The sequence below is a fragment of the Amborella trichopoda genome, chromosome 6, assembly GCF_054954075.1.
Source record: "Amborella trichopoda isolate Santa Cruz 75 chromosome 6, AtrichopodaSantaCruz75HAP2 v2.0, whole genome shotgun sequence".
NCBI lineage: Eukaryota > Viridiplantae > Streptophyta > Magnoliopsida > Amborellales > Amborellaceae > Amborella > Amborella trichopoda.
In genome coordinates, this window is record NC_142341.1 from 5157495 (window position 1) to 5219830 (window position 62336).

Consider the following 62336-nt stretch of genomic DNA (forward strand, 5'->3'; position numbering starts at 1 on the left):
AAAAAAATTAGTAATTCAAGTTCTAAAAATATTGTATATTTTGACAAATTATCTAGACTGTTTATTTTGCTTTAAAAATGAATGTTCATAGATCTCCAAGATCAGTACTATTTTTTGAGTTTTTAAATTTTATTGTTAATTTTAAAATTCGATTTTAGAGCAAGCAAAAAGTGCTTTTTAAGCAAGTATTTGAGGTGAAGTATTATTTATTTTTCATAAAACACCACCTAGAATTAGTGTTGGGACACCTAGAATTAGTGTTGGGACATCAAATTTTGAGGATATAATCTCAATAAAAAATATTTACTAATTGCACCTTCAAGCATTTAAAAACTAATGTTTGAAGATTGAATAGACACTATTCGATTTTTAGAGGGTGGGATCTAATGTTTGAAGATTGAATAGAAAGTATTCGATTTTTAGAGGGTGGGATCTAAGCGCTAGAGAACTCAAGTTTCAATTTTTTGGGTTTCAATTTTTTTTTTTTTTTTGAATGATCATCTAGTGATTTTAAATGGTAACCGAAATTTCATATTGAAAAAATCCTCGGAGGTAGGTAGAGTAAAAGTAACTGTGGTCCCGAAGGAGCATAGTAGACATTAGCGATTACCCTTCCATTCATGCTAGAAGCTACGAATGCAAGATAACAAAACGTTATATTAGACCCTTTTGTCTATCTCAGATAGAACGGGTTCCGACCTCTCACTTCTTTTTACCCGTACCATTCTTAATCTTCAGGGCCTAGGGGTTGGAATTCCTGCTAAAATCCTTAGATTTCTTTCTTGTTCAAAGCCTAGGTGTTGGTAAGAATTTATGCTTTTTTTGCCTATCAATTCGTTTTTTCTTCTTTTTTGGTGACCTTGTTTGAGCTTGAATTGTGGATGGTTTTGTAGGTTGTGGAACAATTTACTCTGTGTTTTAGGTTAGGGTTTGTTCTTGAGCTGGTTTGAATTGGGTTGTTTTTCATCTAAAGTAACTCAATAATTAGAATAATGGGTTTCGTTTTTGTGGATTACCGGTTCCTTAGGGCTTTGTCTTGGAGTGGTTTCAATTTATTGACTTTTTATATGAGTGGAGCGCTTTGATCACTATAATGGTTTTATGCTTGCTAGAACACTAGTTTTGGCCTGATTTACTTGTGTACAATTTATTCCTTCTTGTTTTTCCTGTAATTATTATCGGTTTGTAGTAAAGGTACTGGTTTTATCGAAATAGAAACGTTCATTGTAATGTTGGCTCCATTTGACTTTAACACTGTTATCTTATCTTTGCGTGTGCAAAATTTTTGGTTTTGTCATTGTAGTAATTTTTTGTGTACTTCTATTACTTGAAAGGTTAGGTGTAGCTATTATTCTCAAAAAAAGAAAGGTTAAGTGTAGCTACAATTATTTGACCTTTTGGTATCTGTTTACCGTGTTGTTATTCTTTGATTAGTTAGGCTTTGATCTTATTTGTGAAAGCATATATCATTGTTCATTCTTTTATGTTGAAATTATCTATTGACGAGAAGTTGCGAACATATATTTTGACTAGATTTCCCTTATAGCCATATTGATTTCAAATTGAGCTTAGTTAATTCTTTGAATTAATGGAAGTTGGCGTGGTTCTGTATTTCTCTTGTTTCAATATCATCCCAATTGCTAGGAGCCTTAGACAATCCAATTTATGGCTTGCAAATGTGTCATTGTTGATAGTTGGTCCCATAGTTACCGGGATCTCCTAGTTTGGTAGGCGATCCCTTCTAGGATCTCGATTATGTCGTTCCGGGAACGGATCTCTCAGGGATCTCGATTTTAAAAGTTTGGGATCTCGAACCCCACTGTTAGGGATCCCGATTCCTGCTGTTAGGGATCTCAATCCCAACCTTAAAGACCAAGACAACAACCAAACTGATGATTTTCGTTGTTTATAACCAACTAGCAACACAACTATTGCTTGCTATCAATAATGAGATCCCTACTTTACAAGATATGCATAATCCTAAATTATCATACACTTTAAGGTTAGTAACAAGATCCCAAAAATGTTACGGTCAAGATCCCAAAAGGTCAGGATCAAGATCCCTAAAAGGTTGGAATCTTGATCCCTACTATTTGGGGATCTTGATCCCTAACATGTGCATTGTACGAACGACGTTCCCAACCATAGGGATCTTCTAGCATTTCACGATCCCTCTCTCCCGATCCCTATACCGTTTCCACTCCCGATCCCAACAACTATGGTTGGTCCTACAATTTCTAATTTCTCAGTAAACAGTTTGTATATTATTAGCCTGAGATTTGTTGGATGTGTTGAAATTCTGAGAATGGTTATGCAGCTGACTGAGATATAGACAATTACAGTGTCAATCACAACGCACACATTCACCAAGCTTACAAATTGGAAATTTCTTGCATTATCTGGTATCGAAATTCCACTTTCATTTTTTATGACATTTTTTTTTTTTTTTTGGTACATGATGAAAATACACCGGTGAGATGAATGATTGTCATCATGCTGGTTAGTCGTTTTTAATTAACATATTGCGAAGTGCTATTGTGAGTATATCAGAATCATATGATTACATTCTAATGATATGCTAATGCTTGAAAAATAAGTATACACTAAATACACATATTTTGTCCAGTCATGAGATACTTGATATTGATTCTAATCTAGGTTCTAGCGACATAGCCTTGAATGGCCAAAATCAGTGATATTAGGGCTTTTGACTCATTTATGTAATACTATATCTATTTCTAGTATACTAAATTTCTTGTGCTCCATTTGTTTCTCATCATTGCCGTCCATGTCACTTGATCTGATCATAACTTAAAAAAAAAAAACAGTCAAATTTTATCCTATTTGAAAGAAAGAGTGTTAACTTTGGGTTTTATTTTGCCATGTTAATCCTATTACCTATGAACAGGAAAACCAAAGCAGTCTTTAGTTTTGTTCTCTAGGATTGTAGTCTAGATGCACCTTCTGCTTGGGCTATTGCTATGCTCTTTTTCTTGCTCGATTTATCCTTTTGTTTTTTGCATGGTTTCCTTATCTATGCCGCTGTATTTGTAGTTTTGTACCATGTCATGTGACATTGATGGCTTTTATAGGGATCTTTTTGTGTTGAAATGTTATAAAGCATTTGAAATATTTTCAATGGAAGCATTTTGTGTTATAAATTATAATAATATACATACATGAAACATTATAAACAACATATGTAGAAAATCGTATATAGTATGAAGAGAAATTCCCAAAAGTTCAACCCTATTTTTACTACTCCATCATTCGCCAATGAGTTATTAATCTTATTGGTGTTCTAAGGACTTAGGGGACGGACATGCCATGGACTTTTCAAAATGGTGGCATGGATTTCTGTTTGCTTTCTTGTCTTGTTAAATATTAACTTACTTTAGTCAATTAACTGTAATTCTGAATTTTGGATTTTCTAAAGGGACTATTTGATCGTTGTAGATGTTCAAGTTAATGCACTAATTTTTCAGTGTTTATATGGGATGCTACATGGTCAGTTTACTTGGATTTCTATTTTGGATATTTAGCTACAGTAGAAAATACTTATGTTCTTATTCTCAAGATGGGTGTTGTACTGTACTTTTATTCTTTTAACATTGATTTAGATGTCTTTATGCTTTGGCAGAGTGTTATACGTAATATTTACTTGGCAGTTGTCAGCTGAAGTCATGGCTGGTGCACTGGTTCAGACAGCAGTCCTTCCTGCTAGAGTAGTAAGCAGGAATGGGGTACGGCAAAATCACGGTTCTGGCAAAGGCAAAACGGGCACTAGAATGATGGTTCCCATCCGAGTGAGGCCATTAAGTTTAGGAAGTTATAGAGGATTGCGAGGTTCTAATGCCATTGATTTAGTTGCAATTCGGTCTGAAAGAAGTTTCCATGCAGCTGTTTCAGCTGCTATCACTTTGCCAAAGGGAAAAGGCAGCCAGGGAGTGGTCAAAGCTATGTTTGAGCGTTTCACTGAAAAAGCAATCAAAGTTATTATGCTTGCACAAGAAGAAGCAAGACGTCTCGGTCACAACTTTGTTGGAACTGAACAAATTTTATTGGGCCTTATTGGTGAAGGGACTGGTATTGCTGCCAAAGTTTTGAAGTCCATGGGAATTAATTTGAAGGATGCTCGTGTAGAGGTTGAGAAAATTATTGGGAGGGGAAGTGGTTTTGTTGCTGTAGAGATACCATTTACTCCACGTGCCAAGCGTGTCTTGGAACTTTCCCTTGAGGAAGCTCGTCAGCTTGGTAATTTCACTTGTTTTTTCTTGATTTTTAATTCTTTGTATTTGTTTGTGGGCTGTTACCCTTTGGTGTTTTTGCTGTTTCTCTTGACTGAGCAAGACCATTTGATCAATTCAAATTTGAACAATGCAGGACACAACTATATAGGGTCTGAGCATTTGCTTTTAGGTTTGCTTCGTGAAGGGGAAGGGGTTGCAGCACGTGTGCTTGAAAACCTTGGAGCTGATCCAAGCAATATTCGTACACAGGCAAGTCTTACAATTTTTTTTATTGGTGGTCTTCGAAATAATCATTTGATTGATTCTTTTTTTCTTTTAGTTGAATATGATGTGCTTGACTTTATTGATGTAAATAGGTCATTCGAATGGTTGGAGAAAGCACAGAGGCTGTTGGTGCTGGTGTTGGTGGGGGAAGTAGTGGAAACAAGATGCCAACACTTGAGGAATATGGAACCAATCTTACAAAGCTAGCAGAAGAGGTACTCAATTCAATACATTGATCATCCATTGGTGATTTACCGATATTTCCTTAATTGATCTACTTTTGATGATGGCCCAGTAACCATTGAATTATTGCTTTTGTTCTTAATTATCAGGGTAAACTGGATCCTGTTGTTGGAAGGCAGATGCAGATTGAGCGTGTGACCCAAATTCTAGGAAGGCGAACAAAGAACAATCCTTGCCTTATTGGAGAGCCTGGTGTTGGGAAGACTGCAATTGCTGAAGGCCTTGCTCAAAGAATTGCGAATGGGGATGTTCCAGAAACAATTGAGGGGAAAAAGGTTGGGGTGCTTTCCCTTGAAAATCTGATTCAGTTGTTTAAAATTGCTATTCATCCATGGAAAATTTCTTAGCATCATCAACTTTGAGATGTGCCCACACTAATAAATACATAAATTAAATATCTATTTTTTTTTTATTTGGTTCATCCTCTCTTTTTAAACACACTTGTAATGTTTTTCAAGTCGTCCTTAAAGGCTGATGATGATTCCTTACTGTGAAGTTCAATGGTTAAAAGAACTATTTCAAAGTTTTCGAGTTATATGCACCAAGTTTCCAGAATATTTGCTATGATGTATGCAACTTTGAAGCATAAATAAATGTCTCGTTAATGCTTCTCATGGGGCTCAGGTGATTACCCTGGATATGGGACTTCTTGTGGCTGGTACAAAATACCGTGGAGAGTTTGAAGAAAGGTTGAAGAAGCTGATGGAGGAAATTAAGCAAAGTGATGAGATTATTCTGTTTATTGATGAGGTGCACACCTTAATTGGAGCTGGTGCAGCGGAGGGTGCAATTGATGCTGCCAATATCTTGAAGCCAGCTTTAGCAAGAGGTGAACTACAGGTACTTATCTTTATGCCATGTACCTTTGTCATCTTACTTTATCATGTGAATTAGGATAAAATTTCAAAGATGCCTTTGTACTTCTTTTGTCCTTTGCGTTTTTGTTAAATATGCATTTATGCTTCTTTTTCCCTCTTTGTTTGTATCCAGTGGATTATGAGTCATGACCCGTTTCTGTGTTTGCATGCAGTGCATAGGTGCTACAACACTGGATGAGTACAGGAAGCACATTGAGAAAGATCCAGCCTTGGAAAGGCGGTTTCAGCCAGTCAAAGTGCCAGAACCCTCTGTTGATGAAACAATACAGATTCTCAAGGGGCTACGTGAGCGATATGAGCTTCACCACAAACTTCGTTACACAGACGTGGCCTTGGTTGCTGCTGCACAACTATCCTACCAGTACATTAGGTATGTTGTAGAATTACACTTGCCTCAGTATTCTATATTGTGAATTTAAAAGTTAGTGTGCAATTGTGCATTTTCTGTGGTATAATAAATACAGTTTTGAATGTTGTGTTTTGACTTCAAGAACTAGGGGATCAGACTCTGCAATTTGAGTTTAATTTCAAGATTAGTAAATGTGTTCAAGATATGTACGTTAGGGAATTTCTGAAACCATGTATATCCAATAGGTTTGGTGGAGTGCGTAGAGGAATATGAAGGACTTGTTTTGTAGATCTAGAGTTGATTGGCATTGATTTTAGGGTCAGTGACAGAAGTAGGGGACATCTGGTCCAGTTTTTAGTGTAAGCAGTCCTGATTCCTGTACCTGGCCTGTCTAGCTTTTTACCTAGAGTTGCTGGCTGGGGAGTATATCGAAAGGGAGGAAGATGGTAAATGGTAAATTCTGTGCCTGAGCTTTGAGTGAAATTTGATGGATGCAGAGTTGATGACCTGGGGGTGTTTCTTGGGTGTTCTAGAAGAGGAGAGTTTATCTTGTGCAGGGGGACTGACGAGAATCCAGAGGTGGATTGTGTGGGTAGCTTGGAATCAAATCATATCTTTAGAAATCTTTAGAGTGATGGTGAAGGGAGACCCCTAGTCTTCCTTATTTGGGTAAACCTTGTAGTTTGTGATCAATCTTCTCTGCTGTTTAGCCACCCTGGACAATACCCTCAAAGATTAGATGTCTTTAAAACCACAGGTTCCATAATCCATGTTATATGTTTCATGTATAAGGAGGCTAGGACGAGTGGAAGACCATGTATGACTTCTCTTGCATTGCATGCAATTATGATCTGGAACTGCTTCTTATACCTATTTGAATTGGTTTGGATGATGCTTAAGATGTATGGAGAGCTCACGAGTTGTTCCCTAGCTTAGCTTTCCGAGTGAGGAGGTCCATGCCTTTGGCATCCTTTAACAAAGTTCAGGGGCATCTGGGGAGGTGTGCGTATGTGATTGTGGTGGTGTTGTGGTGAGATTTGATGCTAGTCAGGGATTTACAAGGAACTTCATGAGGTTGGAATAGCTGGATTGAGAAGAGAATATCAGAAGATGATTGCTAGTAGTAGAATTCTGAGCTCTCAACCTTTTTGCTTGCCGGGTTAAGACAGTACTTGAAGCTGGCATAGTGTACAGATTAAAAAAGAAAATGCAACTTTGTTGATAACTCCTTTGGATATATAGGTTTGGAAGGGTGCCATTATTAATTGGACAACAATATACTGGGCCTTTAGGTTTATGGGCCTCTGCTGAGGCCGGAGTTGGAGCCCTCTTGATGCTGGATGGCAGTTTTTTGCCTAGGCATTCTTGGGTTTGTTTATTTATTTTGATTATTAAATCAGGCATCCTTGTGTCCTGGGTTTCTTTAAAAACTGCCTGGATTCATGAAATACTGTTTCTTGCATCAACTGCAAGTGGATTTGCTCATATGACTCGCAAATTTTGGGTTCTTCAAGTTACTTCAGTTACTACTGCATTATTTTAATTGTTAATCCTAGCTTATCAGTTACTATATTTTGGATGGTCTACATTTTTTTAATTGTTAAACCTTATACTTACTCTATGCATGGTTGTGAGCATGGGAGTTCCATTATCCACATGCGGATATTTTAATCATTTGTTTAAACAACTATGTATCTTAATTCACTTTCAGTTGGGCTTCATTGTTTATGAATGGGCATGTGAGCTCTTTATCCTATTTCGGTCAATTTTACTTAGATAAAAAGGTTCCAAGAAATTTATTTAGTCCATGACCATCTGTTTTTAGAGAAAATATATTAGAATCTGGTGGACTATGGACCTATTGAGTCATCGCTATCCAATGAAATGATGATAATAGTATGGTGATAAAGAGATAGTGAATTGTCATTGATTGTGACATGAGGTTCTTGTGAGTTCCACTCTCTTGGCCACCTACCATTTCTAGGGACTGTGATTATCCATTGGACTATGGTTTCTCCATTGTCCATCGGGTCATGGTTACATTCCCCTGGTTTTATGTCATCAAATGTTTTCCGTTCTTTTGTATCTTTATGGAAATTGGGTTCACATGTGTACTGATTTGATCTTACTTTTGGTCTTTTAATTGCAGTGATCGCTTCCTCCCTGACAAGGCAATTGATTTGGTAGACGAGGCTGGATCTCGTGTAAGACTTCGCCATGCACAGGTAGAAATTTTCCCTGGTTCTTACTGTACATTCAGTCTTTGAAATATTTATATTTGAACAAAAAAATTATTTTTTGATAGTACTGAAAAAGTAACTTCATATGATTCAAAACAGCTTCCTGAAGAGGCCAAAGAGCTTGACAAGGAGCTCAGGCAGATCACCAAGGAGAAAAATGAGGCTGTTCGTAGCCAGGATTTTGAGAAGGTAATTTCTTTCCTTATTTTGAATCCTCATTATGCTTATTGGCTGGAGTAGGAATTTTTCGAATTAACTTTTGGTTAAATAAATGATTTTCTCTTACCTTTGAAAAATGTGTAAAGCATAGTGCACCTAACGGCTGTTATAGGAGTTATCATCTATGCTCATAATGTTCTCTTAGAATTTTGGGAAATGAGATTATTGAGCTTAGATCTCTCAGCTGAAAAAAGATAATTATCTCATTTAGAGATTGTGATCTTTATCCTGATTGTGAGAGAAAATACATGTGTGTACAGGTTTATGTGTGCACATGGGTGTTTGTGTTTGAGAGAGACATTACTTGCATGCTGTGTTATTTTAAGAGAGAGAGAGAGAGAGGGGGAGAGGGAGGGAGGAGAGAGAGGTAGGGAGGTTTCCTTGCACGCTGTGTTGGCTGTTAAAACTAACGTAACCTTCCTCTCTCTCTCTCTCTCTCTCTCTTCCGTAAATAGGCTGGTGAGCTACGTGACCGCGAGATGGAGCTCAAGGCTCAAATCACAGCCATCACTGAAAAGGGCAAGGAGCAAAGCAAGGCTGAGGCCGAGTCCGGCTCATCCTTGGGTCCCATTGTCACCGAGGTCGACATCCAACACATCGTTTCTTCATGGACTGGTATCCCAGTCGAGAAGGTCTCGTCCGATGAATCTGACCGCCTTCTCAAAATGGAAGAGACCCTTCACAAGCGTGTAATAGGCCAAGACGAGGCAGTAAGAGCCATTTCTCGAGCCATCAGGAGGGCCAGAGTGGGACTCAAAAACCCTAATAGGCCCATTGCCTCCTTCATTTTCTCGGGCCCAACTGGTGTAGGTAAATCTGAGCTGGCTAAGGCACTTGCTGCCTACTATTTCGGCTCTGAAGAAGCCATGATTCGCCTTGATATGAGTGAGTTCATGGAGCGCCACACTGTTTCAAAGCTCATTGGATCACCACCTGGTTATGTTGGCTACACTGAGGGTGGGCAATTAACTGAGGCAGTGCGTCGAAGACCATACACTGTAGTGCTCTTTGATGAGATTGAGAAGGCCCATCCTGATGTTTTCAACATGATGCTCCAAATTCTCGAAGATGGGCGGCTAACTGACAGCAAAGGCAGAACCGTCGACTTCAAGAACACGCTGCTCATCATGACCTCTAATGTGGGCAGTAGCGTAATCGAGAAGGGTGGCAGACGAATTGGGTTTGATTTGGACTACGATGAGAAGGATAGCAGTTATAATCGCATTAAGAGCTTGGTCACAGAGGAGCTCAAGCAATATTTCAGACCTGAGTTCTTGAACAGGCTTGATGAGATGATAGTCTTTAGGCAACTCACCAAACTTGAGGTTAAGGAGATTGCTGATATAATGTTGAGGGAGGTGTTTGAGAGGCTTAAGGCAAAGGAAATAGAGTTGCAAGTTACTGAGAGATTTAGAGATAGGGTTGTGGATGAGGGTTATAGCCCTAGTTATGGTGCGAGGCCTTTGAGAAGGGCAATTATGAGGCTCTTGGAGGATAGTTTGGCTGAGAAGATGCTTGCTGGAGAGATAAAGGAAGGGGACTCGGCGATTGTGGATGTGGACTCAGAGGGTAATGTCACGGTGCTTAATGGGGCAAGTGGCACATCAGATGCATTGTCAGAGCCAGTGCCGATATGAGTGAGAGCTTGCATGTGGCCACTGTATTTATTCTGCTCTCTTTTATAAAATTAAGTTTCTGGGCTCTCAAGTTCGAGACTATTTTTTTTAGGAGTACTAATTTGTGCTTTTAGTGAAATTGCCTTGAGAGTTATGTATGTTGATTTTGAATTCCCTTTGAAATGGAGGAAATACTGGTATAGCTTTCAGATGTCACTGATTTTGACTTCAGTGGTTCTCCCTTTCTGTTCTTGTTTGGATGTAAGTTTAAAGCTTTATAGGGGTTTTCCCTCAAGTTAGTGCTTCTGATGTCATCTTTCAGCTGTTAAATGTTAATGAGCAATGTATGTTGCTTGGATATATATATATATATATATATATATATATATATATGGGAAAGCTTTCTATGCTTCCTGTACAGCATAAAAGAACTATCCTCCCCCTCTTTTTTAACCGTTGATTTGAAATGGGTGGCTGAGACTATTTGAGTCAAATTGTCACAAAAGTAGGTTCACAGGCTCAAATGGTTGCCTAAAACCTTTCCCCTGTAAAATTGGGGTGGGGTGGGGGAAAGCTCCCTATCTCTCCCTCTCCTTTGCTACCTATCAAGAAGTAAAAAAATGCGCATCTGTGCTATCTCACTCCATCTCTCTCTCTCCCTCTCTCCATATCCTTTCTCATCCTCTTCTCTTAAAGCTTTGACCTTTTGGAGGTTGCATTGAGTTGTGGTTCCATTGGAGAAAAAGGTGAGTACTGTGATCAGATTTTTCTAGCATGTCCTTTGTGTGAATTGATCTCTCTCTCTCCCTCCCTCCTTCAGGAGGTTGCATTGTGTTGAAGATAGGATTGTTATTAGATTTCATCAATGTTTTTTCTAGGATTTCGATTGATGTAAGGCTGTAGAGTTGCAGAGCTAGGGTTTTCGGGGAGGCATGGGGTCTTTGCTCAGAGCTACGGTTTGAATCTTCTGCTACTCCTTTCTGCTTTTTCCTCTCTTTATCAGTTTCAGAGATCATTTTTGGAGAGAGATTCGATGGTAAATTCTTCTACCTCTCACTTTTGGCCTTTTTTAAGGGTTGCTTCAGTTCCCTCATCTTGAACTGCTGATTATTCATAGATTACACTGTGCTAGTGCTTTGATCCTATTTGTAGTAATTTGAGAGCTTTTTTATGGTTTAATATTTCACTCTGTGATGATTTACTGTGAAATGCAGACATTTGGGCTTTCGTGTTCTTAGTGTCAATTTGCTGTCATTTTCCGGACTTCTTTCTTATATTGTTTTTGGATTTTTGAAGAGAGATTTGATGGTAAATTCTTCTACCCTCTCCGTTTTGGCTTTTTTTCTAGGGTTTCTTCAATTCCCTCATTTGGAACTGCTGATTTTTCATAGATTACACTCTGCTAGTGCCCTGATCCTATTTGTAGTAATTTGGGAACTTATGTATGGTTTAATATTTCACTCTGTGATGATTTACTGTGAAATTTGTGTTTTTAGTATCCATTTGCTGTCATTTTCCAAACTTTTTTCTTGTATAGGTTTTGGATTTTATGCTGTTATTTTTTAGCATTCTGTCCGAATAGATTGCATGATTCATGATTTAATGGTTATTTAAAAATCTATTTACCCATTTTACTTTTTATTGGTGATGACTTATATGTATTTAATTTGCGATGATGGCATGAACTTATCTATGAAAAACTTATGATTAATTGGGGAAATCGATTCAATTTTATATTGTTCAAATGGTCCTTGACTATGACTTGGGGCATCTGTGTGATTTACAGTAAGTTATATTCGTTGGGCTTTTCTTCCTGTTGTTGATGGTGATTTATAGTTATTTATCAACAATACCCAATTTAAATTCATCTCCCTTTTTCTAAAATATTGTTGTATTTTCAATTTTTTTCAATTTTTTTCAATTCAGATTCATTTATCCCAGTCTACCATGTTTGCGCATTTTCACCTTTTGTTTGTTTTTTACTTGACTCTTTTCCTTTTATTCTTTTTTCAAATTGTCTCATCATCCTTAATTATGGGGAATATGAAAGAGAAACTTGTAAATAAACAGATTGTTTTCCTTTTCAAACTGTTTGCGCATTTTCCTTTTACTCTTTTCCTTTTATTCTTTTCCTATTGTTCTTTTTCAAACTGTCTCATCAAAAATAAAAAGATCGTATTAAAAGTAACCATTCTTAAAAATACCTTTTTAAAAAATAAGTAGTAAAAGCACCTTCAGGTAATTTTAACCTATTTTCTAGGTTTTTACTTCTTTTTTTTGTGCATGTATTGGTGGCTTATAAGAGAAATTTTTTTTGTGCATGTTTGGTGTAGTGCTGGAGCTATGAGCACTTTATGATTAAACCCCTTAAGCCGATACAAGTAGATTCGAAAATGCCTAGAGCTTGCACGTGGGTTAAACAACCGAGCCAGAAACACCCAGAGAAAGTGTTTGATGACATCACATTTGCACGGAATAGTGGTGGTGTTCTATTTTTGTAGTTTACTAAGGAATCATATATTTATATGAGTTTTTATGGTGGCATATTTGTTTTCTCAAGGTGAATTGGGAGCCATATGAGGAGCCTCGAGGAGAGGACTATAGAAAATTAGACCAAATCAGCAAGGAAGCTGCATTTTACCGGTCATTCTTCAGTTTTAATATAGCAGAGTATTACATGCCCGATCGCATGCTTTGGCAACTTGGGAAGGTCCAAGGGATTCTTGCTGAGCCTTGGAAGTGGGATAGGAGGGAGAAGGTTGGTGTGCACCCCACAAATTGGGAGGATGAGTTGAACATGGAGATTAGGGATTGGTGCGAACGTCAACGCAATGTTATTGAAGCTGTCAATAACCCCACCTGCTCCCGGTTGTGGGTAAATTATTTAGTTGTGTATTTCATTATATGTTTAAGTTTTGCTTATATTCAATCAAATTTATTCAATCTCATTTGCCTTGTAGTTTTATAAATATTGTTGTAATTGCAGCAACACACATGTATAGGGATGTAAGAAGGCGCATTTGAAAATGAAGGGTATTCCAAGTATTTCGTAGTTGCGGTCCATGAATTGTTAGTAAATAACATGAAGATGAGTCCTATCGAAACCAAGAAATATAGGCTCGTCTGCCATCCTCACCATCATAGACGGAGTTTTTCGAAAAAACCTGCTAATGGAGGAATACGTCCTAGGGATAAGCGACAGGGCTGAAGAGAGAGCCAAATAAGGATATTTCGTGTATAATCCTGCATAATCTTGAATGTTTTCAGTTCCGGTACGTGGACCAAATGATACAATGTAAGCAAAAGTTCCTAGATTCGTGGAGACATAGAACAACATATAAGTTATCATGCTTACATATCCATCATTTGAGTCTCCAACAATTATTCCAATAATTACATATCCGATTTGACCTATAGACGAATATGCAAGCATACGTTTCATGCTTGTTTGAGTAATAGCAATGAGATTCCCCAATATCATGTTAAGAATAGCTAGGATTTCAAGAAGAATATGCCATTCGTTCGATGAGAAATAGAAAGGAATATCGAAAATTCGAGTGGCTAAAGCTGAAGTAGCTACGTTGTAAGTAACAGAAAGAAAAGCAACGACTGGAGTGGGAGAGTCAGAGTAAAATAGAGGATTCCTCACTTCTTTCTCTCATTCAAAACTGTGCATGAGACTTTCATCTCGCATGACTCCTACGTGATAAAAGAAAGAAGATGAGTTCTTTCTTTTTTGATTACCTTTCTCGCGTATGTATAAGAACGAATCCATTCGATTTCTAAAAAAGATTACTATATTAATCTTTAACTTTTGAGGAATCCTTCATCAGTGGTTGTGAATGACTGATTTTTTTCAATCTTTTCGACCTAAGTTCAGTAGGAGCATGTCAGAAAGATTGGGAAATAGAACCATATGATTTGATTCGTTCTTAATAGCTATGGGATGATCATCTTAGGGCGATCTTTTTGTCGACGGATGTTCCTATTACATTCGTAGTCTCTGAAGGATGAGAACCAACTATGTAGCATCTACATCGTGAATTCAAGTATTGTATACATCATTAGTCTGATCCTTTGTAGGAACTACCCATAATAACGAGCTTGCAAAATGGATTGTTCCTGACCCTGCTCAACCTTAATTGTTATTTGAACAAAAAGATCACAATCAACTTTAGTGAACGTTATGTCTTGGTCCGAGTGGGGATAGCATTTCTCTTCTGCATGTCTATGGAATTTTGAAAAATCCAAACATCTTTGAGCTAGAGATAGAGATTGATATAGAGGTAGAAATTTGTCGAATGAACCGCACTCCTTCGTATATGTCAAGAGTCCATTGATGAAAAGGGGCTGGGGAAAGCTTGAACTCATTTCTGTAGTAATGGATAGAAGCACAATCGAAATTCCCACCTGCCATCCACTATATTACATAGATCTTGGACGGGTGTTACCGAAGAGAAAAAGTTTTGAATTCTACTTTGTTTGATTCTCTACCTTTATTTCGATTTATTTCTTATCCAATATTGAAAGCACTCATATCCTAGTTTGCATAAGGGTATTTTCATTCCTTTACACAACTTCTGATTCCTAATCGGATCATCCAATCTAATTCATGATTCAACCAATAGAGATTAAGAGAGTGATTAGAAAAGAAAGGATTGATAGTCCTTCCAATAAACCCTTCAAGGATTCTAGTCGAAAGTATTTAGAGGCCCTTAGCAACCTTTGTTCTGATCCCAAGATTTTCGTTTCGTTACTCTTTTTCGTATTTATGAATCTAAGAATTGAATTTTACTATTTATTTTATCCGATCGATAAATAAAATCAATCGAAAGGGTACAAATGTGAATAAGTGAATAAATGAACCCTCATTTATTACGGATTGGTGAAGTCGATACGCAGATTTTTGAAGAAAGAAAAAATTACAATTTCAATTTATAGTCTTCATTTCATAGAACCTCTGGGTTTTGAAGATAAAATATTGACAGCCCTTTGCTTATGATGTTAACAAATAAGGCGGGTCATATCAGTCGGATGACAGATTTCGAGTCCTTTGTTGATCAGGCGACACCCGGATTTGAATTGGGTAGAAAGGATTTGCAATCCCCCCCCTTACCACTTGGCCATGCCGTCAAAACAACACGAAAGTTAATGGAAAAAGGGGATTAATGAATGATTTTTTATTTTATTTCATCTTGATCTTGAATCCCCTTTCCCTTTTCCCTTTCCAAAAATGCACATTTTATTTGATTGATCAAGTTGAAATTTTTTTCTTCGATTGATTGTCTATCATGATCACAACACCCAAAGATTCATTTTTTAGATTGAAAAGGATAAATAAATAATTTATAGTCACAAAAGAATAAATAATTCATGACTAATTGGAACCATTAACTGTTGAATAAATATGAATTCATGAATGGTTCTTGGATCTCTATTTCTTTAATGGCACAAGAGAATCAAATTGATACACAGCTAATTACTATCAATTATTTTCAATTCAAATTACATTGATTCAATATTCAATTAATATTCAAATGAAATTAATCATAATTATAATGACGACTTTGTGTATATGTAAACCCCAAACAAGAATTATTTCACACCTAGTTAGGAAATAGAAATAAATCATGATATGGCATGAATATATTGGAGTTATGATAAAAGATGGAATATGTGGCTAGCTAGATGGCTATATTCATTTACTTCGATATTTAATCTAATACATATAACTCTGTTTGGGGAACATGGGGCAAATAGGAGGGTGCAAATGGGTTGAAATAGCAAATAGGAAAATATCAAAATTTCTTTATGTGAACTGAACCATGGAATCAACGAAACGAAATAAGTGCTAAGCTAAGCGTTAACCTTTTTTAATGCTCTTGATTATTCTGTCTTTCTATCAGTATCATAAAGAAGGATCAAATTCTGAATCAATCTATTTTTCTGGTACCCACTTTGATTATCATAATGGATAGATAAGATAATTAAATTAGGTAGAAATTTGATCGAAAAGACCCAACCCTATTCTATTTTTATTCTATAACAAAAACAAAGCTCAACTCAATAAGTGCCAGAATCTTTGTTACTGTTGCCAATTCGAATGAAGTACAAAATTCTTTTTATCCCTCCTTCATACGTATATGGAGTTGGATAAAATTTCATGTGATTCAGTGAACAGAATATACATTCCATCATTGCTGGATCGATCCGTATGGTTTGATAAAGAGTGATCCAATAATGAGATTTTTCAATAAATGGAAAACTTAAGTAAGATGCTTCGGAATGGAACGAGGGAATGTCTACAATACTTGGATTTAGTCAGATACATTTTGAAAGATTTTGTAGGTTTGTTGATTAGGGCTTGGTAGAAGAACTTCATAAGTTTCCAAAAATTGAAGATGCAGATGAAGAAATTGAATTTCAATTACTTGGGGAAACATATAAATTGGCGGAACCCTTGATAAAAGAAAGAGATGTTGTGTATGAATCACTCACATATTCCTCTGAATTATATGTACCTACGGGGTTAATTTGGAAACTTGGTAGAGATATGCAAGAACAAACCGCTAGTATACGGATAACGTTTATATGAGTCCTATGACTCACATGTAAATATGCAGCTTGTCTTTTTAATCTAATTTTTTAGATGAAATTTTGATCTAATTATAAAGTCTCTATAATGAAGATTATTGATGTCAAAAAATAAAATAAATTAAAAGCAAAAAGGATAATTTTTTTTGGAGAAAATTAGTGTTTTATACCCTGCCCCCGCAGCCAGCCCCACCCCGAAGCCGGCCCCCACTCGGCCCCCGCCTGCCACCGGCCACTGTCACCACCACCGCCCTCGCCCCGGGGTCATAGACTACTTTTCTTGTCTATATTGGCCCCGGAGTCATAGACTACTTTTCTTATATATTGGAACCTGAGCATATAGTATATTAGAGAGAGAGAGAATGAAGTTAATACTTTTTGGAAAAAAGAAGAAGAGGAGGAGGTATAGTCCTGAATGCAACAAATAGGAAATGAAGATTACATAGAGAGAGAAGCAAGAGAACAAAAAATTTAGAGAGAGAGAGAGGGGGAGAGAAAGAAGAGAGAGAAGAGGAGAATAAACTTGGATTTTAATCGGATAGAATTAGAGACATATTTGGAAGGAATAGAGAGAGGTAGAAATAAACATGAGGGGAAGAGTGTGACTTCAGTCCCACATCAAAGCCCCACAAGACGTTTAAAACAAATAAAAGTTCCAAGTCCAAGACGTATAAGCACCGGGCTCGGTAGCGTGGGCTTGTAACTCAAGCGAGGGTACACAAGGTGGTTGAACTGTGATTTGGCTCTCTTGGGTGGGCTGGTTGCGCTTGATTCGATGTGTCCTTTCCAAGCCAGGAGTCGGCTTTGCTCCTCTAACCGAAGGTTTAGGGTGGGCTCGGACTTAGAATGGAGGAGAATGCGTGAGGCTGGTTTCACAGAGCAGCGATTACCTCCTCCTCTTGGCAGTGGAAGGATAACACATTGGTGCGTGGACTGCCCAATCAAACTCTAGAGCTCCATACTCATATGGACAACCATTTTTTATTTTTATTTTTTAGAGTCCAGTGTCCGTTTATTTTTCAGTTAGAGTCCAGTGTCCGTTTGTCTTTTATTTTTATTTTTTAGAGTCCAGTGTTCGTTTATTTTTGAGTTAGGGTCCAGTGTCCGTTTGTCTTTTATTTTTTAGAGTCAAGTGTCCGTTTATTTTTGAGTCAAGTGTCCAGTGTCCGTTTGTCTTTTATTTTTTAGAGTCAAGTGTCCGTTTATTTTTGAGTTAGAGTCCAGTGTCCGTTTATTTTTGAGTTCGGAGTCCTGTTTCCGTTTATTTTTATTTTTTGAGTCCAGTGTCCGTTTATTTTTGAGTTTGGAGTCTAGTTTCCGTTTATTTTTGAGTTCGGAGTCCGGTTTAGAGCCGAGGCTTGAGTCCGTTTATTTTGGATGTCCAATTTATTTTTTTTTCTAATCCAGACGTCCAATTTATTTTTGAGTCCAGTGTCCGTTTATTTTTGAGTCTGGAGTCCATTTATTTTTGAGTTCGGAGTGAGTCCGAAGTCCGACTTCTGCCGGATGTCCAATTTATTTTTGAGTCCGGAGTCCGACTTTTGCTGGATGTCCAATTTATTTTTGAGTCCAAAATCCGTTTATTGCCAAATTTTTTAGTCCAGTGTCCGTTTATTTTTGAGTCCAGAGTCCGGATGTCCAATTTATTTTTGAGTCCAATGTCCGTTTATTTTTGAGTCTCGAGTCCGTTTATTTTTGAGTTCGGAGTCCGGTTGCTCTAAACGTCCAATTATTTTTGACTCTAGAGTCCGTTTTTTTTTTTGAGTCCGAAGTCCGGTTTGCATAGAGCGGAGCCTCTGAACAAACAGATGTCCAATTTATTTTTTAGTCCGTTTATTTTTGAGTCCAGAGTCCGGATGTCCAATTTATCTGTTTATTTTTGAGTCCAGAGTCGGTTTATTTTTGAGTTCGAAGTCCGGTTTGCATAGAGCAAAGGCTCTAAACGTCCGATTTATTTTCGAGTCTAGAGTCGGTTTATGTTTTGAGTCCGAAGTCTGGTTTGCATAGAGCGGAGCCGCTAAACTGGCATGGTTTCATTATATTATAATAGCATGGTTTTATTACGGGAAATCATTGTAATAGCTTTGAAATATATTTTCATTTTTATTTATAAAGTTTAAAGCTTCAAAAATAATCTAGATCGACAGATATATGAAAACTTAAAAAACTTAGAAGGATATCATAGAGAGAGAAATAAAAACTTAAAAGAAAATCAACAAGAAGGAACAAACGTGTGGATCCAAGTACTCCATAAAATTACCCAGTAACAATGGCAAAACAACCATCTTTTAGAGAGAAATAAAAAATGAAAAGAAATCAACAAAAATAAGAAATAAACGTGCCGATCTGAGTCGTTCACTACAGGCCCACAAGCATAAGAGGAAATAAACCCGTGCGCTCTCTCGTTTTACAAAAAACAAACTTTCTTTTTCAATAAATGAAAATCAATCCTCTACAATTTACGTGAATCCTTTATTAAGGGTTCCCTTTCAAAAATCTTCCATCCAATATACTACTATCCTACTACTTATTTTTCCTTTCTATATCTAAAAGAGATTTCCAATTATCTCATGTCCCTAGTCAAGGATAAGAGAAGCTTCAAAGATACATAAGCATTTCTAAAACAACTCAATAAAAATTGGACTCATAAATAAAATAAGTATTAAACTAATTAAAAGAATCTTATACTAATCCTATTTTTAACAAATTAACACTAATAAAATTACAGATAAAAAAATACACCCATAATAAATAAATAAATAATTAAGTCCCCAAAAATTTGAGAAGACTAAAAAAAATATTGTATCCCCATTATTAGTCTGTACGTAACAAATAATGACGGAAATTAAACCCCTCTTTAGAACCAATACAATGAATGAATGATTAAAACAACAACGAAATAGGCAATATGATTGAATGAATGACCAACACAATATGGGAGAATAAACTTGGATTCAAGAAACAAGAGTGAACAATGATCGGCGAGGCAAAATAACTCAGAGTTCAAAATAAAGTTTGTGACATACCCAAGCTAATAGATTTTACATCAAATGATTGTAAGTAATTGTAACATTCTTATATTAAAAGTAAATAGTCTCATTGCATACAATTTTTTAAAAAACTTTTACGTGAATCATCTTGACATAGAACAATATTGTTGTGAAAACAAAACAAGATTTCAAGCTTTAAAAATAGTACATATTGTAACAAATTATCTAGATCGTCTATTTCGCTCTAAAAATAAATGGTCATAGATCCGCAAGATATACACCATTTTTCAGTTTTGATTCCATTGTTTGCATTGGAAATTTATTTTAGAGTCATAAAAATTTCTATTGCAAAAAATGCTTTGCGAACGAAGATTTGAGGTGAGAATTTAGTTTATTTTCATAGAGCTTAGGCCTTATAGAAACCTCATCCACTAAAGTTTGGACAAAAATGCCGAGGCCCTTTTTTCTCTCTCCTCCCTCCAACTAATTCAATTGAACAGTAATTGATTTTTCCCTCTCTATGGTCTTTTTTTTACAGAGAGAGGGGGAAGAAAAGTACCTCGTCTTGTTTTAGAGAGAGAGAGGGAGAGAGGTCTTAACATGAAGAAAACCAACGAGTGTTTTAGAGAGGGGGAGTGGTCCTTTCTTGCACAGGAAGAAAACGAGAGAGAGAGAGAGAGAGAGAGAGAGAGAGAAAAGAGATAATCTAAACTCGAACTCGTTTAGATTAGTCTTGACGTTTCTCACTGGTCATGAGCACCATCTTTCAAAATTTAAAGAAAGTAGAGGATTTCAGCTTCTCAGTCGATGAGGCTTAATGAGGACGGTTTCTAGTTCTAAATCCAGCAGCATTGAACTTCTTGATTTTTCATTTGCATTTGACGATGCGAGGTACTCGGATAGGGTTTTCAGGATTGAAATCATGGAAGATAACAAACCCGGTTGTGAGGATGAGAAAAGAAGCAAGAAGGCCAGGCAACAAAAGAATGGTAGAATTTTCCTTCTCCTTCTTGCCTTTCTGTACTCTCTCTTCGCGCTTTACTTGTTTTCCCGCTCTCAGTGCGTTTTTTCTCTCTATGATCGTGTTTATCATGTTATGCTTGATGAGTGTTTACTTTGTGCTGTTGATTTTTGGTGTGCCTTGTGCGTGTATGAGATAGAGCTAATAATGATCTAAGAAATGGGGGATAGATAAAAAAACAGAGTCAGGGTTTCTTTGCTAACTTTGATATTTTGAAATTCCGGCGTTCTGGGCGAGTAATTCTGTTCATCCAGTGAAATAGCTTATAGCTCTTGGGAATTCAGACAAACATCACATGACTGCTAGTCGGAGATCATCTGTGTAGGATCTAGAGAGGAATTAGTTAACATGGGGATTGTATACTATGATACCATTTATCTTTGATATAAGGAGGTCACAATTATTTCTAATTATTAGATGTCAAATTGGATGGCTTGGGGTGTGTCAGGAAGTTAGAAATTTTTTTTAAATTTTTTTTCAGTCTAGTCAATAACGCCCTTACAACCACCTGATTTGAAATTTGAGGGATAAGAGTAAGTGCAACCTCCTTGTATCAAAAGTAAATGGTCTCTTTGTATACTGTTCCATTGATTTGGGTGTTGATGAAATGTAGGATAAGAAAGGTCTTGCAGAGGATTACTTGGGGTCAGCTTCAAAAGAAGCCAACTGAGGGTAGGTTGATCTACAAGGTAAAACCAAAACCTAGTGATGTTTTGAGAGTTATAAAGCCTCAATGAGAGATCAAGGATACTCATGCCTGTGGTAATAGTTTCGAAGATGTTTTGCTCTAACATTTGAAACAAGAAGATGTGCTCGTAATTTTACTAGAAACCGGCCTCTCTATTGCTGTGAGGCTAAAAATAAACTTTCTACATGGAAACCCATAAGTAGATATCGAAGTTCACTCTGGTTGCAGCTTCCTTAAATCAATGGTTGTTGTGCGTTGCCTACAAAAGTAGGTTCATAGGTTTAGATAGGTTCCTAAGGTTTGTTAGCCAAGTTTGGGTTGAAAATTAGGGGTGTTGAGTTCAAGAATTTTGAACCTGATGACATCATGTTTGTTAAGTGCACGAGAAAGTTGAAGACATGATTATGTCTCCCTTCAAAACTTTCGCAACAGTTTTAGAAGTCTTTTTCATCTAGAGAAATCCATCAAAATTTCATAGCTTACTTTGACCATGTTTTGATGATCTTCCAAGGGATTAAAGATTCATTCATGTTGGAAAAAATCTTCTCTTCTCGTTCTACTTTTGATGTGTTCTGTTTTGTTTGTTCTGGATATTTGTTCATCACCTTGCTATTATTCAGTATTATTCATCTGACAACTCACTTTCATTGTAGGGAATGACATAGAAAACAACCGTGTTCCATCTTGGAGCAAAGATTATTCAATTTTTTAAGAGTGAAAAGATTACATGTTGTATCTGCAATTTTGGCTGCAAGAAGTCCTTAGTTTTACAAGGTATGATGCAACTATGCTTCCAACTATATTTATTTAGCTTTTTTTTCTTTGAACATGTTAACTTTTGTTTATATATATCGTAAAAGAGTCCAACATATCAAAAAATAGGCTTCCCACAGATTGGGAGCTCTATAAGCAAAAATGGCTGCATCTCAGGAAGGGGTGTGCTGTACAACCAAAAAAGACGCCACCTCTGAAAGGGGAGCCACGGACACGGAGTCATTTATGTGGTGGCACTATGTTGTGCCAGCCGCTCAACTTTTGCCAAATTTATTTTAAAACACTTATCATGAATGTAAGACTTATTTAAAACTGGTTTAAAAAAATTATGATTTAATCTTCTAATTTGAGAAATACTTTTTTTTCTTACTTAATTGCATTTAATAATTCTAAGATTTAAAGGATCCATCATTCGATGGATATTTTAAAGAAAAGAATTGAAATTTTAGTTTTTTAAAAATTATTCTTAGGATTTTGAGTTGAGGGATCATGTACAAGAGGAAATACATAACCTATTGACATTTCGTAATCATATTAGTATTATTTAAGTTATATATGAGCTTGTAAAGTCTTATACATCCATATCGTAACTTAGATTGATATATACACCTATTTATTTGATCGCTAAAGTGCCAAGTAAATAAAAGAAAATGTGCGGTCATTTGTTTACTTTTAATAAAAAATAATTTTATTTATGAATAAAAAGTTATTTAAATTTAATTTTGTTTATTAATTATTACATTGGCCAATTAAGAAACTTAGTTTACATTTATAACTTTAAATTGTTTATTAATTAAATTTGAAATCATTGTAATAAGAAATTTATAGTTTTTAAAATAAATATTTAAAAGCAATAAAAAAAGTATAGTTTACTTAGTACATATTGAAATTTATTATAAAACCCATATTCATTTTAGAGAAGTTCCCTTAATAAAATTATAAGCAGGTAAAAGATTTTTTTCAAAATGAAAGACTTCCTGTATTTTCAAATAAACTATGGTAATTAAAAAGTAAGCAACCAACCATACCCGGGCACCCCCCAATTTATTATATTGTATAATATGTGTATTTATATTTTTTAAAATAAATATTTAAAAGCAATAAAAAAAGTATAGTTTACTTAGTATATATTGAAATTTATTATAAAATCCATATTCATTTTAGAGAAGTTCCCTTAATAAAATTATAAGCAGGTAAAAGATTTTTTTCAGAATGAAAGACTTCTTGTATTTTCAAATAAACTATGGTAATTAAAAAGTAAGCAACCAACCATGCCCGGGCGCCCCCAATTTATTATGTTGTATAATATACACATAAATTCATTTTGTTTATCAATTAAGATTTGAAGTTTGATCATCCAAAATTGCTCATAAAGTGAAATTATTTTATATTTTAAATATTCATAATTTAACTTATAATATGGGAGTGATATGCAAATTAAAATTACTTACAAAATATTATATAAAAATAAATTTTGTTTTAGGGAATTTTCACTCAAGAAATTATAACTCGGAGAAATAATTTGTTTCAAATAATTAAATATTTTATTATATTTTCCTTCAAATAATGATAATTAAGAAATTTTATCTTATATATATAACTATAGCTTTTTAACAAATATTAGGAAATGCTATAAATTTAAATCGATTAAATTAGAAATGATTTTTATTTTATAATGTAATGATTTGATAGGGCTGCAGTACTATCAAAATAAATAAACCCTCACCTCATAATTCATAAAATTGCAATTCATGCAATGAAAACTTTCAAATCAATCATCTCGGCTTGAATATTATGGTTGTAAAAAGAAAAATCAGGATTTCAAATTTTAAAAATAGTGTATATTGCAACAAATCTTCTAGACCATCCATTTTACCCGAAAAATTAGTGTTCATAGATCCGCAAGATCTATAATATTTTTTGAGCTTCAAATTTTATTGTTGGTGCTGAAAATTGATTTTCGAGCCATAATGGAGATTTTCGACTCTTGAAGTGCTTTTTGGAATGAGGATTTGAGGTGTGGCTTTATTTTGTTTTCATAAAGCTCAGGCCTTAAGGAACTTCATCCATTACTTTTATTAGATATTCAAGGACTCAATTTTTTATTTTTTTTGAAAATTTTAACGGTAAATATTATAATAATAAGAGTTTTACAAAAGTAAGGGTCGAGGTAACCCACATACCGGGTCTCTCAACCAAAAATTGGTCACTAGGGAGTGACCTGTTCTAAAAAACTGGCTCTAACATTATCAGTGAAGCAAAAGATAGGGGCTTATTAGAATGTGCCCATTACAAGATAGAAGACGACAATCTAGAAAGAGGGGGCCTCCCCGCCGTGCTAATGATAATGGACTCCCTGTTGTATGCATCTAGATGTGTGCATGAGGCTGGTTCCTAGCTGCTTCATTGGCAAGGCGATTTGCGAAGTTGTTGGACGTCCTTCAAATATGCGTCTATGAGACATTTATACCCCTGCAAGTTTTCTCAATTTCGTCAAAAATGTGTGCTAGGTACCAAGGCGGAGGGGCCTTTCTAGCAGCCCAAGATATAACGTTTTTGGCATCTCCCTCTAATGTGCAGCCGTGGGACAAGAGGGGTTAAATTTCTTGGTTCCCATCAACAATGCGAACTGTGAGTCTTGGTGACCAAGGTGTTCTGAGAAGGATGATATGACTTCACCGTTATGGTCACGGAAGACTCCTCCTGCGCCCGTTGGGCCTGGATTTCCCATGGAGCATCCATCAAAATTGAACTTAATATCACCCACCCGGGGGAAGTCCAGTTCGATACTCTTGGGTTGCGGTGAGAGGTTAGTTGAATAAGGTTCACCCAATTGCGAAGGAAACTAGCCGCCGAAATCCCCGTGAGCAGATTGTGGTCGGAAGCCCAAAAGATTACCATTTAACTAACCTTGTGAAACAGAGTTGGAAGTTCGTTTTTGATACCACGGAAAATTCTCGAATTTCTTTCTAGCCAGATGGTCCACAACGTTGTGGCTAAAGAGGATTTTCAGAGGATCTTGCCCGACTTCGGCCAGTTAGATTCGAAGGAGCAAGAAGTCAGGTCGGAATTGAAGGGGGGGTACCCAAGATATTCCAAAAAGTTGGATAATTTTACTCCAAAGTTGAAGGGCAAACTGACATTGAATGAACAAGTGCGGGTTTCGTTTCTTCCTTGCATAGGCACATGACGCACCTATTGGGAGTTTGGACATCTCTTCCCTGGAGTATGTCTATAGTAAGTGTGCATTCGAAACGCGTAATCCAGTGAAAGGCTTGAACTTTTGGAGGGGCTTTGAAAGACCAAACTTTGGCCATGTTAACTTTGAACCCCGTCGCATGCTCACAACAGATCAAAAACAGTAAGAGGTTTTCGATTTCCTCGAGGGTTGCATCCAGGAAGACTAACGTATCGTCTGCATACTGTAGATGAGATACACTCGGGCCATTCCTACTGCTCTTGAAGCCAGAGAGGAGTCCCTCTTGATACATGCGGGAGATGGACTAGCTAAAAACTTTTGCCACCATGGTGAAGAGGAAAGGAGAGAGAGGTTCTCCTTGGCGAAGGCCCCTGGAGGAAGGGAAGTACCCTTTTAGTGTCCCATTAATGAGGATAGAAAAGAAAGGATTCGAGTAGCATCCCCTCATCTAGTTTCTCCAACGCTCCCTTAATCCCATCGTCGACAATGCTAGGTCGAGTATGGGCTAGTCCACATGGTCGTAAGCCTTCTCCCTGTCTATCTTAAAGATTAAGCCAGGTTTTTCCAGCGGTGGCGAGTGTGTATACGCTCGCGGGGCACCAGTACCCTGTCCAGTATCTGTCGGTCCTTGATGAAGGGCTGACTGTGATGGGGAGATGACAAGGGGAAGAACCTATTTGAGCCTGGAGGCCAACACTTTGGATAGGATTTTATATGTAGAGTTAACCAGGCTGATAGGTTGAAAGTCCTTCAATTCCTCAGCCCCTTCTATCTTAGGAACTAGCACAATGAAGGTGGCATTGATGGCTTTGAGCAATTTTCCACGATAGAAGAATTCCTCGAAGAAAAGAAGGAAGTCGTTCCTAAAGGTACCCCAAAAGGTTTTAAAGGGGGCGATTGGGAATCCGTTTGGACCGAGGGCCTTGTCTTTTCCCAGGTCCTCAATCTCTATAAAGATTTCAGCCTCGAAGAAAGGCCGTTCCAACCAATCAATCCAGTGAGATGGGAGAGATCAGAAGGGAAGATTATCCATTCTCGGTTTGTGATACAATGGGGCTAAATAAAGATTCTGGAAGTAATTGAGGATGGTAAGTTCAATATTCGTGGCAGAGTTCAAGAACAAGTTGCCATCCTTAATCGTGGAGATGGAGTTATCTTGTCCTTGACAATTTGCTATTCTGTGAAAAAGTCGGTATTCCGGTCTCCTGATTTAAGCCAAGTAATTCGGGATCTCTGGTACCAGTACAACTCTTCTTTTTTCAGGGTAGCAAGATAGTCCAACTTAATGTTCGATCTAAGGCTAGCCTCAGAGGTCGATAGAGGCCTCGATTCCTCCGTCACATCTAAAGCCTGGATGGCATTCAACAGGCTATTCTTAGTCAGTGAGAAATTTCTTGGAAGGGAGGAAATCCATGTTTTAAGGGAGGCTTTGAGAAGTTGGAGTTTTTTTTGTAGCCTAAAGCCAGCTCTACCTGAGACTTGGGTCGAGAAGGAATTCCACCATACCGGAATTAGTGAAGCCAGAGCTTCTTCTTCAAGCCAAGCGAGTTCAAACCTAAACGGTTTGGGACCTCTAGGGACAACTGAGGTGTCCAGGAGGATAGGGCAATGGTCAGAAGTAGGTTTAGGCAAGGCTAAAGCATGGGACTTGGAGAATATCTCATCCCAAGAGGGGGAGATGAGAAACCTACCAGTTTGGATTGTTTAGGTTGGGAGCCGTGGTCGGACCAAGTAAACGGGTTCCCTTGAAGCGGGATGTCTATTAGCTCATTATGAGATATGAAGTCCGAAAGTCCAGCATTCCTTGGGAAATGTTGGAGTTGGAGTTCCTTTCGAATGACCATCTAGTTGTGTTGAAGTCCCCTCCCAAGCACCACGAGTGGTGAGGGAGGGATGCTATGAAGTCCATTTTAGCCCAAAGAAGAGTTCTAAGCTGGGCTGAGTTTTGACCGTAGATTGCAGAAAATTTCCACAGGACCCCATCTGACCATCTAGAAAGTAGCATCGTCACCGAGTATACCCCAATGTGCGAGGAAATCAGATTGTGTTCCGTAGGATTCTAGACCACCAAGATACCACCTGAAGACCCTGTCGTGGGTAGAGAGAGCCACTGACAGGGTTTCCTGCCCTAGACCTAATGGATCACCTGAAGTGTGGTATCCTGTATTTTGGTCTCAGTTAGAGCTAAGACAGAGGGGCAGTGTTTAGCGAACACGTCTCTCGCTACATTTCGTTTGCGTGGCTGTCCCAGGCCGCGGATGTTCCATGGGGAGGTTGAGGAGGCCAGTCTAGGGGACTCCTGGTATAGGGGTCCCGCGAAAGGGTGGCTCGGAAAGAGAGCGAGGGAGAAGCCAAAGGTTGTTTTTTGTCGTAGTTCACCGAAGAGAAGAGATTAAGGATCTCTCTATGGCCTTTAGAACACAAAGCCATCAATGCCACCTTCATTGTGCTTTTGTCGTAGTTCACCAAAGAGAAGTGATTAAGGACTCAATTTTTGTTTGTTTAAAGATGTTGGTCATGTTGTAAAAAAGAGAAAGTAATTATTGTTGCTTTTGCCACGTCATGTGGCAATCAATTCTATACTCTTTTGGTTTTTCAAATGTGTATAATTGCTCTTATGGGAGCATACTACACTGTTATTCTATCACAATTGATAAGTATTTTTCTAGATGTAATATTTAGAAATTCATTTTTAATCACAAAAGAATACTTTTAATTTAAAAAATTAAGTTTTTATTTTTTGAAAATTATATATCTACTTTTCAATCACTGTAGAATATACCCGGGATAATACAAATGGTTCTATGTGAACTTAGTATATAATAGATACAGCGTACTTTACCACGCATGAAAAATTATAAATGTTTATCCAAACCAACCTCCTAACCAAGCTCCTAACCTTGAAAACTATTTCTTGATTGACACTTGTTCTCAAACCTGCTCATGCTTTATATATAGAATAATAGAAGATTATTGCTATTTTAGAGGAATATTAACAAGAACTAGGATTAAAATCTGATAAAGCATTCTTATGGATCCCAAAGGACCATCATGCAAACTTGTTTGTTTAGCTTTTATGGGTGAAATAACTGACATGGATCTTGGTTTTGAAGCCTTTCTGTAATGGCATGCAAGAATCCCACCAGAAAGCTGTGACACTACGCATCAATGCATCTGGTAAGTTCAATATGATATATAAGAAATTATATTTTGATCATTAACATGAAAACATATCGGGAAAGATTTTCCCAACCTTTCTTATGTGAGGTTTCAAAGGCATTTGGCCTGTCCTGTAAGATTTTGATTATCTGCCCATTCTGCACCACAGATGATACTTTTAGGTCTAAAATTTCATTTTTTCAGTGTTGTCAACCTCTATGTTACATTTTCACATTTGTTGCGGTAATTTAGTCATGATAAGTTCTGGAATTTGGGAAGTTTTAAAAACCAGCACGTTCCTACACTTGTTTACAAGAAACTTAATACTGTTGTAGAATTTCAATTTGACTAGCAAGGGCCTGGAAGGATTCACAATGATTTTAATGAATGTCAAAAAATTATATGAGAAGGATGAAATATCACTTATTTGGGTTAATTTAATTTGGGGTATTTCCAATTTATCTAGAGCAATATGCCTGTGATAGAGAGTTTCTATGAAAATAAAATTTAATTGAAAGGAAACCATTAATCTGCAGCCTAGTTTATAGTATGTTTGTGCCCTTGCATATGCAAACCTTCCCATTAGTGTGAATGTGCATATATATTCTATTTGAGAACCCAATAGTTATAGCACACCAAATAACACTAAACTTGATATATCTTGTGTTTGAATTAGAGGAGAAAGCTTTCATGGATCGACTGAAGTTTATGTACTATGGGACACTATCAGCAAGTATTCCGGAACTTCTAATGAACCTGATGGTGATTGTCGACAAATTTGATGTTGTTTCATGCATTCGCCAATGTAGCCTATTGCTGAGTAGTTTCCCATTGACACCAGCATGTGCCTCGCAATATTTAGAATTTCCTAATAAAACGTTAGATGCAGCACAATATTTCACAGATGCTGCTAAGCAATACCTTGCCGAGTATTAGCGCGAGTTTTTTAAGTACGCATTCTCTCTTTCTTATATGTTTTCATAATTAATTTCTACATTATCTGTTTCCCCTTGCTTACCATTACCGAGCATCAGTGCGAGTTTTTTAAGCGCGCATTCTCTCTTTCTTACACGCTTTCATCATTAATTTCTACATTTTTTGTTTCCCCTTGCTTACCATTAAAACAACTTTCGTTCTTTCTTGAAAGGCTTGAATATTTAATTGATCGTGATGTTAATAATGATGGTTAATGTCCCTTTATTTCCAATGATTGGACCATGTACATATAAGCCCACAATATATTGCGACATATGGAATGCCCACACCATATGGTGATAATGAAACTTGTTGTGGAGATAAATTCACATCTGGAGTTTATTTACTGTGGGACACTATCATCAAGTACTCCAGAACTTCTAATGAACCTGATGGTGATTGCCAACAAATTTGATGTCGTTTCATGCATTTGCCAATGTAGCCTATTGCTGAGTAGTTTCCCAAAGACACCAGCATGTGCCTCACAATATTTAGAATTTCCTTATAAAACGTTAGATGCAGCACAATTTTTCACAGATGCTGCTAAGCAATGCCTTGCTGAGCATCAGTGTGAGTTTTTTAAATACGCATTCTCTCTTTGTTGCATGTTTTCATAATTAATTTCTACATTGTCTGCTTCCCCTTGCTTACCATTGCCGAGCATCAGTGTGAGTTTTTTTAGCACGCATTCTCTCTTTCTTGCATGCTTTCATAATTAATTTCTACATTTTTTGTTTCCCCTTGCTTACCATTAAAAAAACTTTCTTTCTTGAAAGGCTTGAATATTGAATTGATTGTGATGTTAATAATGATGGTTAATGTCCCTTTATTACCAAAATGATTGGACCATGTACATATAAGCCCACAATATATTGTGACATGGGGAATGCCCACACCTTATGGTGATAATGAAACTTGTTGTGGAGATAAATTCACTTCTGTTTTTACTGGTATTTAAGCAGCGGCTAAGGGTGGGATCTGTGTCAATGAACTAGATGTGGGACCTATAGTGAGAGTATAGAATATAATGAGGTTAGGAGTCCTTAAGAAAGATGGTTTGGGATATACCTGATATTAAGAATACGGGGTATCCTATAACAACTATTTTTGCTTCAAAGAGTTTTGAATGATTTAGGTCCCATTTGGATGGCTTGAACAACTTTGACAAACCAAGCAAGTTATCTATAAATGGGGGAATTTTTTTTTTTTTCTGCAGTGTCAGAGGTGTTTGGTGGCATTTGTTGAGAAGTGAGGTTATAGCAAAATTAAATCACCTTTGAATCATGGAATGGACCAAGCTGGGCCACTTATACTTCTACATGGCTGGAGGAAAACACGGTTGCTGTTCAAAATATTTGGTCCATCTAAATGGGGCCTTAGGGGATGGAGAAATCTCTTACTCAATCCAATAATCTTGTTGGATTCCATATGAAGTTTCCAAAACCCAAACCCAATTTTGATTTTTTGAATATTTTGTTAAGTGTTCAATAATTAACAAGCAGGAAAAGTTGAACAAGCATCAAGACAATTTGAAATATAAAATTATCACACTCCGAAGTATCCTGTAAAATATCAGAATAAAGCAGTATCTTGGGTGCATATCTATGGATTTTTAAGATCTCACAACCTTTTAAAGATAAATGTTTCTCTTCTAATCAGTAGAATACTTTTTTAAGTTTATGTAGTGAATACCTCTTGAAAAGTCCTTGAGGTACCAGGCTTCCCCTAAATCCAAATATGATGAAACTATCAGTTTGGAGTGTTTGCACAACAACTGGGCTTTTGGATGTGTTCTGTAAAAACCCGATTCTCTGGAACAATTCTTGTTTAACCTAGCATCTGGACATGATCTGACCTGGATTTTCTGCAATCGATGTATCTTGAAGTTTTCTGTTTTCTTTGAGGAGTCACTGGTATTCTACAATTGAAAATGTGCTGTGAAAGGATTGAGTGGTATGTTTAGTCACTGCATTGAAGTACTAAAATCTATCTCAATCCCGTTAGAAGGAACATGTACAGCCTGTATGAATAAAGAAACTCACTACATCTCTTCAGAAATGAACTTGAAGGCACATCTATTGTATGTGTCATTATCTGGGCTTATTTTCTTCGTAAAGAATTCAATAATTGTTGGTCGAGACTCATGTGATGATTTCAAAGAATGATATGTATCTTGTACATATTATTGCCTTATGATGTTGCTGTCATTTTGTCCTTATGAATATTATCGTATTCCTTTCTGAGACTTTTGACTAAGATCGAGTGTCATTCACCTGCTTCTGGGTTAGGGAGGCCTTCTATGGCATCTAATGTGCTAGCATATAGTCCTTTTGTGCATTATGGTGACTTGAGTTCAATGGATATCGCCAAGTAGGTCTTCTGGAAGCTTCTTGTGTGTGTTGGCCTTCACCAGTTTCCTTTCAAATACAAAATTAAGGATGGCTTAATGACATTTAGTATTACCCCTCTTTGGAAGCTTCTTGTGGGCGTTGGCCTTCACCAGTTTCCTTCCAAAGAGAAAATCAAGGATGGGTTATTCACATTTAGAATTACCCTTCTCTTCTTATCCCACTTGTTCCTAAGGGACCTAATATACCTTAACATTGAAACCACACTTGTATATTCATCTCCTGGTGCAATAATGTCTTGAATTGACATTGAAAATCTTGTTTGTGAATCAATCATCTACTCTTTCTCCTCTTTAATATTGTTAAATTGCCCATTCACGAAAATCACTAGTAACCATCAAGTCTAGTGTTTGGACTGTCAAATCCTACAGGCATTGGTAATTTAATGAGTTAAACTTACGAATCCTAAAAAGTTCTTGTCATTAGTGATGATGGTCAGGCATTGTCCGGCCAGGCATTGTGTGCCGCTACTGGATTTGGTTTTTTTGATTATTTGTTCTACTGGGTCCCACTATTGGATTATTGTCTCCTCTAGTGCTGTTGATGGCTACTGGATACTGTTAGTGCCATGGTATGAATCCTAAAAACCACTTGTCATGTCTTGGATGCAAAGATGGTAGGGTACTGCCAAAATGCAATACTCTTAAGAACTATATTGTTTTTGGTTTTTATGGGGAAGAGTCCCCCTTTTAGTGTTATTGAAGTTTTAAGTTGAAAATATCTGTTCCAATTGGTAAACTGATCTACATTTTCTTGAAGCGAGAAAATTTTTAATTTCTCATTTTGAGAAACGCACAGCCGGACTCTCTTTAGTGTGTAGAAAGCCCAAAACTAGGTTGCTTCAGCATTCCAAATACAGTTACAATTGATTTTAGTCAATTTTTTCAAAAATTTGAAAGGTCTAAAATACACCCCCACCCCCCCAAAAAAAAAAAAAAATCTAGGTGATTCAAGGCCAAAATAGGCATTTTACTACCTGCTTGTGCATATTTATGATCCAATCCCTGCCATGTTTGTCTTGATGGCTTTGAAACACTAGATGGTTTCCCATGGAAGAAAGTGTAGAGTCTTAATTTGATAATTTGTATTGAGTTGGAGTTCTTATCCTCTCCTCACTGTTTCAGCTGCAATGCATTGTTATTTGCCAACAGGTGCAAGGATGAGGAGTTGATCTCCCTATCTCTACCGGCCATTGCGCAGTTGTTATCGAAGCTACTATTGCCGTCAGAGGACGAGGTGTTTAACTTTGCCCTTAGGTGGGCACGTGCCAAATACCTCGAGCTTCAAGAGCGACGTGAGATCTTAGGCTCAGAACTTATCCCCCTCATCCGATTCCCTTACCTAACGAAGCACATGCTGAAAGAAATCCGCAAATGAGAAGATTTGGAACATGGGCTCATCTCAAAGGTGGTGTTGGATGCCATTTTATTTAAGGCTCAGGCCCCACAAAAACAGCGGGCTCTTATGGCTGACCACACCTACATATTCCACCCTGTGAAGGTGGTGGAGTTGGAGACACCCTACAATGAATGCATCGTGTTGTTTGATCTGCGGCGAGAGGAATGTACTTCCCCTTCCCTATTTCCAGAGGGAAGCATATACTCAGACCGGTTCCATCTAAGGGCCAACAAGTTGTACCTTTGCGCAGAATGCAAGGATCAGGAGAATGGTTTCAAATTTTTTGGTCTGCACATGGGAGTTGAGCGCATAGAGAGTGTTAAGGCTAAGTTCAAGTTTACTGGGCCGTTGGCATCAAGGTATTTATCAAATCCGGATTTGTCATTCACACGCACGTTCACCAAGGAGGAGCTCTATGGCTGGTCCAACGTCTTTAACATCTCATGGTCCAAATTCGTGGAGGATGATAGCCCCTACTTCATTGATGGCTTGCTTCATCTGCAGTTCATGGTATCCATTATTGAGTGACCTTGCCTTACCGTATTGTATGCAAGACAAGCTTTGGTGGCCCGCTTTTCCGTTTAGAGCTTAGCAGCTCTTGGAGACAGTCCAAAAGAAAGCTTGATCACTTTTTTTTTGTCATATTATGGGAATATTTAGTGTTTGATCAGCCAAAAGTTTGCCAATGAACGGCAGTTTTACTTCGTTACTAAACTACATGCATAATTCTTCAAACTTTGATTCACGGCCTCAAGATTTTGAGATTCTCAGGCAATGAATTAGAGGATGAGCTCTTAAGTATTTGTAACAGTAGCACGCACCTCCATGTATTTGACTCTCACGCCTGGCAATTTCACATGAAGTGGGAGCTTGCCACTTTCGTGCTGTACACACATGCAACAATTGAAGTTTGCTTTCACTTTTGGAAAAGAGCCTGGGCTTATTTGGTTAGCGCTTGACGATGTGCAACGCTACATCTTAGACTCAATTTCTGTCAAGGTAGGGGTCCTCTCCCCACAGATTCACCCAAAAAAAAAAAAAAAGGGTTGCTTTCACTTTTGCCCCCCATGACAGCAAATGTACCATTTCATTCAATGATCCAACTATATTACTGGCCCTAAAATGGCTTGATAAAAGGTAATCAAGGAATGGGTGGGTTGGGTCTTTATTCAGCCCGCAACAACCACGCTATCGTCTTATGCATGGGTCTTTATTTCTCAGTAAAAGAGTTGCAATCATTGGGGTGGGTGAATATTAGCCTTATCGTTAAAGCTACGCATACACCCAAAATATATTTTCATCTCTAATTATAAAATTTAAAGCTTCAAAATAGTATAGATCAAGAAGATCTCTGATATGAAGATGCATTATTTTTAAAAAACGTAATACAAGATGCAGTATTTTCATAACTTGAAATCCAATTTTTTTCTTATGTCTATGTATCTTGATGTCGAAATGATTAATTTTAAAATATTTGAACATCAAAACAACTTCTTTTAGTGAAATTTTTTATAGGGGTTCTAATTTGATTATTTAGAGAGAAAGAGAGTATAAAATAAGACTATTCATATTTTGATACATAACGTGACAATTAATCTTGACCATTAAATATAAAATTGAGGAGCTACATCTGTCCAACAATTTAGACGTCACTGTAATTATGGCTGTGCCATGCCAAAATATGCCATGCCAAAATATGCAATGCTCCCACATCAATATGTGTTGTCAGTGTCTCAAGATCATGGATGATTTGAGGCCACACAAGGACCTGCCCGAACCCTAATACCAGTGTCTCAAGATCATGGATGAGTTGAGGCCACACAAGGACCTGCCCGAACCCTAATGCAAGGATCAATAAGTTTGAGTGCGGGTCTACATGCTTCAGCATCACTAGTACAACTTCCATGTGCATAATAATGCACATGTTATGCTGCATTTATTAACATTGAAGTTACATACAATTATTTAATTTAATACAAGAATGTGCCAATTACTTTTACAATCGGAGTTTGAAGAGTGTTATCATTATGCTTAGTGCAACGGGGGAAATTGTAGATCCCTCCTCGACCTTATTTTTTGGGCGTCTTTTTTTTTCAATAGTTTTTTAAATCACATTGTTAATCTCAATAGTATTTATTTTTACCTTGTATATCTGGACAAGGGATTCACATGTAAAATATGTAAATCACACGCGGTATACATAGAATAAAGATCAATAAGGTAAAAGCATGTAAGCGTCGTAGACCCCATACAACAATTTCGTGCGGTGTCATAAAACCTAGATTTGGTGGCTAACTCAGTCAAGACTGTTCCTATCCGATGATTTTTAATGTGGGAATTTATAGAAGGAAATAGTTTATATAAGGTGTCAACCTTATACTGTACAAATAAGATGCACCTCAAAACTCATATGAAAAGGTTATTTCATCATTAAAAAACCCTCGAAATTGATCATCTCCACTTTGATATATATGAGTATGAAAGAAAATTTGAATTTCAAAAATTAATAATATTACATCTTATAACCCAGTATATTGACCGTCCATTATCAAAATGTCTAAGTATTCATACATTTGCTAGATCTATGCCATTTGTAGAGCTTGCAATTTCCTAGGAGTAAAAAATATATTTTAGGGTGATCATAAGAGTTTCGGCACCTAAAATACGTCTTATAACAAGATTTTGGAGTGCACCTTAATGTGATTGTTTAAGGTTGACACTTTATACAAAACTCGCCCTTCATAGCCATTAGAGAAGTGATAATGTAAAAATAAACATGGTAGAATTGAGAGATTCAAGGGGACCATACATTGGATCACTCGTTAACTGATCCTGACCGGATTGTAAGTTTCTTAACTTATCTTTTTATACTTAAGAATTTATTAATTATATTTTGTCTATAGGCTTTAATTGATATTTATAGGGATTGTATATAGTGAAATCACTTATTTTGGTATAAGAACATCATAATTACATATAACCACCCGATGTGAAATTTGATAACTTCGATGTATCACAAAGTTCAAGAAAAAATATTTTGAAAGAGCTTGATCAATAGAATAAATACAACCACTCAATTTCACATCCAATAGTCAAGATTAATTCCAATAACCTTATACTAAAGGTAAATAGTCTCATTATATGTTTTTCTTATTCTATAATGCCATGCGCATTCATTGTTAACCGTGTTGCGTGTAGTATTGTGTTTGTATTATACTAAAGTTGGACTAGTGGGTCGGATCAACGACCTCTTGGATCCAATCAAACTTGGTTGATTCGGCAATTTGGAAACAGAAAACAACATAATTTTTTTGAAAAAACAGAAAAAAAATAAAATGAAATATTACTTTAAGAAAAATTGTTTCATGCGGGATTGGACCGCATTTCTACATATGCGGCGGTCAAGAAGTATAAAGCATCCATCTTAAAGATGGATGCTAAAACCAATTGAAACTAACACCCTAAATATTTTCTTAATAGAATTATTATTTATTGTTTTTAAAATTTATTTATTTATTCATGTTCATGATCTCCATGTTAGATATTACATGTACTTAAAAATTATCCAAAAATCTTCTCAAAAATAAATTTATAAGGGTCTTGCATTTCTACGTGTGCGGGCTTGGCCCGGATGCTGACCGCGTCCTTTCTTTAAATCATGCATTAATTGTAGTGGATTGACGTACACTCTTTACGACAAAAACTCTCAACAAAGTATAGCACAACATAAACGAAGTGTAGTAATTTTTTTTAAAAAAGGATGCGGTTTTTATAAGGTTGCAATCTTAAACAATCCAATTAAGGTGCTTTTATAAGGTTGCAATCTTAAACAATCCAATTAAGGAGCTTCTATAAGGTTGCAATATTAAACAATCCAATTAAGGCGTTTTTATAAGATTGCAATCTTAAACAATCCAATTAAGGCGCTTCTATAAGGTTGCAATCTTAAACAATCCAATTAAGGTGCACCTTAAAATTTTATTATAACATGTAATTTTGTTGTAAAAAATATTTATTATTATCTTAAAATCCACTTTCATACCTAATTAAAAAATTTTAAATTCCAAAAATGATTAAAATCAAGTAGATCTATGAATATATAAAAATCTTGAAATTGGACGGTCTAGATAATATGTTGCAAGATGCACTATTTTCGGGACTCAAAACTTTTTTTTTTCATATTCGCATTTCGATGATCAATTAGAGGGTTTTTTTCAACATTAAAACAACATTTTCGATGGATTTTTGAGGTGCATATGTGATTCTATATTTTAAGGTTGCAACAAACTTTTCCCTTTAGAAAATCCAATGGTTTTTTCAAAAAATAGTATATAATAAGAAAATTTAAAAACTACACAACTATTATTTTATATCCTGCAAGACCTTTGAAATTTGAAGATTCCCTAATATTAGAACCTAATAAACACCTAAATAAAAAGTGAAATGTATGATTTCTTTTGAAAATCCGAGGATATTTAAAAAAGTGTCGAAACTTCTGATGCTAGATCTCATTGAACTTGGTTTTGTATTGGACAAATTGTGTTGGAGATATGTTAGAAGGCTCAAATGTGGATTTTCTAGCACTGCAGCTTTGGTTTAGAAAATAAAAGAAATGGCGACTTGGAGTTTTGATCTCACCAAAAATCAATTTTGATCATAATTTTTTTAGGGAAATTTTAGATCAACAAGAGATAACAATATGTGATAAATTTGAGAAGGTTTGGTAAAGAAATGAGATAGAAAATTATATATCTATATTTTGATTTTGTAAGAGAAAAAAAAAAGACAAACATAAACCTAATTGCTGCCTGAACAGTGAAAATGGGCTAATCTGGTATGATTATTGTAACCCTGCTTTACAATTTGCATCAAGATTCAATGAATCTGCTCCGGTGCCCGAACCATCCATCAACTGGGTCCGAGTCGACCGCAGCGAACCAACTAACTGAGACCGATACAACAGGTTTGGCTATCCCAAGCTTACAGAAAAATTCCAAAAATTATCAAATTTTTTTTGAAAATCTAATTTATTCGGTTTCAGGAAGAAATTCTATGAATATGTTCATGTCTAAATGCCACACACCAATGATAATAGAGGATCTGTAGCTGCAACTGTGTTCTCAAGAACCTCTCACTAATTATGGCCTCAAGTTTCCTTGAAGCCTAGCTCTGCCAGAAATTGCTATTAACCACTTGGTTGAGGCATCCATGGTCTTTTATACTTTTTTATACCGAAAAAAAGTGAAAGTAAAAGAACTCATGGGTCACACCACTCACCCATTAGATCTCAGTAGACTTGCAGGTTTTGAATGATATATTTTAGAGCAAATTACGTACGTACACTATTGAAAGCCCTTATCAATATTTGGGGATATAGTTGCGCCCTATTATGAGCACCCTCTCCCTTGTGGCTTTTTTTATTCCCTAGTTTCTCTCATGCTCGGCAATGACAACACCGGACAGAAATCCTATCTCATTTGCAATCACCAAGAGCTATTCGGCGTTCACATTATCGGATAGCTAGCTTTTTTGTTAAGTTGATGTCCAGTATTTCTAATACGGGACAGTTGTTGTTTGGTGTTCGAAATACCGAATGATTCTTTATTTTTAATATGGAAAATTTTTATATAAAGTTGCAATCTTAAAATGTAGAATTACGGATAAACCTTAAAAATCCATCAGAGAAGGTTGTTTTAATATTGAAAAACCCTCTAGTTGATCATCTGGACATAGAGATGTATGAATGTGACAAAAAACAAAGTATAAACAAAAGGGAAAGGTTTCTATATTTCCCCTACCATCCAGCCATCCAATTTTGATCAAGAGAGCCACTCACCGTTTGATTTTAGATCCCACGTCTCAAAGTATTTAATTTTTAGTTTTTTTTTATACAAATTGTATGGATATGAAATTTGGTACGTGCCATCTTCTCATTAGAAAAAATATTAAAAATAAATTTTCGATAAAATATAGTGACCAAAATACCCCTTGAAACTTTCAAGGGTATTTTGATCATTTTATTTTATTGAATTTTTTTTTTTTTTTTGCTAGTGTGAGTTTAATAGAGAATTGGATGTACAAAATTTGGTATCAAAATAGTTTATAGAAAAAAATTAAAAATAAAATAGTGTAGAAACGTGATATTGTGATTGAGGCAATCTTAACTCTTCATGGACAGTCGGATAAAGGGAAATATATAAGTTTTATGTTTTAGGGAAAACATAAAAAGCTTGCCCTTTTTATAATACCATTGATTTTGGAAGATATTAGTATTGACACAGGACTCTAAGAATCTGTTTGTTAACTCGAAGGCAAACACGCCATGGAAGCTGGAAGTTCTTCTTTCTTGGGAACTGGAATACTAACATTATAGAATTGGCAATTACTGTAATCGATAACATGTCGAATTTTAAGAAAGTGTCGGGACTTGTTTTTTCTTGAGCTTGGAAGTATGGAAATCTAGAGATATATGAATAAGCCAGTTAAAACATTCCATTCTCTTTAGTGGTATGGGGTTAATTATAAACCTGGTTTAGTTGCTAGGAAACCCAATTTTTGAAACGATTTGATGGATGGTGTTAGTGGTTAGATCCATGAACTCCTTTGCCACAACAACAGTATTTTGGAAATGGTTACAACTCCCAAACTAATCGAACCCACGTGAGGCATGTCATTTTCAAAGGATTCACAGTTCTCAATGTTAAATCAACAAAAGTACCCTAATCATTGAAAAAGTCATACAAACCCCTCATTCTTATGTGGAAATACAAACCCATACATAAAAGGGATTGTCTACAAAGATACCATTTAACTTTTGTAAAGGTAAGTCACAATCATTCTTGTCCCTTAAATATTAAAATAGGTGATTGTAAGAGTATCGTTGAATAGACACAAAGTTCTAAAAAAAAAAATTTTAAAAAAAAAATCTCGGACTTTATAACTCACTCCAAGCTATCAAACGAGTGGGAATGATTTTGACCTCCATGTACAAAAGATAAATGATCTCTTTATAAACAATCCCTAAACAAAAAGCCAAGTGAATATATAGGCAATGAATGTTACAATTGGTGCAAAAAAAAGCATTTCATCACAAAACCTCTAAATAAGCCAAACAAAACAAGCTGCATTTAGTAGTCTGATCCAAAATTCATGGTAACTCATCACAACAAAATCAAATAGAAGCTCTTGATTAAACTAATAATGGAAACAAGAGGCAACAACTTTGTCTACAATATGCTTGAGCTAGAACTAAAGAAACAATTCTGCTCAGACATTAACACCAAAGAAAGACAAATCCTCATAGTAACCAAAAAAGAAAGAAGGCGTATCTTACAACTTGGGAAGTAACAAGAATCAAAATATGATGAAAAAGCCAATCATGGAAGATAGAACTCGAATAACTGCTTAATAAATCTCATCTGAAAAGAGCCCGAGCTTAATTGGTTAGCACTTGACGATCTACAATGTTACGGCTCAATTCCTACCAAGGGTAGGGGCTCTCTCCCCACTGATTACCCAAAAACAAAAACTCATCTAGTTACTATCTTTGAGAGGGGAAGAGAGAGAACTCGAGCCTTAGAAAAAACCCCAATTCTCTCGTAAAAACCAACTCCCCATTCTTCAAATAACAAGAGATAATGGCATTTCAAGAAGCCACAGTCCTAGAAGGCATTGAAATATTGAATCAAAGGGAGCACGTCCCTCTGATAAAGAAAACCCAATTCTCCAATAACCATTGATAAGAGTGTCTCTCTCTGGTGAAGCTTCAAAACATTTTCTGACTTCTCTAATCTCACCCACCTTTGCAAAACTAACGATCATAAGGTTCCAAGAGACTAAATTTTTTTTTATTTTTCTTTCGTGTAAATTAATGAAGAATTTGGGCCCCTAATTGTTTTTCATTCATAAGAAGATAAAAGAGTACGATAGTAAGTTATGTTGCAGCTCGATCATTAAGTAATAGCTGCAGCATCATATAAAAGAAATAAAGATAAAGAATATGGGGGCCAGGTCCTCCAAATGGTGGCTTCATAGAATGTCACAGTCCTCTTAGCCAAACAGTCTGCAACCATGTTAGATTGTCGATAAGCGTATAAAATCTCCCGACTTTGACCAGTTGAAGGTAGCATATGATGGAAAAATGTGAGAGTGTGAAAGGCTCCATGAAGGCTGGTAATGGTTGCAGAAAGACTCCACCAAGTCCTGGAAATCACTTTCTATGACTAGTGGGAAGCACTGGTTTTGGATGGCCAATTAGATCCCTGTTTCTAAGGTCTTGAATTCAGCAAAGTTATTAGAAGAAATTCCATGTGGTATAGTAAAAGCTGCCAGAAAACATCCTGAACTATCGTTGATGACGCCTCCCCCACCCACAGCACTGAGGTTTCAAAAATATGCCCCTGTCAATATTAAATTTGAAAGTGCCGACGAGGATTGGACCATGAGAGTTGTGCATATGCACATCGACTGTGGAAACCATGGGATCTTGAGCTTCTGTAGTAGGTCTTTTTCCGACAGGAGAAGAGACCAAGACTCAGATAGAGCTATGGCTCTAACATGGAGGATTATTGGTGCAAGCAGCAACTCACGTCTGGAGGATCCACCTTCGAAGATACGCTAGTTGGGTTCAATCCAAGGGAACCAGATGGTTGATGTGAAGATGGAAATCCACACATTCGAAATTTAATCCACTTGATGAAAATGAGTAGAATGCTCGGGGTCCATCAATTTTTCACACCACCAAGCAATAGATCTCCATATTGCCTTTGAAAAAAGCACATTGGAATAGTAAACGATTAACATCTTCCCCTTCTATTGTGAGCATTGAAAAAGTATAGCATTTTCTTTAGTTTGAAGGAGACTAAAGTAAATGCTATACTATTTGTCAAGAGAACCATTTGTCTCTAGGGTGAGAATGTGAAGCCTGTAAGGATTTAAAAATAGACACCAAATCCCCCTGCTTCTGATAAATTCCCAAGCACCTTTTAGTGAGAAATGGCCATGAGAAGAGTGGATCCAACCCAGGAAATCCTCTGCCGGTTGTATAGGCAACTTAAGATTTTGTCTCCTCCCAAACATGGATAAGAAGGCCAGATGCACGGTTGTGAGAACTAGATGAGGGTGTAGGTGAGTTCCAAGTTGCCGGAAGACCGTGCAAATAATCAATTGCTTTTGTTTAAGCAATCATGTTTGAAACCCTATCAATATTAGCACTAAATGAATCCTAAATTGGAATTTTGGAAAGCCATGGATCAGCGCCAATGTACCATTTCTAATGACCCATCGGACATTACCCTCTCCTGATGCCTTTTCAAGAATATGAGCAAATTTCTGTTAGTGGCCCAGATCAATGAATTGCAAAAACATCTATGTTTGAAGAATCTGCAACCATAAATGAGGGATTCAAGATAATTATCCGGGTTAGCTACATCATGGCAGCCAGATTATAGTCTGCAGTGTTGCAAATACAAAAAATTGTGCTGCATCCTTTCTATCATGTTAGAAGTCTTCATTAGGAGCAGGAATATCCAGATTATATTGGGAGCAGGAATATCCAGTCTTCATTGGGAGCAGGATAATTATCCGGGTTAGCTACATCATGGCAGCCAGATTATAGTCTGCAGTGTTGCAAATACAAAAAATTGTGCTGCATCCTTTCTATCATGTTAGAAGTCTTCATTGGGAGCAGGAATATCCAGTAGATGGAGGATGCATTCAGCATAGACTTAAGCAGATGTATACAGGTTGCAAAAGAAAGAGACAAGGCTTGAAATAACATCCTTTCCCAATAATTTTGCCAATAAGACTGACAATATGAGTGCTTAAGAGAGCCTTGAAATACTGGAAGGCGTATATATTTCAGAGGGAAGGCCCTCTCTCAAACCCAAGATTGTCCAAAATGCAAGATTTGTGTCCATTATTTACCCCAAAGAATAACACCTTACTTTAGCCCCATTCAGTTGTTGGTCCGTGGCTTTACAACCTATTTCTTGTGAGCAAAACCTGATGGGTTGATTTTTGGCATACCACAACAACACAAAGATTTACATGGTTCACCCCATAATGGTCATTCACAGGCACGACAAATTGAAATCTATTATACGAATGAAAGTTATATCAAAGATTTTGGAACAAACCTTGACCAGAAGGGCTACATCTGTAGGGACGGTAAACTGAAATCTACTATAATAACATTACCGACAATACTAGAGCAACAAGAAACTGATTTTCTCTAACTAAAAGGATTATTTTTACTTCTGACAACCATTAGCGACAACAACAAATAGAGATGCTAGAGTAACAAGAAACTGACTTTTTCTCTAACTAAAAGGGGAAGCAACACAAAATCTCAATAGGAATCGTTTCTTGTAGCTTCTCAATATTCGAGAGTCTAAAAGAGACACCATCAATGTTTCTATCTATAGAAAGCTCTCTTCTCTCTATAAGGTGCCTCCCTCTTTTCTCTCCATAAAGTGCCTCTCTCGCTAGAGGAAACGACCATTCCCATGTAGTGATTCAAATATGACACATAAATTCTCTACACTTTTTCAAATATGGCATACAAATTTTCTACACTTTCATCTCATATATATAAAGGTAAGATTCCTGATGTTACACATATCTCAAAAGACTGAGACATATAATCAATTGTCCTAATTCTTTTTTGGATTTCTATTTCATTTAACAAACTTATCAATATCAATTTTACATAATAAGCAAATATCTCAATCCTACATAATATGAGAATATCTCAATCCTCAATCCCACATAATATGATATTTTCTTATGTCTCAATCCTACATAATATGAGAATATCTCAATCCTCAATCCCACATAATATGATATTTTCTTATGTGGGTGATTTTGGATGGCACCAAATCCAACAATACTCCCATAATATTTTTAAGGCAAGTTCTATATGCTTCTTATAAAACATAAAATTTATATGGTTTTCCTTATCCTATGGCCCATTCTAAATGGACGGCTAAGATGGCCCTAGTCACAATGTCTCATGTCTTTACACTACTTTATTTTTTAATATTTCTATAAAATATTTTGACACCAAATTTTGGGTGTCCGCTCCTCTCCTAAACTCCCATTTGTACAAAAAAAAAATATTTTCTAAAGAATGATCAAAATAACCCTGAAAGTTTCAAAAGTTATTTAAGTCATTAAAGTCCATTGAAAAAAAAAATTTAATATTTTTTTAGGTGCGCTCTATTGGATGGCTGGACTAGGGAGAGGATATATCTTCTCTGTTGTGGGAGAAGTACCGCAACATTTCCCATATTTTTAACCAGAGGCAGCACAAAAGATTAGAGCCTCGACGGTATAAAATAAATGAGTGACCTCAAAATCGCATTTAGAGTGAAAACCTTTAGGGGGGAGAACCATTACAGGATTTTGCATCCAGTAGTTTGCTCTGGAAGTTCATAACAAGTAGAAAGAGTTTAGGAGATAAGGAATGCTTCGCTTTTGGAGACGTTCCTCCAAATAAACACGTTCGCGTTTGGGGTATCTATTGTGTTTCCGTTCATTGTTATTTGAACCCGAAGTGGTTTGAAAATGAATGGGAAGAAACTCGATGAACTGCAGATGAAATTCCCAAGTTAATGAAGCTTTGTTAAATTTCATGAAAAAAATTACAGAAACGGTGACTTTTAAAACTTCATGATTTCTGATTTTATATCTGAAAAAAGGAAGTAAAAGAAGGGGATAAGTTTGATTAATCTCCATTTCTTTCCAATAAAAGAGAAGAGGAAGAAGGAAGAGAAAAAATGGTAGCAAGACATATTTTTCAGGCAGATGACCTTTTCATATTATTCTCAACGCATAACTATACACACACCACTCTCTTGACATCTGATCAGCAAAATCAGAAAAAAAGAAAAATAAAAAAACGGAAAAAGGTATTTTCTTGCGTATTTTTTTTTCTATGAAAATGTCTCTGGTAGTGGCCTGCCTTGAAGGAAAGCTCTGAAGAGGCCAAGTGATCTCTGTGGCTGTGAGAATGGGGCTTCATGTGAAGCTCCTCTAATAGTGGCAAATGATAGAATATTTCCATACACTTGGGTCCAGCCACCTACCTGAAAAAGAGAAAAAAAAGCAAAAAAGGGAAAAGAAATCAGCAACCATAGTTTCTTCTTCTTCCTTTTTTTCTTTTTTGTGAAATAGCAATGTGCCGAAAATGGTTGATTTGATTAAAATCACAGAATTCACAGAAATTTAATGATATCGAGTGTGTTTTCTATTAGAAAGAGTGCAAAGGCTTGAAATGGTTTTGGCTGAAACATCTTTTCCTTTGTCCTTTTTTTGGTGGGTACTCCAAGCACTCTTTAAAATAAAAATTCAAGAAGCCAGATGACGTTTGCAAGTAGAGGCTTATGTGGATAACAAAACATAGAGACACAATCCAATTTATCTCCATTAATTTTCAGTGTTGTGATAGATTCAAGGATATATCAATTATTCACTCTTTCACTGAGCAAAAATCTAAAATTTACCTGTTCACCTTCAAACCAGACTCTGTAAGGAACAGTGGTGTTTAGGTGCAGTTTAGCAGCCAATCCATGAACCAGAGTTCGGCTTCCCGTCAGTGGTATTACTGAATCTTGGTCTCCACTGAGAGAGAGAGAGAGTCCTCAAGAAACTTAGAATCTTGAATTCTTGAAATTAGAACTCGGTATAGAAGAAATGCCAAGGGAATTCGAAGGGCTTTACCTGTAAACCAAGACAGGGATCCCAGACTTGACGACCAAACCCAAGAGCGAGATAGTGGGGATCTCGAGATTCAGCCTGTTATAATTCATACTGATGCAAGCAGATTGCAAATTTTATTAAGAAAGTATCAGGGATTTTCTTTTTTTGGTAGTTGAGGTTTTCTAGAGAGTTAAGCAGCATTAGACTGAATACTAACGGATACTTTCTTCTCAATAAATACTGAAGGATTTTTAAAATATAGAGTTTCTTCACAAGTTTAATTCTCTCGCAAGACTTCTCTTGGATTGTGAAGAACATCTAGTCTCACCATGAGATTTCTAAATGGTATTCTTAATCATTCAAAAATACTTTCAGTAGTTCCCAATTAGAAACTCAAAACAAAAGATGAAAAGAAAATGCATATATGGTGTTTCTTTTCAATCAAGAGATTGAAATCCTTTGTATATACCTGCTGCAAACCGACCAGGTTTCATCTCCAGAAAGACGAGCATGGAGAGCCCTCTGAACATCCTTCCTATTGAGATAGTTCACAGTCTCATCTTCCACACAAACATCTATAGGCTCCGAAACTTGCTGTAACAGAAAAGACAGCCAAGATCACCAACAATGTAGAGGGAGATCTTAGACAGAGAGATTCAATAGGGGACACTGAAACTCTCAATGAGAGTGAAAGAGAGGGAGAATTTTAATCAAGAAACCAGAGGTACTGTTTCTTACTTACCATGGGCCTCAAGGCCTTGGACTGCATCAAGATAGAGGATATGCAAACATCAAGAGTAACATCATATTTGTCGACAAATTTGCTTGTTTCTCGGCTCACAAGACTCATGACCCGCGAACAAATAGGAGACACATTCTCTCTGTAATACTCACTCACATAGCGTGAATAGTTACATGAGGAAGTGAAGATTCTGTATGCAGGGTCTGATATCAAACCATGAGACCAGAAGAACTCGGCTCTCGAATTGAAATCGGTTGAGAAATCCAAAAGTGGGTTCCCAAGCTGCAATAATCAGAGAATAACAATCAATGACAACCTTTTCTTAAGCATATCTTTATGTTATTTTTGTATCTTATCAGAACAACAGAGAGTGACTGAATTGCATTAGGGGCTCTCTCTCTCTCTCTTTTGTTCATCAAAATTGAAAATAATTCCCAGTTGATAAAAGACAAGCTTTTTTTTTGGTATGTTATCAGAACAGTAAAACAGAGTGCCTGATAGCATTACTCTCTCTCTCAAGTAACAACAACCCACTTGATAAAAAGCAGCCTTTTCCTTAAAATTAGCATATGAGAGAACAAACTACCACAGATACTGATATACTGACCATGTCACCACATACGTATGGACTAGAGTGGACTGAAAATTGAGTTTTACTACAAAATTTTTACTAACAGTAAACATTAAAAAAAAGAAAAAAAAAGCTTGATTTTGTCGGCATATCTGTTATTCTTGGGAAAGTAAGAACAGAAGGGTCATGTTGGAAAAGAAGGCGTTATCTGGCAATAAATGTTCAGGGCCCTTCTCTCTCATCAACCATTGACTTAGTTTCTCACTCATCCCTCTTTCAGTTTACTTACAGCAATGCCCTTCAGATTGAACAATTTTTCACCCTTGTTGGCCTCGATCATAAGCTCTGCTAACTGTGGAATATAATGCCCTGGAAAATTTAACCCCCATTAATACAACCAAAATCAGATTTTACAGTGGAAGTCTCTCTCTCTAAGTTTTTCTCAAGTAGGTAAATAGGATTTCTCTCTCTACAATTACCTGCATAGCTTTCTCCTGTTATGAACAAATCCCTCGTTCTATACTCAGGGAACTTGATGAACCAGCGTTTGAGAAACACCAGATTATCTCTTGCTGAAAAAGCAAAAAATCCAGAGAAAATTACAGTAAGAATTTTGGGTAAGCTTGAAAATCTCCTCTGAATCCGAAATTACAGGATATTTCAAAACTTGGGTTCTTAGACAAACTGGAAGAAAACAGAGGATTAAAATCAAAAACTATTTTCAAGACTCAGAACAGGGGAAAAAGTTAACAACGGTCTTTTTCTTTGGGCCTCATCGAATATTCAATATATGACCATCTAAAATCTAAACCACATCCATAACAAAAACAAATCGAACCCATTTTAGAAACCAGAAGGAACTGGCCGGGAATTGGCCGTAAAATCGATAGTAGTAAAAATCCGGCCATCCAGAGAGGAATAAATGGGGATCTTGCCTGTTTTCTCATCATCAACACCCTCATAGAATGAAATATCAGTAGAGTATGAGAACCCAACTCCAGCTGGTGTCTCGATATATAACATGTTCGCTTCTGCAAAATTACCCACCAAAAAAAAAGAAGGAACCGTTAGACTCAAACCACATTGACAGCTAACGGGGGAGAGAGAGAGAGAGGGAGATTTTGGGTTGAATCTGAATCGTGTTTATACTAAAATTAGCATGAAAAACTAACGAATAATCGTTCAAATACCTCTATTCCAGCTATAATGATTTTTAACAAGAACATTTCCACTGGGTCTAAATGGCCCATTCTCAGAGAAGGCACCCACTCCAAGAGACGAACAACCAGGCCCTGCATCAACCCAACAAATTCATATGACTGATTTCAAAACTATCCAGAGAGAGAGAGAGAGCAAGAGAGAGAGAAACCTCCATTTAACCAAATGACCAGAGGCTTCAAAACTGGATCAGTTTCAGCTTCTGCAAAGTAGTAAAACAGAGCTCTGGGCTTAGCTTCATCCACCGTTATGTAGCCTGCGAACTGCTGAAAATTAATGGTGGGTTGCCCAGGTAAGCTAGTAATTTTATCAGCCAATGCAGAGGATTGAAATATTGTAGAGAGAGAAAGAAGAGTTAGAGAGAGAGTAATGGGCAGTGCAGCAAGAGACTTCATTTTTGAAGCCATTGGTAATCGGTTTCAGGAAGGAATGGCGGCTCTAGCCGCAGGTGATGGAGGTCCATTAAATAAGGCGGAGAGTGCCCCCCTCTCTCTCTAAAAAGCGAGAAAATGTTTCTCTCTCTAAAAAATAGTACTTTCTCTCTCTAAAAAAATACTACTTTCTCTCTCCTACTCCATTTGCCTTTGCATGAAGTTCTCCCATTTTTTCCCTTGAGGAATGATGACTACCCAAAGTCCCAAACCTTTCGTCCAACAGTGTGCACCTCAAAATGACGAAAATACCCTTTCCAAGTGGACATATTTTCCGCTGCAGGATTCTGGATAAATTTCGGCTGGTTTTGGAGCTTACTCGTAGCTTCAATTGGAAAGTAATAAAGCACCACAAACCTGCTTAATGGATTTTCATAGAAACCAAAATTATCTACAAAATTGGTCGCAAAAATTATGTCAACTGGTGTTTTTTTATTTTTTCTAGAATTATCCCTTGGAATGAGGATGCCAAGGGCCATTTTTTATTTTTTACTTTTTATAGTTTTTTGTTATTATTTTTTAGCAAACAAAGGAGGTAATGCTATTCGAGGATGCGGACCGCCCTGAAGAGCATCGAAGGCGGTCTAAGAATGGGCAGCTCAGACCGTCTCTGAATGCTTAACAATTTCTGTCTTTGCGTCTGAGGATGCCAACCTCATATCACCTTTGAAGAAGGCGGTCCAATAATGATAATATTGGACTAATTGGGAATAGCTCCAAACATTATGGCACAGATCTACTATCGAAAAAAATCAAAAAGGAAAGAAAAAAAAGTGGTCCGAGGATCGCTTCCTCAAACTGAGAGGCAATTTTGAAAAAAACAAAAAACCTCAAGTTGACCGATTTTCTGTGTAATTTTTAGTCAAAATTGACTCATTTTGTATTTCAATATTTTTTTGTATCCATACGTAATTCACTCTAAAAAAAAAGCGACAAGGGTATGATTTACACAAGGTCGCAACCTTCAACAATCAAAATGAGTTGAGTTGCACCTCCAAATTTTGCCATGAGATGTAATGTTGGTGTCAAATATATTAGGATGGTGATAAAATATTTTTTTATCTCTAATTATTAAATTTTAAACTCCAAAAATGATTCAAATGAAACAAATTTATAAACACATAAAATCTTGAAATTTGACGGTCCAAATAAATTGTTGTAAAATATACTATTTGCAAGACTGGAAATCTATTTTCTCTTCATATATACTTCTCGATATCGAGATAGCCAATTAGATACTTTTTAACATCAAAACATACTTTCTTGGAGGATTTTAGAAGTGCACCATAATTCTACATTTTAAGTATGGTTTTGGGACGTCTCTTTTTAGAGAGATCTACTGGAAACTTCCTTTTCCAAAAATTGAGAAGGTTAATGTGAGCCTCTCTGGCTTGGGCTTATGATGAGATGCACGGTTAAGACATTAGACCATAATCGTGTTTTCTTGAAAGATATTAGATAAAAAGTAGAGAAAACGGATTTAAAAACATAAAGGAGATTTAGAGTAGAGAACGTGGTTGGTCGGGGTGGTAGTACCATTTGAGTTTCACTTAAAAGGTCATAACTTCCGTTCTCGTTTTCAAAAAATTGACTCTTTCCAAAACGGTAGGGGCTGTATTCCCTATTGATTTGGGACAAAGTTCTTTTTTATTTTGATCTAAAAGTTCCCAAAATATGGAATTTCAAATCTGCTATGTTGGTCATTGGTTTTAAAAAAATGAAAAATGATGTAGTTTCTATAAGTCCCTGGCCTTATTAAAAATAAATAAAGCCTCGCCTTGCAAACGCTTCAAGCATGGAAAATCCAAAAGATGGCCCACCACTTATTATGAAATGTGTTGCTCAAATAATGGTACGAATCTTGTGGATCCGTGAAGACCTAAAAAGGGTCAATCTAGATTATGTGTTACAATATACACTATTTTTAGATCTTAAAAATCTGAAATTTTTTCTATAACCACAATGACCAAGGTTGAGACAACCGATTTGAAAGTTTACTTATATTAAAACAATAATTTTTTGTGAGTTTTGAGTCGAGGCTCTACTTTTTTTCCATAAAGCCTTGGCTTTATTTCAACATTCTCCTTGAAAATTTTGCTAAAAAACCAACACTTTAACACAATTTCATGTTTTATAATGAGAAGAAAAATAGTGATAAAAAATGGCAGATTCTTTAAACCGCCAAAATTTCAAGTATTCTTTCAAGGTGTGGTTTGCATAAGTTTGTAAGGTTAAACAATCAAAGTAAGGTGCACCTCCAAAGTTTTTCATGCAATTTTGATGACGAAAATTCATAAGATGTTGCAGGAATCTAGTTTTGTCTTTTTTTTTAATATTGGAACCTATTTCCATCTCTAATTATAACCTTTTAAACTTCAAAAATGATTCAAATGAAGCAAATCTATAAACTCAAACATTGAAAATGGTTGGTCTAGATAATTTGTTGTAAGATGCACTTACTTGAAGACTTGAAATATCTTTTTTGATGATTAATTAGATGTTTTTTTTTTAAAAAAACCTTTTTAAAAGATTTTGGATGTGCACCTTAATTATATATTTTAAGATGTCAACCTTATATAAATCTTTTCCTTTAAGTGGATAGAAGGGAAGACTGGGTTTGGACATTAGTGGTTAGGGGGTGGATGCCTCAACTTAATGTCCACCCTCCATTCACATTGTTATGTATAATATCTTATATGATACAAAATCAAAATTGTGGATAAGAGAAAATATAGGTTTTATGCTCTAAAAATAGTGTATCTTATATAATACATAATCTGGACCGTGTACTTTCAAGTGCACAATAATTTGATCGATAGATCTCCATAATTCTTAGAGGCAGCTGGATTTTTCATGTAGGGAACATGGCTTTAAATTTCGTGATAGAGTGTGGGCCTTTTGCTAACCTTCCACATGAAGAAAATATAAAGCCATGAAAAATTGGAGATTTATTGTTGTCATCAAATAGTTTCCGCAGTGTTTCAAAACCGCAAACGGTGGGGTAGATTGTTCACCCATAGATATGTATCGAATCATTCAATTAAGTATTTGGATAGGGTATTGACAGGTCTGAATAAAAAATCTTTAAAACAGTAAAAAATAAATCGAATAAAATAAAAAAAAATATATAATGAGATCATTTACCTTTGGTACAAGATGGTCACAATTAATATTGACAATTTGATGTAAAATTGAGTGATTGCCTTGATTTAATTGACCAAGCTCAGAGCTTAAAATAATTTTTTTTGAAATTCACGAAACACCCAAACTATCATATTTCACATCAGATGATTGTAAGTAATTGTAACCTCTACGTACCAAAAGTAAATAATATCATTGTATACAAATCCATAAAATAACAATCAAAACATGGATCTATAAGGTGGTGTTTTAAAGACATCTATAAAAACATTAGATAAGTTTTAAGAAAATAATAATAGTAAAGTCAGGTTTTAAGGAAAAAATTGGGCTAGGAATCATACCCTTTAAGAACGCATTGGGCCCCAACCAATTCTCATCCAAATCATAAAATCATCGGGTTTTATAACACTGATCCTTTGAGTGCTCAAAATAGGCAACTAGCTCACAAAATATTGACAAATATGAAAAATTAATGGGCAATGATTTCATACAACCGTTGTATAGTAATATGATGCAATAACTTAAAAAAACCATCTTATATCTACTTGTTTGATCCAAATTTTGAAATATACACTGTTTTCATTCTAATGAACAATTGCAAAAAAAAGAAAAAATTGAAAACATAACCTATATTTTTTTTAGCCCAATTACCATAGGTCGTTCATTTTAGCGAGATGCTTAGATCTAGGCTTTAGAAGGATTTTTTTCATTTCCAATTTTTTTGAATGGCTTTATTATCATTAGATGAACAATGTTAAAAAAGAAAGAAAAATGATTTTGACTTTATAAAGGCTAAGATCTTGAAATTCACAAAATGAAAATGGTCTAGATTCATTTTTGAAAAAGACTCATTTTGACAATATCTAAAGTTCAAACTGAATTTTTTTTTTTTGGTGATTGATTATTAAGATGAAGAGAGTATGTGTGTAAAATTTAGAGTCTTACAATACCACAAACATAATTTATTTAAAATGTCCTTGCATTATACTACGATAGCAGTGCATCATTGCTCAAAATTAATATACCTATTTATAAGGATCACTCGAAAAGAAACGTTGTGGACTTAGGTTTGACGCTTTTTTTTATTATTATCGTTCTCTTTCTTTTTTCAAGTCGCCAAGCTGTCATAGCAGTGATAGTACCGTCAGTACCCCTGTTTGCATCTGTCAATTTCTGAATTATCCCTGCCCCAGAAAGGGACGCAATCTTAGTAAAGGATTCCCACCCAATAGTTTAGTACAAGAGTCAAATTTACCCTTCCACTAAAAGCCAATTAACGGTTTTATCCCTTCCCATTGAACGACATTTGATCCACTGTTTCCATCTGTCTTTTCGTCCTTCAGTAGTCGTGGGGAACCTAAACATTGACCAAAACTTGAGGAACAATTTCGTAATTACTCTGCCATTGGTGGGCAAGTTAAAAGAAAATTACTTGGATTAAATTTAGATTTTTACATTTCCTGGGTGGGTAAACTGTTCAAATTGAAGACACGTGATACAGCCAGGATGAAGTGGACAACTTATTGTAAGTGAGAGTTTAGTAAAATGCCACTAGATCATTGATAATAACAAAATTACCCCTGCGAAGGAATTTACTCCAAAAAAATTTTATATAAGATTGCAAAAACGGTGCATCTCAAAAATCAACGTAAAACAAGGCTGTTTTGATGTTGGAGAACAGTCTAATGGATCACCTCAATATATGAAGGCTAACTAGAGCTTACCTTCAAATGGTTTTGAGAAATGTGCTTTTAATATTGGAAATCTTTATGATAGCCTTAAAATATGTTTTTATCTTTATTTATAAAGTTTAAAGCTTTCAAAATAGTACAGATCGTTTGATATGTGAAAACATGAAAATCTTGAAAATTAAAGGTCCAAAAATACGTTACAAAATATGCTATTTTCAAGACTTGAAATCCATTTTTTACTCATGTCCATGCATCTTGATGCCGAGATGATCAATTTAAGGATATTTGAGCTTCAAAATGACCTCTGTAGTGAAATTTTTTATGTAGGCTCTAATTTGATTGTTTAGAGCATCGACTCTATATAAAATTTTTCCATATATGAATGTGAGAAAAAATTAGATTTTAAGTCCCAAAAGTAGTGCATCTTGTAACACATTCTATTGACCGTCCAAAAATTTTATGTGCTTGTCAATCTACTTGATTTGAGCTATTTTTGGAGTTCAAAATTTTATACTGAGAGATTCTTAGGTCATCCTATTACACCAAAATTCTTATGATAAAATTTGGAGGTGCACTTTATTTTGATTGTTTAAAGTTGCAAACTTGTCCAAACCACGTCCATTTACTCATTTATGGAACACAAAGCCTTAGTTCTGAGAAAGGGTGGCAATGGGTTGGTGGTGCACTCAGCCCAGTTGGCCCAGTCCAGGAAAATTAGGGTCTTGGCTACAAAATTTGGCTCGAGAACAAAGCCGGATCAATTGGTTTAGTGTATAGACTAGTGTTCAAAAAACGGGCTAGGTCAACCTGGACATAGCCAATTACTAGGAACTAGCAAATGGCCGTGGTCGGTTTTTGGCCGATTATGGTGGTCAACCTCTTGATCACCCTAAATTCAAAAAAAAATAAAAAAGAGAGAGGGAAAACCCACAAAAAATAAATAAATTTATTTGTAATAGTATTTTTAATGTTTTAGAAAAGATTGGGAAATACTTTAGCCATAAATATTTTTTTTTAATATTACTATTTTTGGATAATTTCTAAAATGTCCCTAGGCACAAATTATTTTCCCAAATTTTTAGTATCTTTTTAATCTCATTTGGATGTATTTTGTTTAATTGTACTTTAAACATATTTTTCCTTTTCTTTTGGAATTTTTTTTAGATCTTTTTTTTATTTATAAAAATTAGCCCTTTTTAGCCCGGATGAGATTGCCCAACTCGGGCTACTTACTCGGACCCGGCCAATTCGTGCAATCAAACACTAGTACAAATGCTCCATTTCAGTGGGCCTATGATTTTCTTTTTGAAAAAAAATATAAATATCTTAAGTCCATTGGGAAAACGAATGCATACAAGTAAACTGAGGGGGCTTTAATAGGTAATAAGGTGAGGGAAAGTACACTCAAGTGGATTTATCATGTACCGTATAGACTTAATATATCATCAATTAGGATGGCCGATTTGGTTCAAGTGGAAGGCTTTAAAGGGATAAAGAAAAGACCCAAAAGGACATGGATGAAAATAAGGCGTAGAAATGTAGTGACTCATGGTTTGATAGATCATAATGTTAAATACGGATTCATATAGCGGACACAAAATACTTGGGATAAGGCTCGAATAATTATGATGTAATTTTGCACCCCATGATAGCCCAAAGATTTGCTGCTCCCGTGGGTGTGCATTTGGTTAATTGAAAATAGGAAATGGGTGTATTGTAAGACTAAAGGTGCACCTCAAAAGACCATCGGAGAAAGTTATTATAATATTAAAAAACCCTCTAATTGATCAAGATGTATGAATATGAAAAAAAAAAAAAAAAAAAAATTTGAGTCCCAAAAATAGTGCATCTTACAACACATTATCTAGATTATCCATTTTCAAAATGTTCATATATTTATAAATCTATTTGATTTTAAATATTTTTGGAGTTTAAAATTTTATAATTAAATATAAAATAAATTTTGAGATAATTACAAAAAAAAATTTACACCTAAATGATATGTTATGACAAAATTTGGAGGCGGACTTAATTGGATTGTTTAAGGTTGCAACCGATTAGAGAGGGAGGGAAATGTGGGAGAGGGGGAAGGATATTCTTTTCTTGGTGGCTAGGAAAGTTTAGAGAGAGAAAGAAAAGTTTAGAGAAAGAGAGATGAATGGCTACTTTTTATCGATCTATGATTCCGTTCTCATTATGAGAAAGCAATGCTTGTGGAAGGATCGAGAGCACACTAAAACAAGTAGACTCCAACTTTTCATTTGTGGGTGTTTAATTATTACCAGTTGGTAATGGTTTTAGCCTTTTTAACGCTTGTATTTATGAGGTGAGTGTGAAAAGGAATAGCAAAAAGAAGCGTTGCTTTTGAAAAGAACAGTGCCTCTCTCTCTAGAAGAGTGTCTCTTCTCTTTCTCTCTCTAAAGAAACACAAGGCAAAGGTATTTGCAGCAAAAAAAAAGGCTTTTTTTGCCCCATTCTTCCTTTTTAGTTCTGGGTCCTGACATCCCCTGGTTAATCCCACGGGTGCCCATCTCCCGATAAGTTAGAGAGAGAAAGCGTTGTTTAGAGAGAGAAAGTATTGTTTAGAGAGAGGAGAGAGAAAGGGTGCAGGCGTTTACTATCTCACGCATGCTGCTGCATCACCATATGCCCACGTGAAGAGAGAGAGAGAAGCATGCTGAGCAAGACACATTGATCAAATATAAGAGAGAGGGGCGTTTATAAGAGCGTGCATGTCAAGAGAGAGAGTTTCTTTACTAAAAATTAAAATGAACGATGAAGAAAGGAATTTCAAAAGTATTATTTATAGTTTTTGAAAAAAAAATTAAAATTCAGATCATTGTCATTGAACCCTAAAATTGTAGATTGAAAATACATCTTTGAGATATATTTTGTACATAGACCGCACAAAAATAGTGTGAGTTGGCCGACTCACCAAATACACCATTTCCTAATAGGACCCGGTTTCTATGCTGCCAAACCGTTTTTTGTAGAAATGCCCGCCTATTTTTTAGATAGATTTTAAGACTTAATTTTGAAGGACATGTAATCTCTATAAAAATAATTTTAAAAATTAAAAATAATAATTCTAGTAAAAAAACATTTGAACAATTTAATTTTCATTTTTTTTAGATGGAACACCATCCGTTTTTACAGATGGAACACCATCCATCTTTAAGAAATTTTGCTAGAGAAAAATATATTCTACTCCCTCGGGTGTACGCTGTACATTTACTCTCTCAGATAAAACATCACCTAGGATTCATTTTAGGATCCTAAATTTTGAAGAACTCTTTCGACACATATGATTAATCTCAATAAAAATTTGTTAACTGCACCAACTAAGTACTGGGAAAAAAAAAATATCTCAAGATCAACGAGAAAAGTCCGAATCAGAATAACGGATTAAAGCTGGAAAAATAATACGCTGTTAAAACGGACGGAGATCCTCGTTGGTAAAAAAACAAAAAAACGGATGGAGGTCCTGAAAATAGAAACCGTTTCGTCTCACTTCTTTCCAAAAAAAACGTTAGTTACACGTTGATGGCTTTTCCTCCTTGTCTGAAACTAAACGAATCTACAGTCCTTTTTTTTTCATCTCTAAATAAGTCAAGACTGAAATCTCTCTCTTTCTCTCTCTAGACAAGTAGAAAAGGATAGCTTTGTGTTATTTGCCCTTTGGTCGCCATCTTGGAGGCATATCACGCCATCAGGACCGCATATCTGCCTCGAGATCCACAATCCGGACCGTTGCTCCATGCTTTGTTGTCTCTACTGGTTGTGGTCCTTTTTAGAAACTAGATTGTGGGATTTCTACGAATGGGACAATGCGTTTGCTGCTCATGCCATTTGCTGAAGCGAAATCCTCCAAGTTTCGGATTTCCACCGAAATTTTGGAACAGCGATAGTTACTTTTTTTTTTTTTTTTCTTTTTATTTAAAGAATGAGGAATAGAGAGAAGTTAAAGTTTAAGGAAATTTTCATATATATGTCCTAACTATCCTTTGTGAACAACTAGTGTTTAAAATTTGTTATTTCTCACATGAATGAATTTTCTCATGTAGGTAGACGTGAAAATATTTCCGTACCAATAAGTTTTAATGCATCTTTTCACACCAATTGACAACTAATTGGTATGAAAATTTTCCCATGCATAACCACGTAGGGGAATTTTTCACTTGAAAATATTTATTAGAAAATATCTTCACACAAACCGAGTGTGCCTCATGCCTCATCAGAATTGTAGTTTGCACCATCATATGCATTATCTCGACCACAATAATTATGGATCTAAACACAATAGATTTTTATATTTTGCAACTCTTTATCCATACGTTCTAATTTCAAGTTTTCTCCAATATGCTAGATCTGTACTATATTTGAGTTTTAAATAATAAAAAATATCAAATGTCTAGCCGAAATTGCATTTTTTAGTGGGGTTTGCAGTGTATGTCTACTTTTTACTACCTACGCACTTCCTGGAAAAGAAAAAAGAAAAAGAAAGAACAAGCATAAAAGTGTAAGGTTTAATTAAGGCACAGGCCTACAATAAATAAAAGAAAAGATGCACACAATAAAAGATGTATTTTCAGTGTTGAAAATCTTAGAACGACTCAATAACCTATTTCTATATCTAACTATAAAATTTATAATTTAAAAAAATAATACTATAGATCAAGCAAGTATATAAACACTAAAAAATACATACAAATTGATAATTTGGACTTTTTTTTTATATAATATACTCAATTTTTTTTATATTTAAGATATTTTTTTATTATCCATACATCTCGAAAACAAGATAACTAATTAAAAAGTTTCTTGCAGTTTTTCAAAATTCACCTTGCTTGCACCTTGTATAAACCTTTCCTAATACGTTCTACCCTTGCATAGATTCAATCATCCGATAATTACATATGAAATTTGACCTTCCATCATTATTTTTGCGCCCCGAAATTTCGGTGGGCCATCTATTTCGTGAAGGGCAAGACCAAAACGGATTAATGATTAATTTAGGCCGACATTCTCTTTTTCTCGACCTTTTTTCTTTGGGAACTACACGCGCATGGGTCCCACCCCAACTGATCCAACTCCAACATAGCACGCATATGTTAAAATATATTTTTAAATTTCTATTTTCTTGCCATAAAAATTTGTTTTTATTCTAGTTTATTTAAGGGACCAGCACGCATGGCTGAATCAATATTTTCATTTTGAACTTTCAAGGATGAAAAAATTATTTTATTTTAGGCTAAAAGACCTATTCTGGCGGGTGCATACTATCCATCTACTCCCTTAGGCAAAACTTATATTAAAAATATCTTTTACATTTCAAATTTTCCATATGTAATCTCTAGAGCCCCTTAACTCACCTTAAGGGAAAAAAATTATCCCTCATTAAAAAAAAATGACATCCCATGTATTGGAACCATTGAGGAGGAATGATCTAGATGTTTACTCTTCAATGAAAAAAAAAAAGAAGAGAGGAATGGTCTAGATATTTAAGAACCTAAAATTTAATTTTTTTTGAAAAAATAATCTAATTATAATTAGAGAATCCCAAAATTTAAATAAAACAAATCTCCCAAATATTTTTACCCGAGGGAGCATATATATAATATATTATTGAGGGAGCATAGTGTATAGACTCTTATTTTATTTGGGGTTGTTGGTTTGAGACTTTTGAAAAAGCACCCCTATGACTAGTGATGCACCATAGGAATCTTCCCCATTCTAGGCCCTTTTACACGGCTTTCCAAATTATTTTAAGTTCATAAAATTAATAAAAAAAATGTTTTAAATGAATTATAGACCGTGATGATTTCATCAAGGGGTTATCTATTTGCACTAGTGAAACGTGGTACCTGGCACGACTACGTGGCATGACAGATGACATGGGCCCACCACACTCAATAAATAAATTATTAAATAATTGGAATTATGAATCATGGATTTTTAGACAAAATTGCGTAAAGAGATGAACAAGTGCCGGATCTCACTTTTGGAAGTAGGTATCTCGAAACAATGTGGGTCCGCGGTTGAAATTGGATTGGTTGAAATGTGGAGTACAGCCAAGAGTCAATGTGGGCCCTCTTATCTTAAAACCCAGATATCGGTATTTTTTTATGGGAAAATATTGTTTTAATGTTGAAAAAAACCCTTTAATCGATTATCTCGACATTAAAATATACGAATATGAAAAAAAAAAAAGTTTTTGAGTCATGAAAATATTGCATCTTGCAACACATTATCTAGACTGTTCATTTTCGAGATTTTCATATATTTTTAGATCTATTTGATTTTAACCATTTTTAGAATTAAATTTTTTTTAAGTAGGTATGAAAATAGATTTTAAAATAATACTAAGAATTTTTTATAACAAAATTATATGATATGATAAAATTTTAAAGTACTCCTTAATTGGATTGTTTAAAGTTGCCTCCTTATAAAAACCAATTATAGGCACAGCGTTAAAATATATATGAGCATGTACCCACAGGAGCATGTAATCTATTGACAATTTATATTGGGAAAATGGTTTGATATGGCTGGCGGCCTATCAAAATAAGTAAAGCCTCCTCTCATAACTCATCCAAAATTGTAATTAAGTATTGAAAGGCCTTTAAATCAATCATCTTTGTTTGAACATTGTGGTTGTGTAAAAAAAATTAAGATTTTAAATTTTAAAAATAGTGTATATTGCAACAAATCATTTAGACCATCCATTTCGCTTTAAAAATCTGTAAGATTTATACCATTTTTTAGTTTTAAAATTTATTGTTAGGATTAAAAATTTAATTTTAAAACCATCATAAAGATTTTTGATGCCGAAAGTACCCTCAAAATGAGGATTTGAGGTGAGGCTTTATTTTTGTTTTCAGGGCCCTATAGAAAGTAGGGTGTTTTCATAAACCCAAGGGTGTACGTTGAAAGTGGGGGTTTTGTAGGATTCGTTGGTGCATATTAAAAAAATTTCTCTGTTTCTTTTATTCATAACTAGATATTTGTACTTGAAATGCCAAATTTACACAGCAAAAGCGGAAAAGAAAAAAAAAAAAAAAAAAAAACCAAATACAACCTATGGACCACATACACTTCCGAACTTAAACAACAGTCTTATTTTAAATAGGAACCTTAATTCAAGTAAGAATCCTAATAAATATAGAAATCAATTGCAATACATTTAAAATTATAAACAAGAAAATAAACAAGGAATGCTGAGAAGATTTATTTGAACTTTACCAGGGTCACCCCCATAGAATTTAGCACAACTGACGCCAAATTACCGAAATGATGGCATACTGATCCTTAGTTCAATTTGAGTCCTCTGGCAATACACTATAACATATTAAAGTTCTTTGGTTATGCCAAAATGGCACCAACCCTGACCTCAAGATTAGATGGGCTCGGCGTGCTAGGGTTGTCAACCACCTTATATGGGTTTGCCTAAGTGGGACATCCATGGCCTAGAGAGAGACGTGAAAGAGAGAGAGAAGGATACCATATTTATATGCATGTACACGTGTGTAAATTTGAGGTTACCATCTCATAAAAGCAAATCATATTTACAAGCACGCGCACAAGCATATCACTATAGTGCAAGGGACACACTCTCTTATACACATGTACATGGTTCTCTGTCTATAAAATTGTTTTTAAGAATGCAATTGTCATGTATAAATGCTTTATTCGTGTTTGTTGAAGATTCGACCCTTGCCTTCGGAAGCTCGTAACCGTAAAATCCTTTCGATAAATTCCTAGCTCTTATCATCATTCTTGGGTATCTCTCCAACTTCAATAAAAGATGACCCAATTAAAACCCTCAATAGTAGTGCATAGATCTAAGGGTAAAAGTTTTGAACATAACCTGACCAATAGACGACCCTCCCAAGGTCATTCAACCAACACTCCCAATGAAATGTTGACATCTACTGTAAAAAATTTATTTTTACATTGCCGTCAAGGACTTTGAAGGCCACAAACTGCACTAAACATAGGCCCCCAATTTTCATTCTTAGAGTTATAAAAAAGGATGTTCCGTGTTCTCTCTCTCCACACCATTTTGTCTACCATTCCTTATTCTTTCATTTGGTTTGCCTTTAATGGTATTTCACAGACAGTGCTGGAAAAAGTCATGAAAGAAACTTCTGTTCTCTCTCTCTCTCTCTCATTTAAAAGGTGCAAGCTTTCAGTTCTTTATATGGTTTGAGACTATGAGGCAATATCTTTTTCTCATTTAAAAGGTTCTCTCTCTCTCATATTTAAAAGGTGTAAGCTTTAAGGTTCCTTACAAGGTTTGAGACTAATGTCTTTCTGTCATTTAAAAGGTTTGAGACTTTGAGGTTCTTTTGTAGGCCTTTTTCAGTAATTAAAGAAACAAAAGTGAAAGAAAATGATGCCAAAGTCTTCCCTTTTGCTAGTAACTGGTATGCAAATTCATGCGGCCCTTCAACCACTCTTTTAATGTTCACCTCTTCCAGCTTCCTCCTTAAATTCTTTTATTTTAAAGGTTGGGGACTTGGAGGTTCTTCCTTTCCGATTGTTGACTATGAGATTGTTCTGGAAAAACCTTTCTGCC

At 35.7% G+C, this 62336-nt stretch overlaps 2 protein-coding genes, 2 long non-coding RNA genes and 1 other non-coding gene across 7 annotated transcripts; 4 read left to right on the top strand and 1 right to left on the bottom strand.

The window, feature by feature from the left end:
• The first annotated feature begins 680 nt into the window (after positions 1 to 680).
• Positions 681 to 10354, top strand: LOC18434399 (ATP-dependent Clp protease ATP-binding subunit ClpA homolog CD4B, chloroplastic). Of its 2 annotated transcripts, none has more exons than XM_011625114.3 (10): positions 681 to 803; positions 3641 to 4254; positions 4384 to 4499; positions 4607 to 4729; positions 4847 to 5032; positions 5382 to 5597; positions 5788 to 6005; positions 8134 to 8209; positions 8324 to 8413; positions 8899 to 10354. In XM_011625114.3, exons 2-10 carry the CDS (start codon positions 3684 to 3686, stop codon positions 10078 to 10080), a joined length of 2778 nt encoding a protein of 925 aa, XP_011623416.1. In that variant the 5' UTR covers positions 681 to 803; positions 3641 to 3683; the 3' UTR covers positions 10081 to 10354. The 2 variants fall into 2 exon arrangements, with proteins under 2 accessions (XP_011623416.1, XP_011623417.1); XM_011625115.3 differs by having other exon boundaries at positions 3669 to 4254.
• A 2451-nt stretch (positions 10355 to 12805) lies between these two features.
• On the top strand, positions 12806 to 13120 carry LOC148781509 (uncharacterized). Its single transcript, XR_016058382.1, has 2 exons — positions 12806 to 12934; positions 13046 to 13120. It is a non-coding gene; the product is annotated as an uncharacterized LOC148781509 (long non-coding RNA).
• Positions 13121 to 17329: 4209 nt separating this feature from the next.
• On the top strand, positions 17330 to 17635 carry LOC148781510 (signal recognition particle RNA). The gene has a single exon (XR_016058667.1).
• Positions 17636 to 20068: 2433 nt separating this feature from the next.
• Positions 20069 to 33979, top strand: LOC110007288 (uncharacterized). Of its 2 annotated transcripts, XR_002280976.2 has the most exons (5): positions 20069 to 20632; positions 22006 to 22126; positions 28439 to 28502; positions 29161 to 29434; positions 33019 to 33979. It is a non-coding gene; the product is annotated as an uncharacterized LOC110007288 (long non-coding RNA). The 2 variants fall into 2 exon arrangements; XR_016058383.1 differs by lacking the exon at positions 29161 to 29434 and having other exon boundaries at positions 20117 to 20632.
• An 11079-nt stretch (positions 33980 to 45058) lies between these two features.
• Positions 45059 to 48923, bottom strand: LOC18434396 (serine carboxypeptidase-like 45). Its single transcript, XM_006844467.4, has 10 exons — positions 48647 to 48923; positions 48468 to 48569; positions 48213 to 48308; positions 47757 to 47849; positions 47567 to 47646; positions 46707 to 46988; positions 46434 to 46558; positions 45986 to 46075; positions 45769 to 45886; positions 45059 to 45351 (listed from the first exon to the last, which is right to left on the bottom strand). Exons 1-10 carry the CDS (start codon positions 48900 to 48902, stop codon positions 45199 to 45201), a joined length of 1395 nt encoding a protein of 464 aa, XP_006844530.2. The 5' UTR covers positions 48903 to 48923; the 3' UTR covers positions 45059 to 45198.
• Between the last annotated feature and the right edge of the window lie 13413 nt (positions 48924 to 62336).

Excerpts from the sequence above, each read along its gene's own strand:
- LOC18434399 (XM_011625114.3), top strand. The coding sequence starts at position 3,684 with ATGGCTGGTGCACTGGTTCAGACAGCAGTCCTTCCTGCTAGAGTAGTA. Across the intron at positions 4,500-4,606 it reads CAAGCAATATTCGTACACAG|GTCATTCGAATGGTTGGAGA; the intron begins GCAAGTCTTACA and ends TGATGTAAATAG. Across the intron at positions 8,210-8,323 it reads TAAGACTTCGCCATGCACAG|CTTCCTGAAGAGGCCAAAGA; the intron begins GTAGAAATTTTC and ends GATTCAAAACAG.
- LOC18434396 (XM_006844467.4), bottom strand. The coding sequence starts at position 48,902 with ATGGCTTCAAAAATGAAGTCTCTTGCTGCACTGCCCATTACTCTCTCT. Across the intron at positions 48,570-48,646 it reads GGTCATTTGGTTAAATGGAG|GGCCTGGTTGTTCGTCTCTT; the intron begins GTTTCTCTCTCT and ends GGGTTGATGCAG. Across the intron at positions 46,559-46,706 it reads CCAAGGCCTTGAGGCCCATG|CAAGTTTCGGAGCCTATAGA; the intron begins GTAAGTAAGAAA and ends TTTCTGTTACAG.